General features: G+C 37.0%; 9 protein-coding genes and 2 non-coding genes across 13 annotated transcripts; 5 read left to right on the forward strand and 6 right to left on the reverse strand.

Annotated features, from left to right (window-relative positions):
- Window positions 1-1,948: 1,948 nt before the first annotated feature.
- On the forward strand, window positions 1,949-6,124 carry LOC140874415 (uncharacterized). The gene is made up of 3 exons (XM_073277701.1): window positions 1,949-2,443; window positions 2,546-5,327; window positions 5,415-6,124. The coding sequence occupies exons 1-3, from the start codon at window positions 1,949-1,951 to the stop codon at window positions 6,122-6,124; spliced, it is 3,987 nt and encodes a 1,328-aa protein (XP_073133802.1).
- A 7,239-nt stretch (window positions 6,125-13,363) lies between these two features.
- Window positions 13,364-19,789, reverse strand: LOC140882991 (pumilio homolog 24). Its single transcript, XM_073289276.1, has 17 exons — window positions 19,488-19,789; window positions 19,350-19,403; window positions 19,137-19,198; window positions 18,925-19,006; window positions 18,684-18,807; window positions 18,441-18,524; window positions 17,700-17,814; window positions 17,100-17,250; window positions 16,875-16,988; window positions 16,693-16,764; window positions 16,360-16,410; window positions 16,227-16,277; window positions 15,440-15,547; window positions 15,160-15,294; window positions 14,431-14,505; window positions 13,991-14,238; window positions 13,364-13,786 (listed from the first exon to the last, which is right to left on the reverse strand). Exons 1-17 carry the CDS (start codon window positions 19,716-19,718, stop codon window positions 13,663-13,665), a joined length of 1,881 nt encoding a protein of 626 aa, XP_073145377.1. The 5' UTR covers window positions 19,719-19,789; the 3' UTR covers window positions 13,364-13,662.
- A 2,653-nt stretch (window positions 19,790-22,442) lies between these two features.
- On the forward strand, window positions 22,443-25,439 carry LOC140874417 (uncharacterized). Its single transcript, XM_073277702.1, has one exon. The coding sequence runs from the start codon at window positions 22,443-22,445 to the stop codon at window positions 25,437-25,439; it is 2,997 nt and encodes a 998-aa protein (XP_073133803.1).
- Window positions 25,440-28,398: 2,959 nt separating this feature from the next.
- LOC140874418 (uncharacterized) lies at window positions 28,399-29,563 on the reverse strand. Its single transcript, XM_073277704.1, has 2 exons — window positions 29,045-29,563; window positions 28,399-28,968 (listed from the first exon to the last, which is right to left on the reverse strand). The coding sequence occupies exons 1-2, from the start codon at window positions 29,465-29,467 to the stop codon at window positions 28,399-28,401; spliced, it is 993 nt and encodes a 330-aa protein (XP_073133805.1). The 5' UTR covers window positions 29,468-29,563.
- Window positions 29,564-32,325: 2,762 nt separating this feature from the next.
- On the forward strand, window positions 32,326-39,165 carry LOC140874615 (uncharacterized). 3 transcript variants are annotated; one of them, XM_073277937.1, is made up of 4 exons: window positions 32,326-32,739; window positions 36,978-37,094; window positions 37,987-38,436; window positions 38,533-39,165. In XM_073277937.1, exons 3-4 carry the CDS (start codon window positions 38,380-38,382, stop codon window positions 38,998-39,000), a joined length of 525 nt encoding a protein of 174 aa, XP_073134038.1. In that variant the 5' UTR covers window positions 32,326-32,739; window positions 36,978-37,094; window positions 37,987-38,379; the 3' UTR covers window positions 39,001-39,165. The 3 variants fall into 3 exon arrangements, 2 of the variants coding, with proteins under 2 accessions (XP_073134038.1, XP_073134039.1); XR_012148175.1 differs by lacking the exons at window positions 36,978-37,094; window positions 37,987-38,436; window positions 38,533-39,165 and adding exons at window positions 32,842-32,862; window positions 34,189-34,305; XM_073277938.1 differs by having other exon boundaries at window positions 36,978-38,436.
- Window positions 32,869-36,098, reverse strand: LOC140874614 (uncharacterized). Its single transcript, XM_073277935.1, has 3 exons — window positions 35,523-36,098; window positions 35,309-35,393; window positions 32,869-35,231 (listed from the first exon to the last, which is right to left on the reverse strand). The coding sequence occupies exons 1-3, from the start codon at window positions 35,538-35,540 to the stop codon at window positions 34,219-34,221; spliced, it is 1,116 nt and encodes a 371-aa protein (XP_073134036.1). The 5' UTR covers window positions 35,541-36,098; the 3' UTR covers window positions 32,869-34,218.
- Window positions 39,166-39,722: 557 nt separating the features above from the next.
- Window positions 39,723-41,128, forward strand: LOC140874419 (uncharacterized). Its single transcript, XM_073277705.1, has 3 exons — window positions 39,723-40,319; window positions 40,410-40,491; window positions 40,608-41,128. The coding sequence occupies exons 1-3, from the start codon at window positions 39,723-39,725 to the stop codon at window positions 41,126-41,128; spliced, it is 1,200 nt and encodes a 399-aa protein (XP_073133806.1).
- Window positions 41,129-46,625: 5,497 nt separating this feature from the next.
- Window positions 46,626-47,553, forward strand: LOC140874420 (secreted RxLR effector protein 161-like). The gene is made up of 2 exons (XM_073277706.1): window positions 46,626-47,025; window positions 47,537-47,553. Exons 1-2 carry the CDS (start codon window positions 46,626-46,628, stop codon window positions 47,551-47,553), a joined length of 417 nt encoding a protein of 138 aa, XP_073133807.1.
- Window positions 47,554-52,105: 4,552 nt separating this feature from the next.
- Window positions 52,106-52,301, reverse strand: LOC140876710 (U2 spliceosomal RNA). The gene has a single exon (XR_012148948.1). It is a non-coding gene; the product is annotated as a U2 spliceosomal RNA (small nuclear RNA).
- Window positions 52,302-56,934: 4,633 nt separating this feature from the next.
- On the reverse strand, window positions 56,935-57,130 carry LOC140876711 (U2 spliceosomal RNA). Its single transcript, XR_012148949.1, has one exon. It is a non-coding gene; the product is annotated as a U2 spliceosomal RNA (small nuclear RNA).
- A 1,279-nt stretch (window positions 57,131-58,409) lies between these two features.
- LOC140875914 (major allergen Mal d 1-like) lies at window positions 58,410-59,313 on the reverse strand. The gene is made up of 2 exons (XM_073279747.1): window positions 58,988-59,313; window positions 58,410-58,856 (listed from the first exon to the last, which is right to left on the reverse strand). The coding sequence occupies exons 1-2, from the start codon at window positions 59,169-59,171 to the stop codon at window positions 58,558-58,560; spliced, it is 483 nt and encodes a 160-aa protein (XP_073135848.1). The 5' UTR covers window positions 59,172-59,313; the 3' UTR covers window positions 58,410-58,557.
- Window positions 59,314-70,158: the final 10,845 nt, after the last annotated feature.

Genomic DNA, 70,158 nt, shown 5'->3' on the forward strand with positions numbered 1-70,158 from the left:
AACACCAAAACTAAATTTTCCAACATTTTATATTGATTTTTATTCTATACCAATTTATATCAATATTTTTGTTGTCATGCCAATTTACGTCACTACAAATTTTTTTTTTCATTTTTAAAATTATAATTTATTTTTAAATTTAAATAATTTAACATATATAATTTTAATAGTATTTAATTTCAACGTCATACATTAATTATTATGTCATCACATTCAAATGCATCGATTTATTTCTTATTTCCATATCACTTACATGTAGTATATGTAAATATATTAAGAATAAATATCAAAAAATTATTGTCTTCAACAAAAGTTTCTCTGTTGTTTCATTTATTATATTTTAAAAGATAATATTTATATTAATTAATAGTTATATCTGATCATCTTAAATAAACGGTTTCTTAATCATTATTATATATACATTATAATTTCATTATGTATTATTAATTAATAGTTTTAATTATTATTTTAAAATTTGTTCTAAATTTATCATATTTAATTAAAATTTTATTTTTTTACCAATTAAAAATTACAATTATAATAAAGATACTTTTTAATAACTTTTTAATTATAAACATTTCATTAATAGGTTGTATGATTTATTCTTTTCTTTTTATTCACTTTATAAATAATTTGATTATTAACATATTACTCAACTATATCACTATGTTAAAAAAATAACATGTAAACATATGAGGAAATATTTTAACAAAAATTTTTATGCATCGATTTGAATTTTTTATACCGAGTAGATAAATTATGTTTATCTAATCATTTTATTTAATTCTATTAAAAGTAATGTTTGTTTATAATTTGCTACAGTTTTATCTATTGATTTTTATATCAATTCATGTGTGTGTATATATAAATATGTGCACAACATTTCATTTATTAAAGTGATCATTTAAATGCATGATATTTTATTTTTATATTAGAATGTATCTTTCGTAAAAAAAATATAAACAATTATTGGATTATAAGCTACACCAATGTTATTAAAATCGGACCGGACCGGCCGGTTCGACCGGTTCGACCGGAAACCGGTCGTCGGTCCGATCCAAAACTTCACGGGGAACCGGAAAACCGGTTCAACCGGTCAGAACCGGTCAAGAACCGGTTGGACCGGTCAATAACCGGAAAACCGGTTCAACCGGTTGAACCGGTTTTTCAATTTATTTTTTTTTTTTTGAAAATTTGAATTTTTTTATTTTTAAAACTTTAAATTTAATATATTTTTATATATATACATGATTATTTGGAATTTGTACTTCATTAAAAAATTATTTTAATAATTATACTTCTAAATTATTTAAATAATTAATTATTTAATTTTTAAATTGATGTCCCGGTAAACCAGGGGGCCCGGGACACGAATGACCCAGACTGGTAGGGCTGTATTAAGGTAGCCCAGTAGCCTCAGGAGCCCGGAAAACCAGGTTTGCAGGACTTATTTAAGGCCCGTGTTTTAGGGGCATGATCCCCACGATTATCACCAACCCTAGCTTTCCGGGTTCATCGTACGTGACAGGCAAACATGGGCAACTACCACACCCACGATCCAGATCGTGGCCACTACCCTGGAATTGCGGGGTGACACTCTCACTCCAAGGCCTTTAAATATCTGGTCACAGATATTGGTAGAGGTATGTTCACTTAAAGTTCAAAAGCACTATATTCATTTTTCCTAAAAAGCCCACTCTATTTCTAAGTCTAACTTAAGCATCGGAGTGGCCCCGCCGGAACTTCCTCCGGCGTCCCACTAACGTGCTTTTTATCCCCTTCTTTGGTGTGCAGTTCATCTCGATTAAGGAAGGGCAGTCCATATATCACTTTCATTAGCCCGGTTTTCACATCAGGCCCACAACACTACCCTGATAGCCCGGGCCCTGGTTTTACCGACCATCATCATTGGCGCCGTCTGTGGGAAACTTGTTCTATAGACGTAGATATGGCTTCTCATGATCAAACATTACCTGGAGACCATCAGCCAGGACGGAATATTACCATTCCCTTGGAGCAGTTAGAATCATTTGTCCAAGATGTGGTACGGAAGTCGTTGATAGCTGCAAAACAACCACAATCAAAGGACATAACGGTGGAGGAAGAAGGAAATCAGGGTAATCCAAACCCTATTGCCCAGGTTCAAGAAGGAGAAGAAGAAGAAAGCTCTTGGATGCATTCAATACAGCCGTCCATGGCAGATGAGTTGCATGAGCTCAGGAGAAAGGTACAGAAGTTGGAGGAGGGGGGTTCCCAAATGGTTTGCCCCATCAAAATTCCGGGTTGCCCTTTTTCACAGGAGGTGATAGAGGAACCCTTGCCACTAAATTACAAGTCGGCTAAAATCCGGGAATACGATGGGAGCACAGACCCAGAGGAGCACCTGGCTCGGTTTGAAAATGTAGCCATGCTACATTGCTATGGAGATAAGATCAAATGCAAAGTCTTCCTAACCACTTTGGTGGATTCTGCCCAAAGATGATTTGAGAAGTTGGAGCCCCAGAGTGTTCAATCATTTGCCAAGTTCAAGCAAGTGTTTTTGCAGCACTTTGGCAGTAGCAAGAGGTATAGGAAAACTGCCTATAGCCTTTTTGAAGCAAAGCAGTCAGGAGAGGAGTCTTTACGAACCTACATCAAAAGGTTTAACAAAATTGCTTTGGAGGTCCCGACTTGTGCCCAGGAGACCAAGATCACGGCTTTCACTCAAGGTCTTCGGGAGGGGGAATTTTTCAAATCGCTGGTGAAAAAAGCACCCCGGACCTTCGAAGATTTGCTGACTCGGGCTGAAAAATACATTAACATGGAGGAAGCTCAGAGGCAGAAAAAGGAAGTGGCCCGGCGGGAGGGAGGCCGGGAACAAGGGAGAAGTAGGGACAACCATGATCCCATGGGGCGATTGTCCCGGTATGCTCCGTACCGAGGAACCCGAGATAAGGCTGTTCATATGTGTGAAGAAAGGGTCGACACACAGACCCCTGTTTCTAAGGAGAAGCTCTGGAAGTACTGTGCACTTCATCAAGAGTGCACTCATGACACCAGTGAGTGTCGAACTCTGCAGCAAAGACACCAACTGCCTTATGCTAGAGATGGTAGGCCGGTCCCAAAAAAGCCTCGAAGTGTGCCTTGGTTTCGGGGGTCACAGGCGTCGATTCCTCCCCGGGATGCCACCAGCTCTCGGGAAAAAAGAAAACAAGAAATGGATCATGCAAAAAAAGACAAAATATCGGGAGATGGGCCGGCCAAAGGTATCATTAACATGATATCAGGAGGATCTACGGATGGAGATTCCAACCGGGCTAGGAAGGCCTGGAGTCGGAGGGAAAGCTTAGGGGTGGAGGAAGGAAGGCAGGGTGCGGGGCCAATCATTACATTTGGACCCCAAGACCTGGAGGGAGTAAACTTACCCCATAATGACGCCTTGCTTATACAAGCTCGGATCGCCAATTATGATGTTCGAAGGGTGTTCGTTGACTCGGGAAGCTCAGTGAATGTCCTTTTTCAAGAAGCATTCGAGCAGATGGATTTGCAGGGGTATGAATTGAGCCCGGTAAAAACCGCCTTATATGGTTTTGCCAGGCACACTGTCCAACCCCAAGGGGAAATGTTGCTGCCTATCACCTTGGGATCAGGAGATGAGAAGAGGACGGTCATGACAAGATTCACATTAGTGGAAGCACCTTCTTCCTATAATGTCATCTTGGGTAGGCCGGCTATGAACTCTTTCAAAGCCGTAGCCTCAGCTTACCATCAAAAGATCAAGTTCCCAGTAGGAGATAAAGTCGGAGAAGTTCGAGGAGATCAGCCTTCCTCCCGAAAATGCTATGCTGAGACAGTGAAGATAGACTACAAGAGGGCAAAACAGAATGGAAAGGTAGGAGCCTTGGGGGGAAGAGAAGTCTGTTTGGTGGAGGAATCTAAAAGCGAGTATGAAGAGGTAGAGATGGAACCCGGGCAAACAGGGAAGTCTGTTAAGATAGCTCGGGATGTAGATGCATGGTTGATGGAAGCATTGAGAGGCTGCCTCATCCAGAATAAAGATGTGTTCGCCTGGGCTCAGGGTGATTTGGTGGGAGTTTCATCCCGGGTGGCGGAACACAAATTAAACATCAGCCCAGGTTCCCGACCTGTTATACAAAAGAAGAGGCATTTTGGGGCCGAGAAGGATAAGTTGATAGCGGAGCAGGTTCAAGAGCTACTGCGGGCCGGACACATTAAGGAAATACAATTTTCTACTTGGTTGTCCAACGTAGTGCTAGTACCAAAGGCCACGGGGAAGTGGAGAATGTGTGTGGATTTCCGGGATTTAAATAAAGCTTGTCCCAAAGATTGTTACCCTCTGCCCCGAATTGACCAGTTGGTGGACTCTACATCCGGGTGTGAGTTGCTGAGCTTCATGGATGCATACCAGGGCTATCATCAAATTCCTTTAGCCCTGGAAGATCAAGACAAAGTCAGCTTTGTTACCTCGGGAGGTACTTTCTGCTACATAGTGATGTCATTTGGTTTGAAGAATGCAGGAGCTACGTATCAGCGGATGATGGACAGAGTGTTCCGGGAACAGGTGGGCCGAAATGTGGAGGTATATGTGGATGATATATTGGTGAAGTCCAGGACCCGGGATAGTTTCTTACCCGACTTGGAGGAAACTTTTGCGACAGTTCGGCGATATGGGATCAAATTGAACCCGGCTAAGTGTATGTTTGGGGTGAAAAGTGGCAAGTTTCTGGGGTTCATGGTCACTGAACGGGGGATAGAAGTCAACCCTGAAAAAGTGAAGCTGTTGCGGAAAATGCCTTCACCAACATCTATTAAAGAGGTACAGCGATTAACCGACCGGATTACAGCCCTGGCCCGGTTTATAGCTCGATCAGCTCATCGCAGCTATCATTTTTTCCAAGTGTTGCGAAAAGCCCAGAGGTTCGGCTGGACTGAGCAATGCGAGCAGGCCTTTCAGGAGTTGAAGGAGCATCTGGCTAGCTTGCCTATCTTGGTTAAGCCGGAACCAGGGGAACGATTGTGGATATATCTATCCACTACAGAAAAGGCGGTCAGCACTGTCTTGATAAAAGAGGAAAAGGGAGATCAGAGGCATGTGTACTACGTCAGCCATGCTTTGAAGGGGGCGGAAGTTAGATATACGGAAATTGAGAAGATGGCCTTGGCTCTAGTAATAACGGCCCGGAAATTGAGACCTTATTTCTTGTCTCACCCGGTAACTGTTCTTACTAATAGCCTCCTGGGGCGTATTATGACTCATCCAGATGCCTCGGGAAGACTCGTGAAATGGTCGGTGGAATTAGGAGAATATGATATTGAGTACCAGCCACGTAAGGCCATCAAAGCCCAGGCTTTGTCAGATTTTTTGACAGAGGTGGCCGTTTTTGGCTGAGAAGAAGTGTGGAGGGTTTTTGTAGATGGAGCAAGTGGTGCTGGAGGCAGTGGTGTGGGGATCATCTTGATCTCACCGGCCCAAGAGAAGATTGAGATAGCCGTGAAGCTAGACTTCCAGGCCTCCAACAACGAAGCTGAATACGAGGCTGTGATAGCGGGGATGCAACGAGCCCGGGATGTCGGGGTAAGTCATATCATAATTTATTCTGACTCTCAGTTGGTTGTTCAACAAGTAAACAAAGACTTCTGTACTCGAGAGGAGAAATTGATAAAATATTGTAAGATGATTGAAGAGCTCGGGGCCAGTTTCGATACTTGGAGTATAGAGCAGATACCCCGGGAAAGAAATATGGAAGCAGACGCCTTGGCTAAGAAAGCGGCCGCAGGGGAAGGTGATTGTAGCGAATCCCTTCTGCAAAGGGAAACGGTGGCTACCATAGAAGCCGGGGAACCGGTCCTCCAAGTAAACACATGGAAAGCTCCGATTGTCAAGTACCTAACTCAGGGGAGCCTCCCGGAGGACAAAGGACGAGCCCGGATCATACGAAGACAGGCAGCCAGGTTTGCTATCTTGGGAGGAAGCTTGTATAGGCGTTCCTACCAGGGCCCTTTGCTCAAATGTTTGGAGGAAGGAGAAACCGAATATGTCTTGCGGGAAGTGCACGAGGGATGTTGTGGAAACCATGGAGGGTCTATGAGTCTGGTCCGAAGGGTGTTGCTGTCAGGATATTGATGGCCAACTATGCAGGCAGACGCATATAAGATTTCACGGTCTTGTGAAGGATGTCAGAGGTTCGGAATTATACAACATAGCCCGGCAAGCAACTTGACTCCGATATGGGCATCCTGCCCCTTTGATCAATGGGGTCTGGACATAGTGGGCCCTTTTCCACTAGCCCGGGCACAGAAGAAGTTCTTGTTGGTAGCTGTGGATTATTTTTCCAAGTGGGTGGAGGCAGAGCCTTTGGCGAAAATTACAGAGGCCGAGGTGATGAAGTTTTTATGGAAAAGTATAGTATGTCGATTTGGGCTACCAAGAAAGCTGGTCTCGGATAATGGCAGGCAATTTCAGGGCCAAAAATTGGCAGACTGGTGTGCTGAGATGGGCATCAAGCAGGTTTTCACCTCGGTCGCTTATCCTCAAGCTAATGGCCAAACAGAGGTAACCAATCGTACTATTGTTCGGTCTTTACAGGCGCGATTGCATGGAATGGGGAAAGATTGGGTTGAAGAGATCCCGAGTGTGTTATGGGCCTATCGCACCACTCCACACACTGCAACACAAGAATCACCTTTTAGCCTGGTATATGGGTCGGAGGCTATTTTGCCTGTAGAGATTGGACAGCCTTCAGCTCGGATTAAAGCATATGAGGACACAGACGAAGGAGCCCGGGCACAAGAATTGGATCTCATTGAAGAGCGAAGAGAAAAGGCGGCTCGTAGAATGGAGGTCTACAGAGCTCGGGTGATGAGAGCCTATAATCAGAAGGTCCGGCCTCGGGAATTCCAAGAGGGAGAATTTGTGTTGAAAAGAGTTAATCCAACAGGGGAAGTAGGGAAGCTAGATGCCCGATGGGAGGGACCATATAAGCTGATCAGAAAAGTCGGTGCCAATACTTGGTACCTACAAGATGGCCAGGGACGCCCCCTCAAGCGACCGTGGAATGCTTTACATTTGAAGAAGTATTTTGTGTAATGCTTTGTATTTAATGTTTTATTAATGAAGAAGTTTTATCATGAAAGAAGGCTTGCATTATATAAGCCCGGGAGGTTCCAGGCCCCGGAACCCATCATAAGCCCAAGGCATATATAAGCCCTTGGCATTATATAAGCCCGGGAGGTTCCAGGCCCCGGCACCCATCATAAGCCCAAGGCATATATAAGCCCTTGGCATTATATAAGCCCGAGAGGTTCCAGGCCCCGGCACCCATCATAAGCCCAAGGCATATATAAGCCCTTGGCATTATATAAGCCCGGGAGGTTCCAGCCCCGACACCCATCATAAGTCCAAGGCATATATAAGCCCTTGGCATTATATAAGCCCGGGAGGTTCCAGGCCCTGGCATCCATCATAAGCCCAAGGCATATATAAGCCCTTGGCATTATATAAGCCCGGGAGGTTCCAGGCCCCAGCACCCATCATAAGCCCTTGGCATTATATAAGTCCGGGAGGTTCCAGGCCCCGGCACCCATCATAAGCCCAAGGCATATATAAGCCCTTGGCATTATATAAGCCCGGGAGGTTCCAGCCCCGGCACCCATCATAAGCCCAAGGCATATATAAGCCCTTGGCATTATATAAGCCCGGGAGGTTCCAGGCCCCAGCATCCATCATAAGCCCAAGGCATATATAAGCCCTTGGCATTATATAAGCCCGGGAGGTTCCAGCCCCCGGCACCCATCATAAGCCCAAGGCATATATAAGCCCTTGGCATTATATAAGCCCGGGAGGTTCCAAGCCCCGGCACCCATCATAAGCCCAAGGCATATATAGGCCCTTGGCAATATATAAGCCCGGGAGGTTCCAGGCCCCGGCACCCATCGTAAGCCCAAGGCATATATAAGCCCTTGGCATTACCTACTCTTTTATTTATATATATCAGTCATTACATAATGAATGACAAGAATAGAGGAGTTCCATTGACAACAGAATATAAGAGGAGGGGCTCTTGCGGCCCAATTACAAATAATAATTCAAAGGGCGGGGCTATTAGAGGGACCGGCATCGGCAGTTGTCTGACTCGGGGCAGCCCTCGCATTTTCAGCTCCTTGGGTGGCGGGGAGGGAGTCGATGGCCTTATCCAAGTCGGAAAAATCTCTCTTGTCAGCAGACCATAGGCCAGCTTCCTCGAATTGATCTCGGCATTTGTAAAATCCGACCTGGAAAAAGGTGTACGATCTGTCCACCACTGCCTCTTGAAACTCAGCAGAAGATAGGAAGGTTGCTTTGAGCTCTTCCTCTGACTTCAGGCGAGTTTCCAGAGCTGACACTGCTTTCTCCGCTTTATCCCTGGCGCTAGCCGCCTCCACTTGAGCCTCTGCAGCCCGGTTTTCTGCCGCCCTCAACTCACCCGTAGTGGTGGCTAGAGCATCTCGAGCCTGCCCTAGATCAGCTTCAGAGCGGGCACGATCCAGCTGAGCAGAGTGAAGATTTTGCTCGGCCGCTTCCAGGGCTGAACGGAGACTAGACGCCACTTGATCATGACTTTGTTGTGCCATCATCAAGTCTTGTTCCAGCTTTTTGATCAACTCCGCGGCAGCCCGAGATTTCTCAGCCTCTACGTGTGCCCGATCAGTCTCAACCCGACCAAATTTGGTCGCATCTTCATAGCTGTCCACCAGCATATGCAATCCCTGAAAGCAAAGGTGTTAGAAATAGAAAACATGACACGTTCAAGACTAGGAGAAGTCAACTTACGGATATAACCCGGTTGGTGCCCTCGAAATACTTCACGGTTGGGTTTTGGTTGTAAAGGTGGAGCTGTTCCGTCGAAGTCAAGAGGTCCTTCAGCATCCGCACTCCCCGGCCAGAGGCCCCGGCTTGGAATATATTTTCCCTTGCACCAAAGGGACTAGATCCCTGGGCAGCCTGGTAAAAGGGGGCCAATGGGGGGAAGGAGGAAGAGGAAGGAGCCACCTCTTCTGGGTCACTGAGAATGACCATTTCTGGCTCCTCCAGGGTTTTCCTCTTCCGCGTCAAAGGTGAGGAAGGACCGGCAGCAGCAGGAGCCGGCTCATTCGTCCACCCTGCCTCCACAGATGGAAGTGGCAGGGGTATGGCAGAAGGTGAAGGATCGACGACCTCGGAGATGACAACTGCAGGGGCAGCTTCCTCACCTAGGCCTTGTTGAGCCCTGCGTTCCTCCGCTAGCTGAAGAACTCGGGCTTTTCTCGCTGCCTCTGCAGCCCTGGCTTCTTCCTTTTCCCGGGCAGCTGCCTTCTCGGCTGCCCGTTTCTGAGCAAAGGCCTGCTTCATCAGTCGAGATTTTTTCTTCTTAGGCGGGGCGGGGGATGCTGCGCAAAAATGATAAAAATCGGTACATTACAAACAGCATATAAGAGAAGCAAATATATGATAACAGTAAAGCATACCAGCGACTGGGGCCGACTCATCATATGCATCAATAATCCGGTCAACCGGATCAGTTACCCGGGCACCCAGCCCGTAATCATTCAAACTTTTTTCCTCCAGGAGAGGGGCTGAAGGAAACTTCTGGTTTTCCACTAGCTCTTGGGTTCGGAGGTAGGGTTCCTCCAACTTATAATTTTTAGGGAGCTCGGGTTGAGGAGGAAGGGCCGTCAAGAATTGGGTAGGTCTGGTTCGGGCACCAGGGAGTTGAATATAAAAGAATCTCTCTTTCCATCCCTTCCACAAGGACGGGGTATCCTCTAGAAACCGGGCATTCTGCCGGGCATTCAAAGAGAAAGCCATCTCCGTGAAACGGCAGGCATAATAGTAGTGAAAGATGAGAGGGGTGATGGCTAAGTTGTTCGCTTTAAAAAGAACATAAGTGGCAGCCATCATGCGGAAGGCATTGGGATGAAATTGGTTCAAGGGAACCTTGTAAAAAGAAGCAATTTTATAATAAAAGGGATGAATAGGGAAACAAAGCCCGTTCCTAAGCTGTTCCCTGAAGAAGGTATAGAACCCCTCGGGCGGCTGGTCAGCCCGACCTAGGGGCCCCGGAATGATAATCGAGTACGCCGGGGGAATGTTACCCATAAGCTTAAGCTCCTCTATGGATTCTGGGCGGAGGGTACTGGTAACGTGGGAGAACCAGGGACCTTCGGGGTTTGGTTTGGGCAAAGGAAGGAGAGGCCCAGACTCGGATACTTTAGCCTTACCCTTGTCCTTAGAAGGCCCGATTTTAGCCTTCTTCGGACGAGAGGAGGAGGGAGCTACTGTGGATCGAACATGGGAGGTGACAGGAGGGGGAGAATCGTGGCGTAAGGCCTCGGATTCTATATCAGAGGAGCCACGAACGTGGCCACCGGAAGTTGAAGATGTGGAATTCGACATGTTCACGGGACAAGGAAACTTTAAGGTAAGATAGATAGAAAACTTACAGAAGAAAGCAAGCTTGTTACGCGGAGTTGCCGGAGCCGGAGAAGTTTGGTAGCAGGGAGGGAATACGCGAATAGGGAAGGTAAAGAAGCAGTGGAGAAAGGGGGTTTTATAGGCGAAGAGCTTTAATGCTGGCCGTCGATGAAACGATGATCGAAGGGTACGGATGATCTTGGGAAGTTGAACCGGGCAGCGTAATGATGACGCGGGCAGTCGAAAGGACAGGTAACGGCTTCTGACACCTGCCCGTCTTTTCAAAATTCTAGGGTTAACGTCAGCCCTACAATTTTTGGACATTACTGGACGATACACCTACAAGGCCGGGGTATCAAACCTTTGAACAGCCAGGGGCAGGACTGTAAGTCGGGACAGCGAGTAAGACTCTAGCCCCGCTATTTTTGGGCTGAGTAGTGATGTCCCGGCAAGACAGGGGAGCAGGGCCGCATATGCCCTGGGAAACAGGGGCATAAACAGTCAGGGATTACAGGGTTGTATTAAAGCAAGGGTGGCGGAACCGTAAGTCGGGACAGCGAGTAAGACTCTAGCCCCACTATTTTTGGGCTGAGTAGTGATGTCCCGGCAAGACAGGGGAGCAGGGCCGCATATGCCCTGGGAAACAGGGGCATAAACAGTCAGGAATTACAGGTTTGTATTAAAGCAAGGGTGGCGGAACCGTAAGTCGGGACAACGATTAAGACTCTAGCCCGACTATTTTTGGGATGAGTAGTGATGTCCCGGTAAGCCAGGGGGCCCGGGACACGAATGACCCAGACTGGTAGGGTTGTATTAAGGTAGCCCAGTAGCCTCAGGAGCCCGGAAAACCAGGTTTGCAGGACTTATTGAAGGCCCGTGTTTTAGGGGCATGATCCCCACAATTATCACCAACCCTAGCTTTCCGGGTTCATCGTACGTGACAGGCAAACATGGGCAACTACCACACCCACGATCCAGATCGTGGCCACTACCCTGGAATTGCGGGGTGACACTCTCACTCCAAGGCCTTTAAATATCTGGTCACAGATATTGGTAGAGGTATGTTCACTTAAAGTTCAAAAGCACTATATTCATTTTTCCTAAAAAGCCCACTCTATTTCTAAGTCTAACTTAAGCATCGGAGTGGCCCCGCCGAAACTTCCTCCGGCGTCCCACTAACGTGCTTTTTATCCCCTTATTTGGTGTGCAGTTCATCTCGATTAAGGAAGGGCAGTCCATATATCACTTTCATTAGCCCGATTTCTACATCAGGCCCACAACACTACCCTGATAGACCGGGCCCTGGTTTTACCGACCATCATCATATACATGATTATTTGGAATTTGTACTTCATTAAAAAATTATTGTAATAATTATCGATTTTTTAAAAATTAAATAATTAATTATTTAAATAATTTAGAAGTATAATTGACATTTTGAATATATTTACATATTTATTTAGCTTTCAAACTATGACAAATATATATATTTTTTGTCTATTTATATATATTTTTGAGTTTTTAAAATTCAAAATATATTATTTATTAGATTATATTATTTAAACGATTTTCCGGTTCGACCGTCCGATTAAAACGGTCCGACCGGTTGGACCATTTTTTTTAGATAGACCGGTTCATCACAGGTCCAGTTATGAAAACACTGAGCTACACAATAATAAATTTAGATCATGACTAATATTTTTCTTTGAAATAATTTAACCATTTGTTTATACAACCAAACTAATACAATAATCATGAAAAAATAATATAATATAGAATATATTATCAAACGCATAGAAATTTGAAATAAATAATCATAATAAATAATTGAAATGAATATTGAAATTTTGATTATTTTTCTAGTTACTTAAAATATTTTGAAATTTTTTTAAAATACTATATAATTTTTACTATAATCATTTATTTATGTTGTAAACTTTTTATTAATATACTATTTGAATTGTCCTCATGATAATTTATTTTGGAAACTATTTATTAATATACTATTTGAATTGTCCTCATTATAATTTCTTTTTCTATTAGAGTGTATATATCTTTCTTAAAGAAATATTAACAATTATTGGTTTATTAATAAATTGACATGACCAATATTTTTCTTTGAAACAATGTAACTATTTTTTAAACAACAAATCTAATGCCATAATCATAAACAAAATAATATAAGTATAAAATTATTAAACACAATCATAATATTGAATATTTGTGTAGTTACTTAAAATATTTTGAAAATTTTGCAACATAAATAAATAATTATAGTGAAAATACAATATAATTTTTATTATAATTTTGAATTATTTATCCAATCTTCGATTGAATAATAATAAAATAGTATTAAAAAATTTATATTAGAATCTTGCAAATACATGAATGAAATAAAAAATCATATAATAACATATAAATTTTATGTATGATAATTTTTTTAGACAATTTGATACAATCAATAGTAAAAAAATGAAAGTTATAGAATTAAATAACTTCTATTAAAATGTAAGTTAAAGATTAGATATTATTACACTCAATCAATAATTACATCCAATCAATTGTCTTTTGTATTTTTTCATTTTTGTCCCTATTGTTTTTGTAATTTTACTTATGTAACCTTCATTAAAATTTAATTCATATGAAACAAAAGGTAACATGTATATACACAATGCAAAAACTTTGCCCCTAGTAGGTAAAAAAAAATGAAAAATATTTTCTAGAAATTTCCCCCATTTCACGCTGCAACATACACAAGTAAAACTACATGCATAATTTCTGAAACTTCCAGAAACGCAACTTCTATTCACCATCTCATGTTAATAAAAATCTCAAGTCCATGTATCATAATGCGGGTAATTTTGCTTCTGTTACAGGTATAGATTAATCAACATTCAAAATCAAAATAACTGAATACTGAAACAGGGAAAACAATAGAGGATGAATTGAGCATAAAAATTGGCAATTTCATTGTATTTGCAACAAAATGATACAACTCGCCAAGTGTCATCTATAACTAAAGGTTAAGCTACAAAACCTTCATATATCCAAGGAAGAACCCAGAGAACTCATGAGCAGAAGAGACAATCTCCTAGATGCTAGAAATTTCTCCATATAATCTTGGCTAATTTGTGTATCCATGCTCTCTAAAGGGATTCATATTCCCGGTCTTGTTTTAATCGACTCAGTGAGAATTGTAGAGAGCGCAGTTCCAGCAGATACCGTTCTTCAGTTCAGTTTTTTTCAGTTAAAGATACGCTCAGAACACCATTTTCTACGAAGGGTTGCAGCTCTTCTTTTGCAATCTCCTTCACCATAGAGTCTGAAGTGTCCAAGTATGCTTTAATTACCTTTGAACTGAAGACAAAACGATGATGATCTCAGGAAACCATGTCAATAGTAAACTCATGAAATTACATTTTTTTCGTAGGGAAAATTGTTTATCATGGGAACGGATGGGGGAAAAAAGGAGTTTTTCGAGATAGCATCTGTTAATATTATCGAAAACATTGTTATTTTATTTTTTTCTGCAAGGTTTTATATTTTATATAAAAATCTAACCTGTGACCTTCGACCCATATTCCACATTTCCCTTTAAGAGCTTTTTCCCATAAAACGGTGGCGAACGCACGGCAGTTTAGAACTAGTTTTCTGATGGTCCTGCTTGAACGAAAGTTTTCAAGAAGATGTTCTTCTTCTGGCTCATCCTGCTTAGGCTGGGCAGCAACAGATGCTATAGATTCGTGCAGTGAGCCCAACTTTTCATTCAAATTGGGATGGAGTATTCCATCAGCACCTCCAGTAATAACCTAATGAAAAAATGACCGATTACCTTCGATTCAATATCAGTAACACATTTAAGATGGAAATAAGGAGAGCGGGATCATGAAATAAAGCAAGGACCAAGATAGATTGGAAATAAATATTATGTAGAAAACACAGACTTGCTAACATGCTGACTGATATAGAAACCTTAGAATGTAAAGAACTATAATGGATACCTCATAAATGACATCATTTCTAGATTTAGATCTTAGCAATTCCCCTGCCATTTCGTGGCAAGCATCAATGAGTTTCTGCAAACATGAGCAACGTATTTACAACTTTATAAAAGGGGAAAGGCAACTGATATCATAAAATTCCAGAGACAACAATCATAAATAGAGCGGGAAGACTGATGGAAAATTTAAAAAAGAAATAGATATTACACAATAACATAAGTATAGTTTGGTTTGAGTGATAGAGATAAATAATACATAGATAAGTAATATAATGCAATAAAAAATAAGAAATGATAGTTAATATAATATTTGATTTGATTGATAGATTATTGTTTATTTGATTTGATTGATTAATTTTTTTATAAAAATGATAAATTATCATTTTGTCTTTTTAAAAATAAATAAATAAAATATGAATAATATTATTTATAAGGGGTAATATAGTAATTTAAATTCAATGATTTGATTGATGTAAGATAAATAATTAATGATTTGATTGATCTAAAATAAATCATTAATAGATGGATAAATAATATGACAAGAAGAACTCGAGATTGGATAAGATAAGTAGATTAATAATATAGGCTACCAAACGGTACCTAAAGGTACAGAAAGGACAATGTCATATTATAATGAGATAGCATAAAGCACACACCGCGGCAAGTCTGCTGTTGACTAACTACTCCAAGGACAATGTAATATTATAATGAAAGAGCATAAAGCGCACACCTCGGCAAGTCCGCTATCGACTAACAACTCCTGCCTCCGCTTAAACGAATCTTTCTTGCCACCCTCATTTAGAGGTATGTTTGCATCTTCGTTGTTCCCATCATCTGCAACAGCTTCACTGCCATGCAACTCACCCTAAATAAAGAATAATTAGAACTGTGTTGAGCTAATGCTTTCTAACGGCATTCGAAATGTTTTCTGACTTCTGAGCATGTTTCACAATGTTGAATACAAACGAGAAAAATTAAGTACAATGAGAATGAGAAAAAGGGGGATTTGCCTTGTTACTGAGTGAAGGAATGGATAGACCCAAGGATGTGAGATAATCTGGACTGAAATATTGAGTCGAATTAGGATGAAGTAGTTGGAGTAAAGGACGCCTTCCATCCTGTGAAAAATAAATAAATAGAAACAAACGGTTGCATCACTATGCGTGACAAAATCAAGGAACCACGTCAACCAAGAAACTTATGTATTGTTATAAAATCCAAACAAATAAATATGACTTCTGCAAATACGAACCAATTCTCGGTAAATGAGGCAAACTACCCCTCCAAAAAAAAGTCAAAATATAGTCCATACAAAGTCTATTCCTCGCACCAAAAGCAGTGGGATATTAGTAAAAAAAATACAAGGAAAACATCCATAAGTGTCGACGGCCAAAGATTATGTTCCTAATCTAAAGTAAAGGGCAAAATACAATAATAGTTTTCAAACATAAAACTTTAATTATCCTAATTAATTTCCTAGATTCACTAATTCGGATTCACACACCCGTAAACTACGACGGTCCAAACAAGAGGCCTTCACATCTACCACAGCTCCCAGTAGCTCTGCTAAGCATCTCATGCTCATTGTTCTCATATATCTTTCATGCACCTTTTGTCTTACTTATATATAACATTATCTTTAACATAGCACTTCAAAAACTTTATTTGAAAACGCACACCCAATTCTCCTCAAGTCAACTTCAAATGTGAGGTAGAGTTAGAAAAACAAACACAAAGTTTTACTCAACTTAACTAAGCAAGATGTCGTAGATGCAACAAGAAAAGAGAACATCAAACCTGATGCAAAAGAAGCTCCTTCAAATTTCCCTCAAGCTCACGAATGATAGTCTATGAAAGAGAAATTGAGATGCATGCACTTAGAATGAGGCTATAATCACAGTACGAAGAAGTCTGACAAGAGCAACCAAACCTTTGATACAAGCTTTGTGTCGTCGACAATCGAAAATATGGAGACGAGTACCTGAGAAAGTCATTGACAAAAGCCTTGAAAGGTCACAAAAAGAAGTAGAAGTTCAAAAAATGAGAGAACCTAGCAATTATTAAACATAATTAAGATGCCTAATATAAATTTTCCAAAAAGTGAAACTATAAACACTTTTACACCATTCCTACGTGGGCCTCAGTTACAAAGCCCGTCATTGGATGGAAAGAAAATAAGTAATGATATGCTTTCAGCTTGTTAATTGAAATGGATCTTAAGAGGATACTAAGATACACAGTCAATCACCATAGACATACTAACCATACTCCCAAATTTGTCACGAGCAATCTTGTCAATATGGCCCTTAAAGCCTTTAATTATTTTCTTCCGTTCCTAAACAAATATAAATTTAATGAGTGTGCTGCACCAAAGCATAAACATATGTGGTACGATAAAATCGAACATTTCTATAATGGCACTTTTGGCGATGTTGGGATATATACCTTGGCGCTCCCATGCTTAATACAGAGAATACCAAGCCTGGCTCCATCCTTTGTGTGGATCATCCTAACAAGATCTAGAGCTGACAACTGCTGGATAATGTCTGCTGCAGAAGACTACACAGAGACACATGATTTAGGAGGATTACCAAAAATTCGGCAATCTTTCTAAAAATATTTTACGGCAACCATAGCAGGAATTGGGAATATTGGATCATATAACAGAACCTTATCAGCAATGCTTAGATACTCCATCAATGCTTTGTGCACAATTGAATGGTCTATAATCCCTTTCTCCAAGATTGGCTGAAGCACAGATGTCATGTGCCGTAAAACGGATGGCTTCTGTAATTGTAGATTCGATATTACATCTACTAACCTGTGAAAATTTCAGTTAATATGATAAAATGAACTGAAATCCCAAAGTCATTGCATTCATGGAATTTGTTTCTAAACTTGCCACATTTTGACTCATATTGGTGACCACATTCAACTATTGGGCAAAAGAAAAGAACAACGTTGACCAACTTTTGTAACCTGGAGCCTTAAAAATCACATATATTTTATTCACTCGCAAGGTCCTAGATCCCAAGCCAAATATGCATCTCTATCAGCCGATATACCACAATTCCATTTTACTTCAACTAAAAATTACAAATAAAATTGAGCTGCCTGATTGTTTTGTACTGAAGTCCAACTTTTTAAGTTTGCATACCCATCAAAAAAATATTAGCTCAACGAAATTGCACAAAGTATCCAAAAGATAGTAAAATCATGCTATTGTAGTATCAACACCACCCTACGGAAGTCAATGGGTTAATGGATTACCTTGTTTCTTTCCCTGTGACCAAATCTTTAAATAACTGCAGTTCTGCTGAATATAATTCTGAGAGAAGAACCTGCTTCTGAGTTGTATTCCCCAGTTTATATGCATGTTCAATAACTACAAACCAAGTTATTGTATCAGTAAGGCAAGTGTCGAGTCATTTAAATAATCCCTGCACAATATAGAGAGCACTAGTGCATAATACTGAGCTATGTAAACGTAACCCATACACAGGAACTCAAATTTTTAAGAAAACACAACATTAGAAAAAAACAGTACTGATTCATAAAAAATTCGGCCCAAATTTTCTTATGTCTAAGTATCTAATTCGTTCAAATTCTTGTAGTTATTGAACATGCATATAAACTGGGGAAAACGACTCAGAAGCAACTAACTATATTAGCAAGATAAGTGTCAAGTCAATCAAATAATCCCTGCACAATATAGAAGGCACTAATGCATAATACTGAAAGACTAGTAAATGTATCCCATATATGAACTCAAAAGTGTCTGAGAAAACACGTGAGAAAAGTGAAAAAACATTACTGATTCATCAAAGACTCGGCCCAAATTTCTTATATCCAAGTATGTGATGCATGATGCATTCAAATTCAATTTTCTTAAAAAAAATTCGAAGATGATACACCTTAATATATATGCAAGAAACTTGAAAAAAAAAACCCTTAAATGCCAAGATGAGCAAGCCACAATTATGATCTAAATTCAGATAATGTTAATCATACCGAGTGAGCCAACCATGTGTCGGAGAAAAGCAGCAACATGATTATGGAGGGCAGAGATAATATCGGCCAGTTGTTCTTTAGTAGCTGTAACAAGTTAAAAAAACGTAAGTTTGTTCCAAAACCAGGGCGCCCCTTTTCTTTAGTAACAAAAGCAAAGCTTATTAATCCATGCACAAAGGGGTAACGGAATAGAGTAGGTTAGCTCAGAAATCACAATCCGGAATTCTTTACGTAAGAATATACCATTATCCAACATTTTTATCACGAGATGAACTGCATAAGTATTGGTTGCTAGACTAATAATGCAGGGGCGAAGCTCCACAAACACAGCAGTTCTTTCGTCTTGTGTGCAATGTTTGACACACGACTGAAGCACAAAGAAACAAATCAATACAAAATTATAATTATAAATAGCAATAAATATATCAACACGAGAAGGTGTCAGAGTAATGTATTGGAGGCACCGAGGCAGCAGGCATTAAACCTGAAGAACACGAGATGAAACATGAGAGCTTGCAATTTCAGAAATCTTCCCCTTCATCTTCTTTAATGCTTCACTCACCAACCTTAAACAGAATCAAACAGAAAGGATTAAGCTACAGTTTGTAAAACTGAAACCTAAGCCAAGGTGATGGGAAATTCAACAAAGGACAAGACGGTGTAAGTGGAGAATAAGATTGCAAGAGAAGTGCAAACATTGATCTATCCTCTTCGGCAATATTTCGACGCCTCATCTTCTCCCAAAGCACGGCAAGCTCCTAATGAAAAATGGGTAAAAATGTGACTTAGACAACAAAAGATAACTTGGCAAAAGGTACCCTGAAGAGCAATCACGCCAATGCAAGCACGTACACGTTGATTACAGCTGAAATTAGACTCGAAAAGTGAAAAAAGAAAACGGGGACATACTTGTTGGAGCGTGTAATGCTTCTTCCTTTTCTTTTTTCTAGCTTCAGCTAATTCCTGAAAATTTCACATAAATAGACAATCAAGAATCCCACAGCAATTAACGGTTACAGATTGACATAACAAAGATAAAGATCGTACCTTTGTTTCCAAACGACGATTCTTCTTGCTACCAGTCCCATCATCGTTCTTCACACCAGTTCTACCCTCCTTTTGCTGATGATTATGTTTCGTCAACACGGAGGGCTTTTTCGCGACCTTAGTTTGAATACTATTCGAATCAAACTTTGGTTTTTTGGTAACGGATTTTAAGCTCAAAGTTGTCTTTCTTTTCTTCGAATCGATGACCATCTTCTGGGGCTTCGGCGCCATTGATGAATGTGGAGCAGAGCTTAGCTCTGTAAACCTCGAGAGGCAGTGGTGGTTTTTGAAAGGGTTTTTGTGGTCGGAAGAAGAAATTATTGGGCCATGACGTCGTACATGTTTTTCGTATATATTACAATTATGGGCCGACCCTCTTGAATGCGGTCATTGTACGAGGCCCATTAAATTTAATTTTCTATTTATTGAGGAAAACATTTTTTTTTAGATATTATATATTTAGATTATAGATTTAGAGCTCGTTTGGTTTCAGTAGATAATTAAAAAAAATATTTTTTTTTAAAACAAAAAGTGATTTTATTAACTCAAATGTGTTTGGATAAATTTTAAGTGCTTATTTAAGCCAAAATACTTAAAAGCCCATATTTATAGCTTTTCAAATGCTTTTTTAAAAATTCAATTTTAAAAAAATATTGTCAATATATTTATCCAAACACAAATTTATTTCAGCTTTTGCTTTAAAAATTGTTTTTAAAAGCCAACTTAAAAAGCACTTATTATTTAAAAAATCTATCGAAAGCAAACGAGTATATAAATAATGTTAAATGAATAAAATGATAAACATGGAAAGTACATTTGACATTTTTATTTGGTTAATTTTCACTCGTTCTGAATTATATGGGGGTTATATAAAATGATAAATATGGAAAATAAATTTGACATTTTTATTTGATTAAAATTTTCACTTGTTCTGAATTATTCGGGGTTCATAATAAAATGTTAAATATGAAAAATAAATTTGATATTTTTATTTGGCTAAAATTTTGTTTGTTTTGACTTATCCGAGGTTAGAATACAAAATAAATAAAATGATCCTAATTTTTCTATGATTTGAATATTATTAATAAAAGGGACTCTTGACTTTTTAATTCAGTCAAAGGGCCTCATAAGGCTAGTTTGGTCTCTTTTTTTTTGAAAAAAAAAATAAATTATATGAAACTCACATCCACCCTCATTCTTTCTTTTCTCCAGGATTCGAAGAATGCTCTCCTTTCTCCTCTTGGATTCTGACCATTAAGCCACCAATATTTTTAATAATAATACTAAACAATAAAATATATATACAATGATTTGGGGGTGAACCCAAGCCCCCGGCTTGGTCGACCGAAGCGGTCGAACCAAGTTGGGTCGACCAAGCAAGAAGCATGGTCGACCCAACTAAGCAAAGAAGCATGGTTGACCTGTTGCTGGTTGGGTCGACCCAGCATGGTCGACCGCCTGCTGAGTCTAAAAAAAAAGAAATAAGAAAAAGGAAAAAAAAAAAAAGAGGAAAGAAGAATGGAAAAAGCAGGAGAGATAAAATAATATATTTTTATTCAAAGTCTTTCTATTGAATTAAAAACAAGACCAGGTCCATATTCCCATTTTTCCGCACTTGAACCTCTTTGATATAAACATCTAAGTTCGATTTTCAAAATATTTTGAAAAAATTATTATTTTTCTTATTAACCTGTTATAAAACAAAAATCTAAAAAAATCAGTATCTTTTGTGATATGAGTCATGAGATAGCATTGACATTTTAGCCTATTTTTAGTTTATCAAAAATTGACGATAAAATCCATCAAATGGACTGTTATTGAAACATTTGGCACACTTTGAGCCCATTAGGGCATCCACAATGCATGTTAAATGGGTGTTATTAACACCCATTTAACATGCTCTCTCCATTATTCCCCATTGTGGAGGGGAATTAATAATGGAGAGAGAGGGTGGACGTTCAATGTTATGAACGTCCCCCTTTCGATTTTTTTTAAATTTTTTATGTTAGTGGGTGGGTCCCACGTGTTGTTCCAATTATTTTTCCTTTTTTTTAATTGTCTTATTTTTTGAAATATATTGATGGTTTTTTTATGTATTCATTTTGCATTTTTATTATATATTTAATTGCAATTTAATTTATTACTAAAAACATTGAAATTTAATTTTTATATTTGAATTAAATAATATATTAAAATAATAATATTATTATTTAAATAAAATATTAAAAACGGTAAATAAATAATTAATAAAATTTTAATAATTTTTAATTATTATTTATTTAAATTCATAAAATAAAACTAAAAAAAATAAGATTATTATTTCGAAAATAATTATTATTTTAAACATATTTAAAATGTAGTTATTTAATATAAAATATTTTTATATTATTGAATGGAATGCGGGACTCATAAATAATGAGTGTTAATGTTAATAGGATCGTGGGTGGAAAGAATGATGTTGATAGGTTACACCTAAAAATTCAACTGGGTCTGAGCCCGATCATGAAGGTCCACTCCGAATATTTTTAAGGCCCAAGCTTATTTAAATATTATATATATTTAATTCAAGCAGGCCCTGAATTCTACAAAAGCCCATAAGAGGCTTAAGCCCGTGAAACTCTCCGAATATCTATAAATAGCTCAAGTCACCTCATTATTAAGGTACACACTTTCTTAAGCAATAGATCGCTCTACTCTCGATTATTATTCCTTGAGTAATAACTGACTTGAGCGTCGGAGTGCCTTCGCCGGGAACCCTCCCGGCTCCTCTGACTTTGTTTTGTGACGTAGGAACAACCCACTGAAGATCTCCATCGGGAACATACAAGGACTTACTGATACTCCGGACTTTGCGGAAGCAACGTGTCACATACAAGTGATTTTTGGCTACATCAGCTTGGCGCCGTCTGTGGGAAACTGTTCATTACGTCATTGAGAACACATATTACTTCAAAAATGTCTCAAGGAAATATTAACAATGGAAACGCACCGCAGAGTATTACTCTCACCCGTGAAGACTTGATCGCGCTAATGGAAAACACAGCCGCACTCGCAGCAAAAGATGCAGTTGCTCAGTACCTAGAAACTCGCAAGCGCAAAAGCAGCAAGAAAAAGGCTCAGACTGAAGGCTCGTCATCTCTTGATCCTAATAACGGAGACCCAAATAAAGATAAATCTAAAGTGAATGATAAAGATCAAGGGGGGACCAAGAAAAATACTACTCAGAAAGACGGCGAAGCAAGTGTTCACACAGTTCATGACATTTCTGGCGAAAACAAGATCACTAATCCAGCTCGGAAGGATGGATCTCGCACACATGTAACTGGAGAGAATATTTCCGCAATTTTGCCGTCACGCCGAAGCCCCTTCACTGATGACATATTATCTGAAGCATTACCAAAGGGAGTCAAAATCCCCAGCTTACCTGAGTTCGATGGAACGAGTGACCCCCAAGACCATATTGACAAATTCTACGCGAAAGCGGATTTGTATGATATCACAGATGCTGCATACTGCAAAATTTTCCGAACAACATTATCAGGAAGAGCGCTCACATGGTTCAACAAGTTACCCTCCGGATCTATTGCCAATTTGGAGCAACTTACTGACTGCTTCATCCAGCAATTCTCAATTAACAAAAAATACCCAAAAACAGCAGCATATTTGTTCACAGTCATTCAAAAAGAAGGAGAATGTCTGAGGGACTATGTTCGGCGATTTACTCATGCGGTGCACGAAGTCTTACATGTGAACCATGATTTGTTAGCCGGAATAATGCAGCAAAACTTGCGTCATCGGAAGTTCAAGGAATCAATAGCGGGAAGGCCGCCCAAAAACCTAGAGGAATTACTGGAAAGAGCTGAGAAATACATTCGGGTTGAAGAATCTATTGAACCACACTACCTGAATAAAAGAAAGAGAGAAGAAGATAAACCAAATATTAGAAAGCGAGACGAGAAGCGAACAGCACAGAGCCCCCGTCTCCAGAATACACCCCTCAATGCACGTCTGACCGATATACTGGTAGTGGCTGAAAAACAAGGATTGTTGCGTCCCCCTCGCCCAATGCAGAATAACCCAAAGCGCCTACGTTCGGAAAAGTATTGTCATTTTCATAAAGATAAAGGCCATACTACAGAAGATTGCTTCAGTTTGCGAGCAGAAATTGAAAAACTCATAAAGCGCGGACATTTGGGAAATTTCGTGGACAAGTCCCGCGGTGAAAAACGAGATGACAGGCGTCGGGACGAACAACAAAAACATGACTACCAAAAGCGCCATGACGGAATTGGGAAACAGCATGAACGAGCGGATGAAAATTTGCCCTTGGGAGGGGTAATCGCCGTAATCACTGGGGGGCCTGCTTGTGGCGACTCGAACAATGCAAGAAAAGCTCTTCTGCGAGCAGCAAAAGGAACCAACAATTTATCCAGCCCCACATCCTTGTCAATATGTGAAGTTGAAACCATCCAAGATGGATTATCATTCAGTGACAAAGATCTGGAGAACCCTCGGGGTACCCATAATGATGCTTTAATCATCTCAGCCACAATCTCCAATTTTTGGGTAAAGAAAATTCTAGTGGATTCTGGAAGTTCGGCTGACATAATTTTTCATAATGCATTCGTAAAGTTGGGTATTAGTAATGCACAGTTAACTCCAGTCAACACTCCACTAGTCGGATTTTCCGGAGAAATAGTTGAAGCTTTGGGAGAGGTAACGCTTCCTCTATCCTTGGGTTCTTACCCCAAGCGGTCTACTAAAATGGTGAAATTCCTTGTGGTAAAAGCTTCATCTGCGTACAATGTGATATTGGGACGACCAAGTCTCAATATATTCCAAGCCATCGGATCGACATATCATATGAAGCTGAAGTTTCCGACTCCGGGAGGAGTAGGAGAAGCCCTTGGTGATCATCGTCTAGCTAGAGAGTGTCATGTAGTGACTCTGCGGGGTTCGTCAGAAAATCGGAAAAGACAAGTCTCTAGTGAGGAAAAACCATCAAAACCCGGAAAACTTTTGCGTGAAAATGGAATACATTTGGTGGATGAAGAAGCTGAGAGCAAAGAGAGAATAACAGCAACCGAAACTCTGAAACATGTGGCAATCATTCCAACTGATCCCAAGAAAACCCTAAAGATCGGGACCGAATTACCTCCTGAACTGGAAGAGAAGTTGAAAAATTTTCTTGGGCGCAATTTGGACGTGTTTGCTTGGGGTGATGAGCATCTGCCAGGAATACCTCATGAATATGCGCTTCATCACCTCCATGTTGATCCGAAAATGAGACCGGTGAAGCAAAAGAAAAGAGCATTTGGTCCAGAGAAAAATCGGCATATAGCCGCGGAAGTGGAGAAACTCTTAGTGGCAAAGTACATCAGGCCAGTTTCATACCCAGATTGGCTTGCAAATGTGGTTTTAGTACCAAAACCTGGAGGAAAGTGGCGTTTGTGTATAGATTTCACTGATCTCAACAAAGCATGCCCCAAAGATCCGTTTCCACTCCCTCGAATTGACTTGTTAGTCGATTCGACAGCAGGATGCGAGCTGCTCACTTTTCTTGATGCATATCAAGGATACAATCAGATCGGCCTAGCGCCAGAGGACCAGGAAAAAGCAAGTTTCATCACCGATAGGGGAATTTATTGTTATGATGTAATGCCGTTTGGTTTGAAAAATGCTGGAGCTACCTATCAGCGTCTGGTAAATACCATGTTCGAACACTTGATCGGGCGAAACATGGAAGTTTATATAGATGACATGCTCGTCAAGAGTATTCAAGCATCTAATCATTTGGAAGATCTTGAGGAATGTTTCAGTATACTCAGAAAATACAGGATGAAACTTAATCCGGATAAATGCACTTTTGGTGTACGAGGAGGCAAATTTCTCGGTTATATGGTGTCAGAACGAGGAATAGAGGCCAACCCGGAAAAATCAAAGCAATTTTAAACATGAATCCTCCGAAGAGTGTAAAAGGCATCCAAGAGTTGACAGGACGTTTGGCCGCCCTCAACCGATTTATCTCAAGATCTGCAGACAAGGGTTTACCATTTTTCAAAATGTTAAGGAGTGGGAAAGGTTTTCAATGGACAGAAGAGTGTCAGCAAGCATTTGACGAGTTGAAAGTACATCTGACCTCTCCGCCGTTGTTGGTAAAACCAAACGAAGGTGACACCCTGTTAATTTATCTGGCAATATCTGCGGAGGCGGTAAGTGCAGTATTGGTTTCTGAAGTAGGACGTGAGCACAAACCAGTTTATTATATCAGTCGAACTTTACACGGAGCAGAATTAAGATATACAAAGATCGAGAAACTGGCACTGGCTTTGGTAATTGCAGCGAGAAAATTACGTCCTTACTTTCACTCTCATCCAATAATTGTACTCACCAATCATCCTCTCAAACAAATTATCTCGAGTCCTGAAGCATCAGGAAGAATGGTTAAGTGGGCTGTTGAACTGAGCCAATATGGAATTGAATATCGCCCGCGTCCAGCGATTAAAGCACAAATTCTGGCTGATTTTCTAGTAGAAATGACAGTAACTCAAGAAGAGAGTTCCACCCAAACATGGATGGTTTATGTCGACGGGTCATCAACCTCTACAGGAAGCGGTGCAGGTATAGTTGTGGAGAGCCCACAGGGAGATAAATTTCAATATGCCGTCAAATTTCGATTCCCTGCAACGAATAATGAGGCAGAATATGAAGCTTTCATCATGGGAATTAAATTGGCCCTGTCAGTCGGAGCAAAGAGACTGACGATACACAGTGACTCCCAACTTATCGTCAGTCAGGTTAAGGGAAATTATGAAGCGAAGGAAGATAAAATGTTTGAATACCTCACTCAAGTAAACGAGCTTCTTTCGCGTTTAGACAGCTATGATATAAAGCAGATACCTAGAGGGGAAAATGAGTCAGCAGACCGCCTTGCCAAGTTAGCAAGCTCCTTGGCCAACATTGATAATAGGAAAATTACATTCCTAACTTATGGCAAGGAAGAAACTGATGGAAGTGATGTTACAATCTTCTGTGCTGATAGCAAAGATCCTAGTTGGAAAGATGAAATAATCGACTATTTAAAGCAAGAGAAATTACCTGCTAACCAAGTCGAAGCCCGAAAACTTAGAGTGAGAGCTGCTCGGTTCACGATCATTGACGGAGAACTGTACAAAAGAGGTTTCTCTTCACCTTACCTAAAGTGTCTAACGCCAGCTAAGGGAAACTATGTGCTCCGTGAAATTCATGAAGGAATATGTGGAAATCATTTAGCTGGCAGAGCTCTCGCGGGGAAAGCATTGCGCCAAGGGTACTTTTGGCCAACGATGAAGCAAGACGCTATTGAGTTAGCAAAACATTGTCACGCATGTCAAGAGCATGCTAACTTCCATCACCAGCCGGCTACAATCTTACAGCCCCTGGAAAGTCCTCTACCTTTTGCTCAATGGGGAATGGATTTGGTAGGTCCTTTTCCTCCTGCTACCGGACAAAGAAAATTTCTGATAGTAGCTGTGGATTATTTCACCAAATGGGTCGAAGCTGAACCATTGGCCAAAATATCCGAGAAAGATGTAATCAATTTCTTATGGAAGAATATAATATGCAGATTTGGCATTCCTCAAACCTTGGTTTCAGATAATGGAACTCAATTTTCTGGAGCAAAGATAAAAGACTGGTGCAGAGGACTCTCTATCAGGCAGTTCTTCACTTCTGTAGGGAATCCTCAAGCAAATGGGCAAACCGAGGTCACCAACCGAACCATTCTGCAGCACCTCAAAACACGTCTAGGCAATGCCAAAGGAAAATGGGTGGATGAGTTGCCAAGTGTTCTATGGGCATATCGAACCACTTCACGCTCTTCAACTGGAGAATCTCCTTTCAACCTGGCCTACGGAACGGAGGCTGTGGCTCCTGCCGAAATCGGAGAGCAATCATGGCGAGTGAAACAGTACACTTCATCTGGAAATGACCAAGCCCTCCGAATTTCATTGGACTTAGTGGATGAACTGAGAGATGAAGCTTCAACACGAGCCGAGAGATATCGAGCTTGTATGACTAAAGCATATAATGACAGAGTCAAACCAAGATCTTTCCAAGTAGGAGATCTGGTATTGAGAAAATCTGACATCTTGAAGTCTGTGGGCAAGCTGGATCCGAAATGGGAAGGCCCCTATAAAGTAATTGAGATCGTGAAGATGGGAACATATCGCCTCCAACATTCAGATGGAAGAATACTTCCCAGGCCTTGGAACGTGGCCAATCTGAAGAAGTTTTATGCATAAACTGCAGCTCTCGTCAATAATAGGCTAAATTTATTAGCATATTTTCCTTATGTTTTCATATTACAATTTTGTGATACATTGTTCAACTAATTTGATTATTGTTTTTATATAAACAGATTACTTTGTCGAAAGCATATCATATCTCCTCTCCTATACTAACGCTTACTTATGACATAAACGTCATAGACTCTAGCAATCATAAAAAATTCCCAACAATAAGAGGCTTGGCCGGCCCCTTGGGACATTTGAACTTATGATGCTGTAAGAGGTCAGGACGACATAATAACATTATAAGTCCCGGGATACCTCACCACGCACCAAGTGGGTTTAGGAATTCCCCATGAGACAAAATCTTGGGAGATTGATCCCCTCCCAAGTACTCCATTGTTAAAGCGATAGTATTTTATTCATCAAACAAGTATGCAATAGCAAATTCAAAATGCAAAAGAGATATGATAATAGACAAATACTTACTTACTCAAACAAAACAAAAAAAAAAGTCTATGACTTTGACTCTGTCACAAAAAAAAAAATTTGCCCGAAAGGGGCAAGAAATAATAAAGCTAAATTGTTCCACGGTTTAGTCTCCATATAGCTTCGACACACACCGTCATTATTGGCTGTATAAGCTAAAAATTCGAACGCAAAGCTTCGATCATCTCCTCATCACCCAGACCTCCCAGTAAATCTCCTAAGGGAGGATCCGAGTCATCTTCAACTCTGGCAAGACTAGGCTCCGGAATGTTTGGGTGAATCATCATAATAATTTCCTCTGGAACTAGTTGAGTTTTCCGTAGTTCCTTGCGGCAATCCACTACAACTTCATCATGAATAACGATCGCCCGCTGAATCACTTCATCTCTAAAATCTGTGGACTCTCGGTAGCATTCAATTGCTTTTTCTCCGGTACTTCGCAAGAGATTCTTGCCTATTGACGAATTGAGAAAAGTCTCACCGGTCTCCGATTCATGGGAATATTTTCCCTTAAGTAGCTCCATATCCTTGCACATTGCATCATACTTTTTGGATTTCTCTTCAAGCTCCTTTTGCGATTTGAGAAAATCATCTCGGGCCTTAGCACCTTCCTCGCCGAGTCTTTTGCACTCTCCCCTTAATGACGCCAGCTCGTCATCAAATTTTCTCCCGGAATTTCGAGACCTCTCTTCTCGAAATTGAAAAGTTTGGGCAAGCGATAAAATCTGCAAAGACCCATAGATAAGGAGTATTGTTTACTACATAAAAATCATAACAAATATCAAACGTATAATAATATACCTGGAAGGCAGACGAGGCAAGAGACCGAGTTAATACTTCGGTAGGCTGAGGCAGTAGATGCAACCTGTCATGATCTCCAATGAGATTAGCTCCGGTTCTCCAACCAATCTCTGGATCCTTCAAATCCCAAAAAGAACCAGCATTATTCTTGTGATTCACACCCTCCAAGAACAAGTGACGACCCTCACGAGTATCGGGAGGAACTGTTCGTTCATCCTCACGTCTTCTTTTTGGATTTATTCTACCATTAGCATTCTCCCTAGTACGGGTATCACGGTCAGCATCATTTCTTCTACCACCATTCCTTCGGTCACGAGTGTCAGTATTTTTAGATGGAGGACCAGAACAATTGACACGGTCGGATGGCCCGGGAGAATTCCTCCTCCTTGGAATCCCTTGGGAATTGTGATTACCTCGATCCATTGGTGACTCTTTTCTCGATGTTTTTGACGGAGTTTTCTCGTTTTTCTCTATGCAAGCGCGAACCTCCGCCAAACTTAATTTGTCACCTACAAACAAACACAAAGAGAAGAGTGACAATGATCAGTAAATTTAATAAATTTTAAATTACCACGAGTAGAAGAATCCAAAGAAGACGCAAAATACAGTCATCAAAATTCAATTTGAACAAAGCGTTACCGGCAGGAATCAAACTTTTTGGGTCAACCAACTCCTGGAAGAGGCCTAAGGAACGACATTTAAGTTGAAATTCACGGTGGATTTTGCTAAATATAATTTTCCTATGGCCCGGACTCCAAACTATGGGAACCTCCCAACCATAATCCCATACATAAACAAAATTTTTTCTCCAATCATTTTTTGGAGATGGACAACGAGATAAAAACTTACAATCTCCCCGAGGTAGAAAATAAGTATAGGAACCCGGCATGGAGCGACGCACCGAGAAAAGCGTATAGAATAAGTCTATAGTCGGGGATATTTTAATTTCACTCACTCTACGTAGGAAACACGTAAAGAGAAGAATCGCACTTGGTGTTAATTGACTTAAACTCACCCCGAGACTATCTACAATTTCTATCAAAAGGGCATGAGGAGGGAGCGAGAAACCAAAATTAAAGTACTCCAGATATACAGTAAAATATCCCGGAGGCGGTTCATGGCAAAGATCTCCATTTTTGGGAATTTTAAGGATATTTCTAGAGGATAAGTCGAAATTTTTACTGGGACTTAAAATCTCCGACTCGTCCAAAAGACGCTTGCTCACTCCTCCCGAAGACTCTTCAGAACCACTATTATCGCAAGAATTCGGGTTACTATCAATTTTTAAATAAGGTGATCTCGTCATATCACGAGATACCACTGTTTTCAAATCACTCAAAGGATATAAGCACTCATCAATTTCACTGTCACCGCTAGACCCCACTGGCGAGAGGGAAAGAGTATCTCGGTTAGCAACTAACACCGAAAATACCTTACCCCGTGAAGGGAAATCTGCAACGTTTTTTAAAAAAATAAATCATATAGTCATGTTATATATATATATATATATATATATATATATATATGAAATACATAAGCATAAAAATTACTTATTTGTTTTCTTAGAAATATTATATATATATATTTATGTATATGTATATATATGTATGTATATACGTGTATGGGCATCATAAATCATGTCACCATCATCAACGATATCACCCACGGCCATCATCGCCATCGCACTCGCCCCGCATCGATGACCATCTTCTTCGGCGAGCGATCGCCGGTGAGCTGGCCGTCATTGTAGCGCAACAACCACCATCAACATCCTCGGAGGGCAAGCGGCTGCAGAGTTTTCTTTCCTCGAGCTGGCGTCGCCATCTCCGTCAAGTTGCCGCCTTCCGACCTCGAGTGCAAAATCTGGTTCCGTTCCCACCCGAAAACACAACCATGGCTGTGATCTCGAGTTTCTGGACTCCGGGTATCCTCTGGTTGACGCCGCCTAGCACCATCCTCGGACATCATCCTCGCGCGCAATTCCCTCAGCCCCTCGTACAGCTGCATCGATCGTGCCAGATTTGGAAGCATCCATTGACAATGGATGTTCCATGGCTGGAAGACGATCTTTGATAGCTGGCAATCATCGCCGCCTCTCGCCAACCATCCTCGCCCGTCTCTTCCCTGAATCGTGGTTCCCTTCGCAGTGGGCAGTGGAGGGGACGATGATGAACCATGGATTGAGATCAAATATTATATGATTACATATAGATACGTGCACACAAAATTTTAAGCAGATTTTTTCCCATACCAATGTTGGTCTCAATGAGGAAGAAGGACACGTAGGCAAACAAGGGAGCAACAAGTTAAAAAATAAAGCATACTGGATAGAAAAATAATTATGGGCACATAGTGCACAATTAATTATTACCTGTCATATCGCTTTGTCTCTCCTTAGTTTATTTTTGATATGTGATCGTGAATCCTACAATAATGAAAATCAAATTTCGTTAGTAAGTTGTGATGAAAAATATACTGCGGTGCTGAATTTATAATCACAATATCTGATAGAGTTCTACTGGGTTTCTACAATTAAGATTCTGGCAGGACTTTGATTCCTATCCAATTACACTGTAATTATTATTTCGCCAGAATTTAAATTTCATGGCCTCACAGTCCTACTACAGGTCGATTCCCCTTAATTTTCGCAGTGGCAAAAAATATTCGTTTTTGGCAGATAAATTTCTGGCAATACTCCAATAAAAATATTACTCTCGGTCCTCTCAGCACACGCGACACGCCCGAGAGTGGGGGGCCTATGATAGGTTACACCTAAAAATTCAACTGGGCCTGAGCCCGATCATGAAGGTCCACTCCGAATATTTTTAAGGCCCAAGCTTATTTAAATATTATATATATTTAATTCAAGCAGGCCCTGAATTCTACAAAAGCCCATAAGAGGCTTAAGCCCGTGAAACTCTCCGAATATCTATAAATAGCTCAAGTCACCTAATTATTAAGGTACACACTTTCTTAAGCAATAGATCGCTCTACTCTCGATTATTATTCCTTGAGTAATAACTGACTTGAGCGTCGGAGTGCCTTCGCCGGGAACCCTCCCGGCTCCTCTGACTTTGTTTTGTGACGTAGGAACAACCCACTGAAGATCTCCATCGGGAACATACAAGGACTTACTGATACTCCGGACTTTGCGGAAGCAACGTGTCACATACAAGTGATTTTTGGCTACATGATGTGTTATTAACAATGGGGCCCATAACTTTTTGATGATGTGGATGTTATTTGTGTGATTAATGAGATGGGTTGTGGATGTAAGATCACAATCAGAACCTTCAAGAACCATGGCTGCTCTCAAGTTTCGAGCTGTCTTGTGTAATTGTGTTTTGCCACTGTAAGTATATGTACACCGACCTTTTCTTTTCAGTGATCCTTGAAGCATTGATGGGTTGATATTAGAATTTCACAATGTTGAAAACGTATTGTGTATTTGTGTGTGAGGGGATAGAGATAGCAAGAGACAGGAAGCTTTCATGCTCTTGTAATGAGTCTTGTTTAGGGAAATTAAAGATTATTGTCTTCTAGTGAAAGGCTCGTATGGTTGATTCTTTGGGTCGATGTTGGGTTTGAGCGCGGCTTTATGTTTCTGTGCTGAATATGTTCGGAAAAAAATGGTTTCTTGGAAGCTTTCTTGATTTACTGGATTGGATGTGTGGTGTTAGTAACTTGCATCCAGGGTGAGTTTTGTTGTGCTTAAAATATTTGTATAACTTGGCCTTTCGATTGGCTTTCCTTGAGATGTATTTTGTTCTGATGGGATATTAATTTTCAATTGTTAGGTATCCTATGAGAATGACAAGGTTAGACTTCTTTGTATATGGATAGATTTTTGTTCATCCTCGGCCCTCGCACATAGTTTAGTTAATAGTTCTTAAAGCGTGGATTACATAGCGACCCTCGTGTTGCTAGTTGCTTTCTTTGCTGTTACAGAGAATGCTTGGAAGAGCTAGGGACGGTTCATACTAATTATGTTCAGTTAGCATCCCTTGCTTTACTACTTGACAAGTGCAGGCGTGTTATCGCTGTTTTGTGTCCTGCACATGCTTTACAAATTTAGCTGCTGATGCAGATGGTATAGTGTATGAGATAGAGTCAATTTCAAGACATTTGCTGTTTGGGTTTAGTGTGCTTCAGTGCTTTAAGGAGGGCAATATCTTCTCCATCTATTTCTGCAGTTATAACTCTCAAGACTATGTTTCTGATGGAGATTCTGTTTTCAGTTTATGCACTGTAGACATGCCAGTCATATTTGTCATGCATATCCAAGATTTTTTGTTCAATGACAAGAAATGAAGCCAAAATGTATACACTAGTATGGTTCTTTGTTGTGGATAGATATACTTTATCATTTTTCGAGGTTGACTCTCCATTCTTCAATTAATACAGCAGAAATATCTGCATCGATATCTTATGTTAGGCATATAATAAATAGCTAGCTATATGAGTTGAGAAATGTTTATCTCCTGCCAAAACCATTCTGTCTATAACCGTGTGCTGGCAAAATTGGTGTTTCCCATTTAAATATTTAGAATCAAACTTTCTGTGGGATTTGTAAACAACTTGGGCACGAAACATGGAAATCTGGCCATCCATCCACTAACGAACAAGAAAGTTACTTTTGACTTTGGAGAAAAGTGTGCTGAATTTGAAATGCTCTTCAAATAGTCTATCAATATTTTCTCACGTCAACAAATTGACTATTTTTCTTTGAGATAATATCTTTTTAGGGGCTAAAATTTGAACGTTGTCCTTCGTGCTTCTGTTTCTACCGAACTTTGAAGGTTTTCCCACATGCTTCAAATTAGTATAGATTGTTTATTGTCCTCTTTGTTTTGCACCTATGTTCAATTACATGTTTTTGAGGATTCTTATTCCATCTTAGATTAAATATTAATAAATATGAAGTTGGAAGCTTTATTGGTATTCTTCACATGGAATAAATGCTAAGTGCAATTAATCAAGCCATTACTGGAATGAATGCAGGATAAATGCTTTATGCTCTTACAAGTTAGGAATATAATTGTTCAAAAATTGCACCAAACTTCTTTTGAAGAAATATTGTCCAAGAAAATTGAGGGGCTTCTTTATTGTTTTCACATGGCTTTTGAGTGTGGTTTCTTTTGCAGGCAATACTTGCTGATTTTTGTGCAGTCTTTTTATGCTATTCTGCATGCATTTGGATTTTCCTCGCTGAACATTGATGTGATGTTACCATTGCCATTTCCATTGCTATTGTTCACACCGTAGTAATCCTGGCTGTGGTCGGGTATACTGTAGCGTGCATATCTTGGAGGCGAGCGTGGCGGATATGCATATTCGGTTACATAGGGTGATGGCTTGTATGTGTTGTAGCTGTGGGTCACGTAAGTGGGTTGAGAGGGCTCATTTCCGTATCCGGGACGAGTTGTGTGAGCTTGTGAGGGCTCGTCTCTGTATCCTGGTCCTCTGGTAGTGTGTTGAGATGTCTCACCTACGAAGCCTGGGCCTCTAGTGTGGGGCTGAGATGGCTCGTATCTGTATCCCGTGCTTCTCGTGTAAGGTTGAAATGGCTCTCCTCCGAATGCTTGATGACTGTATCCCGGTCCTCTGGCGTAAGGTTGAAATGGCTCACCTCCGAATCCTGGATGACCGTATCCAGGGCCTCCGACGTAAGGCTGAAATGACTCACTTCCAAATCCTGGTTGACTGTATCCCGGGCCTCTAGCATAGGGCTGAAATGGTTCATCTCTGAATCCCGGACCATTGCTTTGTTGGAAGTTCTGACCATATGCATATCTGTATCCATATTCTGGTGGATAACGGTATACTACATGAATTTCTTCAGGATCCTTAGGCTTAGAAGGTTGAGCTGGCTGGCTTGTGGCATTTGCAAATTCGGTTGACGGCTTCGGCTCAGGTGATGGCGAATCATGTGGCTCCTCTGCTGGCGTTCCTGCTTCTGTTTGTGCCTGTTCAGCTGGTCCGTCCTTGTGCTCCGGTGGCCCTGTTTCTCCCTTTGGTGTACCACTTTCATTGGCTGGTTCAGTTGGTTGCTCCGGTTGATCCATATGTGAACAAATCACTGCACTCTTTCTTGTCTTCTTGATGGCTTTTACCATCGCTACTGGATCTGCCCACCCGATTATTGTTATTTTTTGTTGAGGAAAATCGATATAGAGATCGCATATACCTGTGTGACAATACCGTTTCTTGCATTAGATGAAGCTCATCAAGAGTTTTGCTATCATTTAGTCTGAATTTTCTTACCAGTGATTCCTTGAAGAGCTTTCTTGATCTTCTGAACACAACCATTACAGTCCATCCGAACCTTTATCTCTGTGATTCTAGGTTTCTGCACATATATTTGTGAAATGATTATAGGATCAAAGAATGCTTTATACACAGAATATAAATTAAACTACTACTTTTTGTTATTATCATTCATGTCCTATCTAAATGTAACAGGAGTTTAAGAACATACCTCCATTTCTGGTTCCATCGATCAATGGAGATTAAGGAATGATGATGGAGAAACTATAAAAAGCCCGAGGCGGTTCGCGATGGAGAGGGAATAAGAGAATCAATATATGGCATGCATTAGTGCATGGAAAGGGAATATTTTAAAGTTAAATGAATTGTGGGACATGCAAAGAATCTCTTTTTTTTATCAAGTCTATCTTTGGAGGCCTATCTTCTCCCTCTCCCCTTTTGAGTATTTTGGTATTGTGGGAGTTTTGGTTTACTAAAGTTAGTGTCAAAATGGTGGGGTCTAGCTCCCATAGCAATGGTGGTCTTTTGCTCGAGTTTGATGTGTTGGGGCAAGGGAATTTGCTTTTTGTCTTTGATAATATGGCCATTGGTCGTTTATTTTAGTTTTTATGGTATAAATAAATATGTAGTAGTCGGCTTGACCTTGATTGGCAGAAACTAGCCAACTCACTTGGCTAATTGATAGATCATGCATGCCTAGTGGTAACTATAGGTAGATGGCTTGATTGTTTGTTATGTTTGTGTACATGTTTTTATCACATCATGAAATGTATGAAAGGGTTTAAGGAATTAGCTATCGAACATTTTGGAACAGTTACGATTAATCATTCTCATAGGGTGATCATTGGTACAAAAAAAATTGATTTGAGGACATCGATCGATATTGTGTTTGACGACGTGTTACTTACACGATGATCAACTCGAGTTTTTTGGTGTTCATATTTAATGCAAAGTTTTATGATTAGATAAAAACACGTCGTTTTTTAAATTGATTATTGTAATATTTTTGTTACGTGTTCACATAGAGAAAACATTTAGATGTATATATAATTTTAATAGTAAGATTCTTTGGAATAAAACTTGATAACATTAGCTGTGGAAAACCAACGGTGGGAAATAAATAAATGAAAGATTGATATGGTAATGGCTCAATGGTCAACAAAATGAAAGTGGCTTTTCACAAGTGAGAAGGATATGCATACACATTTGAGGAATCCTTTTTGTACAAGAAAGAGATCACTTTGTTACGTATATGATGAAAATGTGTTATTTGTATGCATGGAATTATTGTTTGTTTAATGTTTAAAAGCAAAGCCATTGTGGCCCGTGAAGATTGCTTGAGTGGTGGGAAAAAAGAAGGATTTCCCTAAATATATGAAGTATTAAGGGAGTGTTTGGTAGAGCTTTTGCAAAGTGATTTTCAGCTTTTAGTTACATAAAAGTGATTTTGAGTGTTTGGGAATATTAGATTATGCTGTAGCTTCTACAATTTTTAGCCAAAAGCAATAAGCTCAAATTTGATGCTTTTTTTAGTTTTTGATTTTTTGTTTAGGATCTAAAATTATATGTTGTCATTTATACCCTTAACAAACTTATAATATTACGTAATTACCTCGACTTCGTATGACCTAATTTTTCTCCTCATTCACGCCTCTTCCCAAATCAGCCGCGACAGAGGCGATTTTTGCTTTTATCGAATTCATGCCAACTTCAGAAATCGCCGGCGGATTCCTGCGACTACCGGAGACGACTTGAGCTGGAGATTATCTAACATCAATCGAAGGTTAATTCTAGATTCTTCCTCGATTTTCTTCTTTTTTATATATATGAACGGAATTTTGATTGTATAAACAATATTAAACATATTTTGCTCTCGTTGATGATTTTTCTTTGTTCAAATTTGTTGTAGCTAAAACAACAACTGTAAATTTAACTTGGAAGGGAAGCCAGATAAGATAAGGGGTAGTGACTTTGTGTGTTTCGGTGACTCCCATGCTCTTTAATTTGGGTCTGTCCCCCACTTATGATTGGCTATCTCCCAGCTTTTGCTATTTGTTTCCAGTTATTTAAGCACAATTGGTTGGTAATCGTTTTGTAGAGTGGTATTTTTACTTCGTAGGTTTGAATCTTGGGGATACCTTTTTTAAGACCTGTAGAATGTGGGTGTAGTCTTGACATTTTTGGCTGAAAGATGGAAGGAGATATAGCTCATGGAATTGGGCGTATTTATTCTCTTATGTCTGTTTGTTTTGGATGCTTGAACTGTTGTTGGGGTTGGCTGCAGATATGATTTTCTTGTTTGCGTTATGCTTTAAAATACAGAATCCATAGAAAAAAATAGTTTTGGATGATCGGTCTATGATTTTTCAGAACACAATTACATTGTTTCAGTTAAAAAAAATAATGTTTGATTTAATAATTAATAGCTAGATTTGATTATGGATTAATTTGTGATTAATATATGGATTTGGTGGAAGGAATAATGAGTAGGCTGAATAAAATATTGTGAGCATTAAGACTCAAGAGCTAAATTTTGGATATGATTTAATTTAAGAATCTCGTTTAAGTGATATAATGTTTCTCTTGATTTATTAGTATTCCATGGATGTTGGCATATTTTTTTTACCACATATTTTAACGCATTCAGCCACCATTGTTTAATTTATGATGTGTAGTAATGGATTCCCAAATGCCTTGGGCTAGAAGTTCTGAATCTAAATTTGAGATGCATTCACAATCATTATTACAACCACGGTCACAACCATCTCAAAGCATTGATTCTAGTAGACAACAAAATATGAGAATTAATGAGCATATTGGGAAGGCAAGTTGGGATCGTGCAAAAACTGAGGCATTTATTAGAATATGCGTAAAGGAGCTCCAAGCAGGGAATAGGCCTGGTACTCACTTTAATAGGATTGGTTGGAAAAATTTGATTTGTAAATTTGAAGTTTGTACGAACCTTAAGTATTCAAAGATACAATTAAAAAATTGTTGGGATGGCTTGAAGAAAGAATGGGGTCTTTGGAAAACATTACTGAGAGGAGAGACTGGACTAGGTTGGAACCATGAAAAGGGAACTGTACGTGGATGCAACTCCTGAGTGGTGGCAACGAAAGATACGGGTGAGTTTGAAAAATATGACATTTTTATGATATATTTTACTGTTTTAATGCTTGCTTATTTTAACATATGAATATGTAATTTTATATTTTTATTAGGAACATCCTGAAGCTGCCAAGTTCAGAGAGCGAGGACCTATACTAGTTGCTGATCAACATCTACTATTTTCAGATGTTGTAGCTTCAGGGAACAGTATATGGGCACCAAGCTCTGGAATAATTCCACCATACTTACAAGATGAACCTACTGATGACAATATACATTCTAGCGAGATTGACAGATCCGGCATTGACCATACAACTGAAACAAATGACACACAACAAACCAACATGGAGAGTGGTTCTTCTAGAAGAAATAACCTTAGAAACAACCTGTTTTCTGCTCCTGTTCGTCATAAAAAGCAAAAGAAAACATCAACTGCAGAAAAAATTGCAAAGTGCCTAGAGCTGATGGTTAATACAATAGAGAGTGAATCACAATCATCTCAGGTGTCAAATGGAAATGTGGGACAGTACACTATCAAAGGCTACATGGAAATTTTAGATTGTATGTCTGGAATTGAATAAGGTGGTAGTTTGTGAATGTATGCAACACGGTTGTTTTTGAAACCTGCTGTTAGAGAGTTATTTTTAACTATCAAGAGAGATGATTTACGACTAAAGTGGTTGCAAGACCAGATGGAAAGAGACATGCAAAAAGGACTACTTCAATTATTTCAGCTCATGCATCACGTGGAGAATCATACCATAATGACAATGCTTCTTTTGGATGAGCATCATTTAAATAGGATTTAAACAATATTTTAATTTTAAATATCTTATGTAGCCTTGAAGGCATCGGATGATTAAAACAATTGTCAATCTAGCTATTATTTTCAGCTTTCGTGTTTGTAAAGAGTTATGAGTCTTGGTAAGAGTGAGACATGTTGGGAAATTTCTATTGTTTGTTTTGTTTGAATATTGTTAACGTTCAATTCTGGTCGTGTTTTCATAATATTTACAGCCTTAGAGGTTAAAGAATTGGATGCCAAAGGGTACTGAGATGTAAACAATATAAGTATTTTTGCTACAGATTATAATACATGTTGGTTTTTTTTAGATTGAGTTAATGAAATTTCAAGTCATTTTACTCTTGAATTACTTCTTATATGTTTCTTTTTTGTTTTATTTTTCTCTGTATTTTCAGCTAACATTTACTTTGCCCTTCGTATTGGACCAGAACACTTCTTTTGTCTTAGGGAAGGAATGCCACTAATTGGTATACTTTTCATTTTACAGAAAGCTTGAAAATGTCAGATAGTGACTTAGAGAGTGGCTCAGACGGTAGATTGGATTCTCTTTCTCCTTCCTCGGGTTCTGAAGAGTTAGACGACTTCATGAGCACAGAAGACATTGAAGGTACTAGTTCAAACCCACCTACTAAGGGGAGAAAAAAATTGTTATTTGCATTAACAGTTGGATCAACAATATACTGTGATAAATATTTGCTTAAGAGTCCATGTTATGATCGTGAATATAGTGGATGGGCTTCATTGATGTCCATACTGAATGGAAATCCTCGTCGCTGTCACCAATCTTTTAGAATGCATAAAGAGGTATTTTTTGAATTATGCGGAATTTTAGTGGACAATTATGGCTTGAAACCTGCAAGAAGTGTGACTGTTGAAGAGCGATTGGCAACTTTCATGATGATAGTCGGTGTATGTGAAGGGAACAGACAAGTGCAAGAGTTTTTTCAACGATCTGGTTATACTATTAGTATGTCATTTTATAACGTTCTGAAATCTTGTACAAAGATGTCTCTCGATTGGATAAGGCCATTTTCTGATCACAACACAACTCATCCATATATTCAGGAAAATTTCAGATATTTCCCTCATTTTAAGGTAAATGATCATAACTTTTCTTGAATATATCATCTTTATCAAATGTTTTTTTTTCATGGTTCATATCTGCTTGCTTACACAAATTTTCAGGATTGTATTGGTGCAATTGACGGTATTCACATCAAAGCATCAATACCGTGCCACTTGCAAGTTCCATTTATTGGCAGAAAAGGTAGTCCAACTCAAAATGTAATGGTGGCATGTGATTTTGATATGTGTTTTACATTTGTGTTGCCTGGTTGGGAAGGAGTGCTCAGGACACTAGAGTTTTCTATTCCGCTATTAAAGATGCATCAAAGAACTTTCCAATGCCACCTAGGGGTAAATATTATCTAGTTGATGCAGGATATCCTAATATATTGGGATTTCTAGCTCCGTATAAAGGGCAAAAATATCACATTCCAGATTTTCAGCGTGCCTCTTCATACAACAATCATCGTGAGGTCTTCAATCACTTGCATTCATCTCTGCGTGGTACCATTGAACGTACTTTTGGTGTATGGAAGAAAAGGTTTCAAATCATGAGTAACATGCCAGTCAATATTTCTTGGTTAGACCAGGTTGCACTTGTGCCGGCTACAATGGCAATACACAATTTTATCAGAAATATGGATGCAAAGGATGAAGATTTTTTGGAGGCTGATTTAAGAAGAAATAATAGAAATGATGATATTGAACGAAATGGTGCAAACAACACAGTTTCTTATGGTCAATCATCAGATGAGACTATGGAAAAATTGAGGGATGATATATGTGCATCAATTACATTTGGAAGGATCGGTATCCCTTTTTTCAATATAATAAATTGAACAATCAAATTGGGTTTCCTCTAATTTTCATCTTCAGTTTTTTTTATTATTATAGATTGCATATATTTTTGTGAAGGACTTCTCCAGTTTTAGAAAAATTTCAAGAAAAAGTATGGAGATGATTTGTAATTTTTAATGATTGAAATATTTGTTTAATGTAAATCAAATTTGGTTTCTTCTAGTTTTGAAAATTCAGTTTTTTTTTAATTATAAAATGCCGTTTAACTAATTTAGGTTTTTTCAAAATTTTACATTGTTATTAACAATTATTTTTTTTCAAAAAATATTGCATTTCCTTGGATTTTTTTGTAGATATCTTGTATATTTGTATATTTGCATTTCCTTGGTTTTTTTTGTAGATATCTTGTATATTTATACAAATATTATAATTTTTTATATTTTTATTTTTATTAATATTATATATTTTGTAAAGCATTAATGTTATAAAAAATAAAATATTTTTGATACAAAAATAATGTAATAATAATATGTAAACATATTTTTTATGATATGAGAATCAAAAATTAAATTATTAATTAAAAAATGGTATGATTGTCATTTAAGTAAAAAATTAAGTTTAGAAGCAATTATTCATCAAACACCAAATTTAAGCTTGTAGCACCTTTAAACTTTTATTTTCAAACACTAAATGTTTTAGCTTCTCATCAACTTTTAAATAAGCTCTACAAGAAGCACTTTTAAATAAGCAAAAGCTCTCCAAAACACTCCCTAAGTGTGATATCTTAACGATATGAAAGTTGTCACGACTAAAGAACAATTTTTTCATTATACTTTCGTACTATAAATCTCGATGTGTCGACATAATATTATACTAGCAAAAAAGCACACACGTTAGTGTGTGAAAACTACATAAAATATAATAATTGAAAGAAAAATTTGAGTGAAAAAAAATAAAAAAAACATGAAATATTTTATGTTTTTACAATAGTGGTGATGAACGTGAGAAAGTGGTTGAGAAAGTGAAAAAATATTGGGAAGAAATATTTTTTTTTTTATCCTTCTTGTTTTGGTTTTTTTTTTTACATTTCAATTAGTATAATTAGGGGCATTTTAGGATGTTTACATTAAAATACCAAATACTATGAGTCCCTCTTCCTTTATTAAATAGTAAGAGATATGCATTCAACACGTGTTCAAGGAGAATCATTGATTATTGCGAAAAATGCTCTTGATCGAGTATTTAAAATGGTAAAATATTTTTATGAAAAATGATGGTATATTATGATATATATATATATATATATATATATATATATACATAATTTTTTGAAATTAAAATAATAATTATGTCCGAATATGTTAAAATTCACTTTGATAAATAAGAAGAAATTAAAAATGAGGTACGCGGAGAATTGGTTTTTTTTTTTCCTTTTTTTTTTCTTTAGTAATCGGTAGCTTAAAATATAATCCCCGAATGTCACATTTTACACAAGGGCCTATAAACATGGGACAAAAATCGACACAATCTGAACATGTTGTAGTCGATAAACCAACAAAAACTAAAACATGAGTGATTTGATTAGCCGAATGTCTACAACGTTGAACCACGAAAGAAGAAATTTGTCTAGTGAAGTGCTAAATGCGCGCAACAATAGGAGCTTCCATAGCATGCTGAGATGGTTTAGAGATGGACACCAAACCACCGCAGTTGAAGAGTCCGATTCCACCATTATAATCACATCCTTGAATAACAGAAGCATCCACATTTATCTCAACTGTCCCTAGAGGAGGAGTACTGTGTTGTTGTTGTTGTTGTTGTTGTTGTTGTTGTTGTTGTTGTTATTATTATTATTATTATTATTATTATTATTATTAAATACTTCAAAGTATTTGTTTACCACAGGCCAAGCTATTATGTAATTGTTTGTTCTTGTTTATAATTATAACTCGAATTGCTATTAGCTTGGAATTGTTGAGTTTGACTTGTTTCTGCACAGTTCAATAAATCCCTATACTTAAGGGTATTATTTGTTTGTTTTAATCTCACCACGTTTTTAAGAGTTGTAAACTTCTATTGCTTATTTCTTGTTCAGTTGGTTATGTAAAGCTATTTAAATAGCTGACAGTTTTCCCATTTGTTAAATAAGAGATTTTTTTCTCTCCATATTACTTTTTACTTTCTCAATTGTTAACATTTGGTACCAGAGCCTCGAGGGGCCTGATTACCATTGGAAGCAGCAGTCTTCACCAAAAACAATATGATGACAGAAGGTTCATTTGTGCAACCAGCAGTCCCTCGATTCGATGGGCATTACGATCATTGGGCAATGCTCATGGAAAATTTCCTGCGTTCAAAGGAATATTGGAGCTTAATAGAGAATGGTGTTTCTGCAGCAGCAAAAGGGGTTGTCCTTACAGACGCGCAGCGCAAGCACATTGACGATCAAAAGCTCAAGGATTTGAAGGCGAAAAACTATCTATTTCAAGCATTGGATCGTTCAGTCCTGGAAACGATTCTTCACATAGATACATCAAAGAACATATGGGACTCTATGAATAAAAAATATCAAGGAACAACTCGAGTCAAGCGTGCTCTGTTACAAACACTTCGAAAGGAATTTGAAATACTCCATATGAAGGAAGGAGAATCAGTGAACGAGTATTTTTCTCGGACTCTTACCATCGTAAATAATATGAAAGTGAATGGTGAGAATAAAGGAGATGTTGCTGTCATTGAAAAAATTTTGAGATCCATGACTCCCAAATTTGATTATGTTGTGTGTTCAATTGAGGAGTCTAGGGATATTGATGTCTTAACTATTGATGAATTAGAAAGCAGCTTACTAGTGCATGAACAACGTATGAGGCCTCAAGCTGGAGAAGAACAAGCTTTGAAGATCACTCACGGAGATCAATCTAGAGGCAGGGGTCGAGGCCGTGTAACTTTTAGAGGAAGAGGACGGGAACGAAGCAGACAAAGCTTCGAAAAAACCACAGTGGAATGTTACCAATGTCACAAGCTTGGACATTTTCAATGGGAGTGCCCAAACAAAAAGGAAGCACATTATGCAGAAACTCAAGAAGAGATGTTGTTAATGACATACATTGACATGAACCCAGCCAACAGTGAAGATTTGTGGTACTTTGACTTCGGATGCAACAATCATATGTGTGGTACAAGGGAATATTTTTTTGACTTGGATGAAAATTTTAGAGATTCAGTCAAGCTTGGCAACGACTCCAGTATGGCAGTATTAGGAAAGGGAAATATAAGGCTACAGGTACATGGAGTAGCACATATTATCACAGGAGTGTTCTATGTACCGGAGTTGAAAAACAATCTATTAAGCATTGGACAATTCAAGGAAAAGGGACTTACCATTTTGTTTCAACATGGTCGGTGTAAAGTGTTTCACCATGAGAAAGGTCTGCTTATGGATACAAAGATGGCTGAAAATCGCATGTTTGTGCTACATGCTATATCACAATCATCTAATTCTGTGTGTTTCAACACAACATCTGAGGATTTGGGGCAGCTTTGGCATTGCAGATACGGACACTTGAGTTCTATAGGACTGAAAACTCTCATACAAAAGAACATGGTACATGACTTACCTTCACTAAAGTTTCCTACACAAGGAAAGCAAAAACGAGACCCCTTTCCTAAGAAGAGCACGTGGAGAGCTTCACAAATTCTTCAGCTCGTTCATACTGATATTTGCGGACCAATGAAGCCCAATTCCAAAGGAAATAAAAGCTACCTGCTCACTTTTACAGATGACCTTAGTCCAAAAACATGGGTTTTCTTTTTGACATAAAAATCGGAAGCCTGCGATGCTTTCAAAAGATTTAAGGTTCATGTTGAAAAAGAGAAAGAAACATCCATTTGAGGCTTACGCACCGACCGAGGAGGAGAATTTACATCACAAAAATTCAATAAATTTTGTGATGTAAATGGTATATAGAGACACTTGACAGCCACATATACCCCGCAACAAAATGGTGTCGCGGAACGCAAAAACAGAACCATTATGAATATGGTACGAAGTATGCTATCAGAAAATAAAGTTCCTAAAACCTTCTGGCCTGAAGCAGTAAATTGGACGGTGCATGTCTTGAATCGAAGTCCAACACTAGCTGTCTGAAATAAAACTCCAGAAGAAGCTTGGAGTGGCATCAAACTCTCTGTTTCATATTTTAGAGTTTTTGGGTGTATCTCGCACGTTCATATACCGGATAGCAAAAGAACTAAGTTAGTTGATAAAAGCATGAGTTGTGTTCTGCTGGGAGTGAGTGAGGAATCCAAGGCTTACCGACTTTATGATCCTATTTCACAAAAGATCATAACAAGTCGGGACGTTGTGTTTGAGGAAGACAAAATATGGGATTGGGATAAGAATCATGAAGAAGAAATTGGGTGTATTTTGGAATGGGGTGATCAAGAGGAAGAAGCTTTTGGTGAATAAAGAAATGAATTTGTCATTGATACAGAAGCAGATGAGGAGAACCTTTCTTCATCTTCTTTGGTCGAAAGTACACCTAGTTTTAATGAAGGGAGGATTAGGATACCGCCAGTTTGGATGCAAGATTATGAGACAGGAGAAGGTCTTTCTGAAGAAGATGATGAAATTCAAATGGCTATATTTGCAGCTGCTGATCCCATTCACTTTGAAGATGCAGTAAAAAGTAAAAAATGGAGGAAAGCCATGGATGTGGAGATTGAGGCAATAAGAAGAAATGACACGTGGGAATTAGTGGACTTACCCAAAGGAGAGAAAAAGGTTGGAGTAAAGTGGGTCTACAAAACAAAATTAGATGAAAATGGATAGATCGATAAGTACAAAGCAAGGCTTGTAGTGAAGGGATATCTCAGCAGTATGGGGTAGATTATACAGAGGTTTTTGCACCTGTGGCACGTATGGAAACAGTTTGGTTGGTAGTGGCGCTTGCAGCTCAAAAAGGATGGGTTATCTATCAACTAGACGTAAAGTCTGCGTTCCTCTACGGTGAGATAAAAGAAAACGTTTTTGTGGAACAACCGTGTGGATATGTGCAAAAAGGTCAGGAACACAAGGTTTATAAATTGAACAGGGCACTATATGGGCTTAAGCAAGCACCTCGTGCTTGGTACAATTGTATAGAGGCCTATTTCTTGAAAGAAGGCTTTGAAAAGTGTTACTACGAGCATACTTTGTTCCTTAAGACAAGAAAAGAGGGAAGAGTTCTGATAATCAGTTTGTATGTCGATGATCTTCTCTTCACTGGAAATGATGAAATGATGATTTCAGAATTTAAAGATTCCATGAAGCATGAGTTCGATATGACTGATCTTGGCAAAATGAGGTATTTTCTTGGTCTTGAAGTATTGCAAAAATCAAGTGGTGTGTTTCTTAATCAGAAAAAATATGCTTCAGAGGTGCTGAAAAGGTTTGGAATGGACAGAAGCAATTCTGTTCAAAATCCTATTGTTCCAGGTTGTAAATTGATAAATGATGAAGGTGGAGTTAAGGTAGACAAAACTCATTTTAAACAAATAATGGGTAGTCTCATGTATCTAACTGCTACTCGACCAGATATGATGTATATAATTGGTCTTATAAGTAGGTATATGGGCCCCACTGAGCTTCATGAACAAATGGCAAAAAGGGTGCTGCGGTATTTGAAGGGAACACTGGATTTTGGAATCTTCTACAGAAAGGGAGGAAACGGTGAAATTATATCTTACACAAACAACGATTATGCGGGAGATTTGGAAGATAGAAAAAGCATCTCAGGTTATGTGTTTTTATTGAGTTCAGGGGCAGTATCTTGGATGTCAAAGAAGCAAACAGTTGTGAGCTTATCTACCACCGAGGCCGAGTTTATTGCTGCCGCTTCATGTGCTTGTCAAACCATATGGCTGAAAAGGGTACTGGAAAAATTGTGTATGAATCAAGGCAAAACAACAATTATTCATTGTGACAGTAGTTCTGCAATTAAACTCTCGAAAAATCCAATCATGCATGGTCGTAGTAAGCATATCGATGTGCGTTTTCATTTCCTTTGAGAACTCACCAAGACTGGTACCGTGGAGTTAGTTCATTGTAGCACAGAAGATCAATTAGCTGATATCATGACAAAGCCACTAAAGCTAGATGTTTTCTTGAAGCTGCGAGCAACCTTAGGAGTATGTTCTGAAAGTGAAGTAAACTGATGCAATATGCCTCGGTTTAAGGGAGGAAATGTTGAGTTTGACTTGTTTCTGCACAGTTCAATAAATCCCTCTACTTAAGGGTGTTATTTGTTTGTTTTAATCTCACCACGTTTTTAGGAGTTGTAAACTTCTATTGCTTATTTCTTGTTCAGTTGGTTATGTAAAGCTATTTAAATAGCTGACAGTTTTCCCATTTGTTAAATAAGAGATTTATTTCTCTCCATATTACTTTTTACTTTCTCAATTGTTAACAGGAATTGAGGCTCACTAATAATTTATCGACATGATAATATTTTGGATAGTAAGTAGGAGAGAAATAATATAATTATAATAAATAAAAACTCCTTATGTATCACGCAAAGAAGGATCTACTTTAAGTCAGTTCTAAGTTGTAGACCACCTCATATTTTTTATTATCTATTTAAATTTTTACTTAGTCCACTAAAAATCACTCTTTCCACACTTGAAGTCCAGCTCTTGCTCTTAATTATAGCGCACAACTTCATTTTTGGGAGAAACTGCGAATTTTTGGTTATGTAAATTTATCATTTTGCGATTTTGGTCTTTAATGTTATCAAATTTTATATTTAATCTTGCGTTTTATATTTTTGGCAATCATTTTCATTGGAAGTGTTGATGTGACATTATGCATATCGACATCACATCAGCATTACATTGTTTTCATGTTAGCACTGAGTCGACAATAGGACTATAAATAATGCAATATATATTGAGTAGACTAAAATTGAAATTTGACAACATAAAAGACCAAATTGTAAAAAGACAATCATGCATATAATATTAAAAAAATACAATTTTTTCATTTTTTGCGAGTAGTAAAATGCAATGATTTTTTTGTTTTATATATACTCGCAGTCTAGTACACATGTGCACAAAATATATATTTTTATAAATTTGAATTTATTTATATTTTTCTTCCATTATGGTAATGTGATAGTGGTACCTAAAAATTAGGACAATGGTATAGTAGAAAGAGAGGTAAGAACTTTTTGAATGATAAATTACTTTTTTGTGTCTTAATTATTGAATATGTTGAAAGTATAATAAGGGTAAATTTGAAAATCTATTAAAATGATCAAATCTAGTTTCTCTAATGTGATTATATTATTATATAAATATATATAGTAAACATATATATTATTTTTTATAGTTATTGATGTCATGGGATATATCTAGGATGGGATACCGAGCCAAAATACTGACTTTTCGAGATACTGTACCAAATTTTTTTCGAGATATAGACATTATTTTGGTATATCGAATTTTTTTTCGATATCTATACGACATCAATATGAAATTTTTTCATACCAAAATTTCAGAATTTTGATATCGGTATCGGTATGAATTTTTTTCATACCAATATTTTTGATACGGTATATCGAAAACCCACCCCTAGATATATCCTGAGATATCGTCTGATATCTCGAGATATATTTATTTTTTTCACATGAACTTGGACCGGGATTTGTGATAACAAGCAGGTTATTGGTGGTAAGTGATGTCTTGTAATTATTATTGGATATGGGCCTCGCAAATATTCATTATCTACACTCGGGCCGGGACTTATCGGAATTATCAGAGTATGGGCCACACATCTCATCAGATCACGGGCATTGTCCTCTCATGTGTGGGATAACACCAGCACACGTCTTCCACGATCTACATCACAGGGAAGTTTTTACGATATATACTGGTTCTTCCTGATTACACACACAACATGGAAAGGGAGTTTCTGCACTTTCTTCCCCATGATGTCTCTCACAATTTTCTTCTATCTTTTCTCCCATGTTTCTCTGTCTGACTTAGGCATCGGAGGGGTTACGCCGGGAGAAATCCTGGCGCCCCTAACCGGTTTATTCATAATTTTCAGGCAAGGACAGTCGGAGGATTCATAAAGATGACGAAGGAATTTTTGGGATGTCATCAGTTATATATAATTGATTACATTAAGTTCAAGCTCACCCCAACTATAATTTTTCAAATTTGTGAGACGGATCTACGACCTCATCATATTGATGAAAGATATTTTTATGCATAATATTATTTTTCACTGTAAAAATATCATTTTTTACTAGTTATATTATGAAAAATGGTGTAGTATGTGTTTATTTGAATGACCGCATTATTGTTTATGTCAAAAATATTATTTTTCACAACATGCATAAATCGGGTGGAACTGAATCCATGTGACGATTGCGCAATAGCTATTCATTATCATAAACTTATTAGCAAATAGAATTAATCTCTTTATCAAAATTTATCATAAAACTCAAAAACTAGAGAAATCTATATAATCTATATCTATATCTATATATATATATAAAACAAAAAAATCACATAAATAGAAATAAAACAACTTTTTCCGTCCAAAAGATATTTCTGAAAATAGTAAAGATATCATAAAATTAAAAAATAAAAATGATATTTTATTTAATTTGAAATTATAGATAGCGATAATATTGAATATTCAAAAAATAATATGATATTATAAATGATAAAATATTTGATCTAAAAATTTTAAAATATAGATAAAAATACGATTTAGTTTTAAAAAATTAAAATATATTTTATCGTGATAAAAAAAAATTAATCTTTGCTTTTAGTGTTGGTTGTTTTGTCCAATACAATGAAATTTGTACACCAAATTTTACAACACAAAATTTAATACAAGAATTTAATATATCAAAATATCATGATAAATTAAATATAAAATATCGCGATAAATAGCAAAATCTCATGATATTATTATTATAAATATCATTGTACATGATATTTGTTATACCTTTAGAATTTTTATATATAAAAACAGAAAACTCAACTACAAATAGTTAAGCTAAAATTTTGAAAATATAAATAAAAAATATGATTGAATTAAAAACAAAAATCAAAATAGTATTTTTACAAAATTTATTTTTTTGCTTTTTTATAAAAATACGATATAGTTTTTTAAAAATATTTTTCATTATGAAACAAAATTTAATTTTTTTTCTTAATAAGGTGTTTTGTTTCTTTTATATATATATATAAAGTGCAGCAGCTGCCGCAGGACCCACTCAACAAATATTCAAAAAAAATAATATTATTAGTGATATGCTATTTAATCCACAAATTTTCAATATACATAAAAATACGAATGTAAAAAATTTAAAATAATTTTTTTTATCAAATAAAATTTATCATTTAGTTTTAATAGGATGATTGATTTGTATCTATGCATATATAGTTATGCACAACAAATATTCAAGGATGTTATGAGCGATATATTATTTAATATAATAATTTTAGAATATAGATAAAAATATTATTGGAGTTAAACTTAATATATATATATATATATATATATATATATATAAGCAGAAAAGTGTGCTAAAAATAGAAACATGAGACTTTTATGTCCAAATTTTTTTTGGAAAATAGTAAACAATTATCATTAAATTTAAAAATACAATAATATGCGATCGAATTTATATTTTAAATAGATATAATATTGAATATTCAACAAAAGATAATATTATTTTATCTAAATTTTTTTAAATATATATGTAAAAGCTGAAAAGACGGCTAAAATAGAAACTATAGTATTTTTCAACCGAAATTATTTTCAAAAATAGTGAAAACATTATCATCAAATTTAAAAATTCAAATAAGATATGATTGAATTCAAAACTATAGATAAAGATAATATAGGATATTCAAGAAAATATAATATTATGATTTGAGCGATATATTTTTTGATCTAAAAATTTTTAAAATATAGATAAATATACGATTTAATTTTTAAATTGTTTTTCATTATCATACTTATAATTTTTTTATTTAACTTTATATATTAATTTTTGTTAATATAAAGAACATTTTATACTAATTGTACAGAGTTTAATGGAACTCATCTTATCAAAATATTATGTATCTATATTTTATTATTTTTATTTTTATAATTTATTTTTTCTATTTTTCTATTTCAACTTTAAAAATTTTAAAATTTATTTTAAAATTTTAAAAATATATATTTTGTTTTTGTATAGAATACAAATATTGCATGCATCAAATTTATAATTATTGGATAAATAAATACTTGAGAAAATAACAAAATTTTAAATATACAAAAATAATACGAATAAGTAAAATATTAAAATAATATATTTCTAAAAAAAATAGGGGTGAAACAACTTTTTTTTATATAAAAGTATTTTAGAATATGTCAAATAGCTTATTTCAATCGTTTAAAACTGTTTTCTAATAGTTTTCTAAATAAATTTACAAAACTTATAAACACTGTCAAAACATTCCTCCAAACACAATGAATTTAAATTGATTCCAATACTCCAAGGATTTGAAATCCATTGTGATAACCTCAATTGTAGTGTAATAAATATCAAGATAATTTTATTTTATTTTTAAAAATTATCTAAAGAATGAAGATACATTTATATCCGTAGATTTTAAATCATTTAATCCAATTCAATCATAATTTATTTGTATTTTAATTATTTATTCAAACACTCATATTTATTAATTTTGTCAATAATTACATAAAAATAACACTCTCTCTGTGATGCACAAATGGAAGACTAGTTTTAGATTTTAATAAAATCCCTAAATCTTTTTTATAAAAAAGATATGTATTATTTATAGTGATGTAATGTTTAATTGTTAGAACTTAGAATGATTGTTTTTTGATGGAATTGTCCGAATTTCCTATCTATGTATCTTATGTCAATGCTACACACAAAGAAACTTAGACCAACGTAATAAAGGAGTGCTGTCGAAGTTATAGAGCCTTGAAATTTAGACTTGGTTTGGTGGGGTGCGCCGGGCCCATGCAATAGTGCAACGCAAGGACGACGCTCGAAGGCCCAGATAGCAAGCTACCTTAATGAGTCTTCCCCCTAAAAAAATAAATTTAATATCGTGTGGGCCATTGGCCCACGTATCAGATATTAAACTGATAAGAACAGATACTACACTTGATCTTAGCCAAAAGGCCGAGAAAGGTATGAGTCTTCAAAATGTTGAGCCCATTGTTTTATATCGCTTCAGTCCCTCAAACTTTATATAAGCACACAATGTGGGATCCAAATAATACGACAAGAGATTTTTAAAAATGGCCTTGTGTAAAGAATATAATCAAGTTTAGCCTTAAAAAGTTAGTTTAGCTTTGATTAAAAAAAAAAGTTAGTTTAGCAATAGCAAGCCACCGTTTTTGTTATTTCTTCCTTAAGGATGACAATTTTTCCCGCAGGTTCAGGTATCTGCGGGGAAAATTCGAAATGGGGCGGGTTCGGGAAAGAATTTTCGGGTATGAGTTCAAGTTCGGGGATTTTCGAAAAGCCCCGCAACATATTGGGACGGGTATGTGGATGCTCTCCACATTAGGGGTGGTTCGGTACGGTATACCGCATACCGTACCGGAAATTTCGATACCAAAATTTCCGATACCGATATCGATACCGTACCGAAAATTTCGATATACCGACATGTTGGTATACCGAAATTTCGTTATGGCATAAACTCATATCGATATCGTACCGAATACCGAAATTTGGTACGGTATCGGTATGATATCATGTATATCGATTTTTTAGACTGTTTTTTTATAAAAAAATATCGGTATACACGGTATTGGTACCATGTATACCGATTTTTTTCCGGTATACCGAAATACCAAAAATTTGAAAATCTTATACCGATACTGTTACGCCTTAAACGCATAAAAATCTCGTGTTATGAGATTAATGTTTTAATGCATTAACAAGTCTCATAATATTATGTTTTGATGATTACAAAACTCGGTTAATTGTTACTAACCATTTAAAGTGAGATTTTGCAGATTAGATTTATTGACAAATAAATTATTGGAAGTTATTTTGAAGCTATCAATGTATTTATGAAGTCTCATATTTCTCATATAATGGACACAATGTTATGTGAATGCCATGAAACATTGTTATGAGGATATAAAGAAAAGGACAAGAAGAAGCCAAAGTATGGAGCAGCAACTTTCAAAAATTACTGAGAATTTTATATGCACTGAAATCCAATCTTCACCAGTCATCATTTATATGAGGAAGTGTTAAACCTTCTGTCCAAATTTGAGAGAAATCCAACGGCTATATTGAGAGATATGATTTTTTCAAATATGCTGCACAGTACTTACTCCTGCAAGGAACGAAAACATGAAGATTCAATTCAGAAAATAACTGGGAATGATTGAGACATCCAAATCAAATCTCCACCAATCAAAGTCAATTTTAGGATGTTTTACAACTTCTGTCCAAATTTCAGATCAACCCAACAGATGGATTGAGAGATATTAATTTTTAAAAAGTGTCGCGCAGAACAAGAAGCGAAAACATGATGAAGCGAATTCCGAAAATTACTGGAAATTTTTGACTCGTTCAAATATAATCTTCACCGTTCAGAATAAAAATCAAGATGTTTTAAAGTTTCAGGAAAAATTTCAGATCAATCCAACAGTTAGATTGTAAGATATGATTTTTCCACAAAATCCGCTCAGTGTTGGGTGAAAGCAGGCAGCGGCGCCGAACACTTTTTATCTACTCCTTGACTTCCCAACACACGCTTCATGAACTCAAATCAGATTCAAATCCTTGCCAACTATAAATAGAGGATTTTCAAAGTCATTTGGAGACAGCCCAACTCATCTTTTCTCTCATTTGCAAGCGATCTTCTCTCTATCAAAGTGTTTGTGTGATATATTCAAATATTTGAGAGTGTTTGTAAAAATAGTTTGTGAGTTGGTTGTGTTATTGTTATAAACACTTGAGTGTGAAGCCAAGTGTGTTGTGCTATCGTAGTAAACACTTGAGTGTGAAGCCAAGTGTGTTGCGTGATTGTTGAGGCTATCCTTGGAGCCCTTAAGGCCAAGTGTTCGAGTTGTATCATCGCGGTGATCGTGTTGAATTGTACGAATATCCTTGGAACCATCAAGGCCAAGACGTTGAAGTGCTAGTGGATCCTTGGTTAATCGATCTTAACCAAGAAGGGGAGACGTAGACGATTTATCGTCGAACTTCCATAAACATATCCTATCTCATTTATTTCTTTATTTACTTTACGCATTTATTTATTTTACGCATTTATTTACTGCATTTATTTTTGATTGCTTTAAGTCTTCCGCTTGCGTATTTGCATAATCGCTTTAAATTGCTAAAGTTGTCAATAGAACATAAATCTCACCTCATTAGGTTCTAACAGATACCGATACCGAAAATTTCGGTAGGGTAACATACCGTACCGAAATTTAAGGTATACCGAAATTTTCGATATTTTCGGGTTTTTTTCGGTACGGTAAAGGCGGTATGACGGCATTTCGGTATTTTTTGTCAGCCCTACTCCCCATCCTCAAACTCGCCCCGATAATAATAATAATAATAATAATAATAATAATAATAATAATAATAATAATAATAATAATAATAATAATAATAATAATAATAATGTAGTATATAAATATTTTAATTGTCAATTTTATTAAATCTAATATATTATAAAAATAAAAATTAAAAGTATTATTATTCTTTGGTTTATATATATTTTTATGCATTATATATAATATATCCGTTTATGATAACGTACTTTATTGTAACATAAAAATATTATTTGAATCTAATTCATGTTACATACATAGTATTTTATTTAAAATAATTTTGATTGATAGCAATTATTGTTATTTAAAATATTTTGATTAATTTTAAAGGGTTATATTATAATAATAAAAAATTTACCAAAATATTTTATGTATTTTATCATAAAATTTAATAATAATTTTTATATTCTTATATAATAAAATTTACTAATATTATATATATATATATATGGATATTATAATAAAATTTAATATATATATATATATATATATTCGGGTATGGGGACGGGGATGAGGAGTTGGTCCCCGCGGGGATGGGGATGGGGAATCCCCGATAAAAATTATGGGGATCGGTACGGGTATGGAGAGGGGGTTCGAATTTGGAGACGAAGATGGGGAAGGCATCCCGTCCCCGTCTCGCCTCATTGTCATCCATATTCTTCCTTTTTTGTTTGGAAGCATGAAATTTTTCCGTTTTAATTAGTAAATCTTATAATAGACAATTTGAATCATTCTTAGACAGAGTTTCTATGAAGCACTTTTCAATTTTTCATTAACAAAATTTTGAAATTTTGTGAAATTTTGTTAACGAGAAGATGAAAAGTACTTCCTAAAAGTTCTCTCAAATACTACTTTAATAAATTTACAAGTTTTTGTAAAAAAACATTTTCATCTTCTGAAAAAATGGATTCATGTGGATATTCCAATATGTTGCTACTACTTTTTTTTAATAAAAAATACACTAATTTTTTTGACGATGAAAAACTGCAATAATTGATTTTAAATCAATTCGATTTATTTGGTATTCAGGAAAATTCCATTGACTTCGGTTCCGTTAAAACAATTAGTTCAATTGGCTTTTATATGTACCGAAGTCCATTGCCATTTGCCCATCTCAGTCTTGTATAAGGATTACATAATTTTAGTTTTAAATATAAGAACTGATAATCATAATTCAAGAGATCGAGGGGGGGAAAAAGGAGGTAAATTGTGCAAACACGTTTTTTGTGAAATGGAAAATAATAATAATAATAATATCCTGAAAAAGAATAGACGCTTAAATGTTTTTTTTAAAAAAAATAAAAATTTACTCATAAACCCTACAAAAAGACAAAAACTCTCGTGGTATTTTGATTTTATTTAATTGATAATTTTATAGTGTATATAATTTTGCAAAAACTCTTGCAATTTAATTGTAAAAACATTTGTGTATGAATTAACAATTTCAATGCATTCAAACATATAAAATGAAAAATCACATTTTCAAAAGTATTAGTTAGATACATGTACATTTTTTTTTTTAAGTTCAGGTTAATTTAGCTTATTTTTCGAAAAAAAACACAAGGGTTAATAATAAGCACCTATTTGTTTTCTAGTATTAGCTATTTTGAGATTTCGTAAAATATCGGCTATTTTGAGATTTTTTTTATTTTAACCAAAAATATGATAAGTTTCTATTGTATTTAGGGATGTAAATGAGACGAACAGTTCGCGAACTGTTCGGGTCTCGACTCGTTAAAAGCTCGTTCGAGCTCGTTTAATGAAGTTCGTTAAGGCAAACGAACCAAACTCGAGCTTTACAATATTCGGCTCGTTAGCTCGTGAGCATGCTCGTTAACAAGCTCGTAAATATTTAATTTATAAATTTAATAAAAAATATTAAAAAATCTATAAAAATTAATTTATTAAAATAAAATTAAAAATTTTGATAATAATATTATATTTTTTTCAAATATATAATTTAAGTTTTTAATTAATTTAATAAGTATTTAAATTTATAATTTAAATATATTAAACTCGTTTAGGCTGATAAAAACTCAAAAAAACTCTTGATCCATGTATATTCATTAAATAAGTTCAAGTTTGACTCGTTTATAAATAAACCAAGCTTAAACATTCAAAAACTCAACTCATTTATATCCCCATTTGTATTGTTTCCAATAATTTATTTAATAAAGTGGAATACCGCAAATGTTTTATGAGTAACATTATACTCGGGCCATTCAATTTAAACTTGAATTGGTGGGGTGCGCCATGCCCAAGCAATAGTGCAACGCATGGGCGACACTCGAAGGACCAGATAGCAAGCTACCTTGATGGGCCTTCCCCCTAAAAAAATAAATTTAATATCGTGTGGGCCATTGGCCCACGTATCAGATATTAAACTGATAAGAACAGATACTACACTTGATCTTAGCCAAAAGGCCGAGAAAGGTATGAGTTACAAGAAGAGTGAGGCCACCATTTTATATCTTACCGATCCCTCAAAACTTATATAAATATTCAGTGTGGGATAATTATATGATTGAGTTTCCGGACCAACTTGGCGCATTACTTTCCAGTGGAGACATAAGAAAGGTTTCGCTTCATCTCTAAGCTATTAAATTATAAATTTCTTCCAAAATTTGAAATGATACACAACCATGGATTTCAAGTCACTCAACAATGTTATACTATACGGTACTGCTTGGTGTATTGGATTAGGTCCAATATAAATTAATAATCCAGTAATATCTTTTGTTTGGTTCATATACAATAAAATCAGGTCCATACCATAAGTCCGTTATAATTATTTATAATCTATGTACAATACATCATTCGTTCTCAGCGTGATAATTTTAAAACAACCGCAGCCCAATGAAAATTTACATCGTTGCCCTGATATTTTCCGCACAGAAGGGAGAATGAAATCTTCTTCAATTCGGAAGCAATCGAATTGTGAGGTGAAGTGTAATTTTTGCTTTCTCCATCCGAAAGATAGATAAATCTTTTTATTTTTCTTTAAATTTTTTAATTTTTAAAACAAATTTTCTTAGATAGAAGTGAATCGTTATAAGAACTGTGAATTTTCTTTCAAATATGTTAATGTTACATAGATTTATTCAATTTCTTATATCTTTGCAGTTTGTTTGAGGAAGTGGAACGACGTACATACAAATTGTATTTGGACCAAAACTTATAATTTAAATAATAATTCAAAAAGTAATTAATTTTGATTATTTTTTAAGAAATAAAACATATAATTATTGAATGCAAACTTATTTTATTCTCTACTTTATTTTTAAAAAAATTATTTAATCATTTTTTCTTTCATTAAACCAACCTGCATCAATATAATTTACGTGCGTCTAGCTAGATATTTAAAATGACAATTTTAGCTTTTAAAAAATGACAATTTTAGTTACCAACAAATTTGAACATTAACTTTGTTTAGATATTATTAAAAAGCAGTTGTAATTAAGCATATATCGTAAGAGTAATTTGGATATTATATTACAATACACAAATTTAATCCATGTTTTTAAAATCATACCAAACACCATACATATTATCATAGTATCTTATTGATCCCTATATTTCATCTGTTTATCACTCATATTATACATTCTTCTTCATCTCATAACGTATACCAAGCGGTACCTAAACATATAAAATATATATAGCGTATAACTTACAAGTCTTATTTCGGTCAACAAACATATATAGTTTATGCAAGATACAAATAAATATATATATACATATATAATACTAGACCATCCAATACAAATATGAAATACCCCTTTAATTGAAAAACAAGAAACGATCCAAATGAAGCAAAATGGGATACAAATAAATTAAAAACCCAAGATTTTATATATATAGTTGTCAAGTATAGGCATGAGGGTGTGCCATGAGATAAGCTTCAACAACCTCATACATGCCAATGGCTCTATCTTTCCCATGCTCGATGTGCTCTTCCTTGATCTCCACATTCTCTTTCGCAAAGTATTCGCTTGTTATCTTGCACACACATCCGTCGAACCCATACGCCTCGAACTTGACATCGTAAATTATTTGATCTAGCTTGTCCATCAATGCATCTCCTTCTATAAAAGTGTATTTACACCGGAAGTTCTCTTCATCGATTTCGTCGATCCTATGCTTCACATATCTAAATGGGCTAGCTACCAGAATCATGTATAGAAACCGAAAAAAAAAATTAAAATCGAATAAACTTTAAGATTAATTGACTCACGTGACCAGCTAGCTAACGTATATATAGTTGTTCAATTCATATATATATATGATCCCTAACCTTCGGTGAAGTTCAATTGTTTGATCGTCCCGGGCTCGCCGTTTCCTTGAAGAAATTCGATGCTCTTGATGGAGGAGAACATGAGTTTCGGGGCGAGGTTGTGGGAATCCAAGATCAAGGCCTTGAACATCCTACTCGGGGTGACCTTTGTCTTGAAGGATTGGGACACTTTGATGACACCCATAGTTTTTTCTTTTTCTCTAAAATCAAAATGAAACAAGATATTGATTGTTAGCAGAATTGGAGAGCTTTAATTAGTTTGAGAGAGAAGAGAGATGGGTTCTTGAAGTTTGGTGATTTTGAGGGAAAAAAAAAGACTTGGTGGGATAGGAATGAAGTGTATGCAACACAAAAGTCTTCAAGTCCCCACTTGAAAAGTAATATTTCTTCTACTGTTTTTGACTAGTTCAAAATTTGTTTGGGTCCATTACGCTATCTTTCTGTCATACTAACTTCAAAATAGTATAATTTTTGCATGAAATTCAAAATACATCTCTAACTCATTAACTCTAAATTTTACACTAAAAAAAATATTCTCGAAATATTTTTTATTATTTTATTCACAGCAACTAATTTATTTCACAAAATATTTTTAAACACCATAATTAAAATATCAATAATACCTAAAATAATTTCTATATAGATATTAATTAGAAATATTGATGAATTAAAATTTTAAATTAAATCTATTTTAGGAGATATTTTTTTTTTTTGAAATTCTAAAATTTAATTTCGTTATTTAAATACTTAAAATTCTTAATTAATTGAATATAAATAATTAACTATTAAAAACATTAAAATCACACGTAAAAATAATCTGAATAAATCAAAATGTAAATTAATTTAGTTGATTATTGAATAAATTAAAATTTTAAAATAAATAATTAAAAATTTATATAATAATATAATTAAATTATTAATAAAGAATCTTAATATTTATTATAATAAAAAAATAAAAACAAAAAACAAAAAAAAGGGGAAGAAATAGCGTAGCTACAATGTAACACCAAATTTGATGCAACAATGTAGCAATACACCAACCCAGCACCAAAATTAGCGCTGAGTTGAAGGTTCAATTCAAACACCAATTTGGCATGGTGCGTGATTGGAGAAGCCCTTAATAAGCCTACCCACATGATATTCTCTACTTCAACGTTTGATTAAAAATTGCATCATTGGGAAATTGTTGATTTTGCTTGATAATACATTAGTCTTCATTTCCTTGCATGTCCCCAATAAATAGATTGATGTGGAAAATGAAGCACACAAGTATTTGATGTCAATCGTAAACTGTAGAAGACCGCAGTTGCTTATTTGGTTTGAAATTACATCAAAAATTAATTAAATGCTAAAACTGATCGTCAATGATTCTTGCCTTCTAATTGAAAAACATGGTTGGATTCACACTTTTATACAGTTCTCTATAATATTATGACATTATTGATTTGTCTGTCCAATTCATTGTTACAAGTTATCTTTGAAATTACAAAATTATCTCAGTAATTGAAAGATCTTTTCATTCGAATAGTTTTGTAATTTCAAAGTAACGTATGATCGTATGTGTAATTTTCATTGTACATATAACATTTTTCTACGTAAAAACTATAAATCAATTAAGGACGATGGGAGATACCTAGTAACGTAACAATAATTTTCGATCAGAGTGGTCGAATTCAATAGATTTAAAAATTTGTACAATAAATATCATATATTAACTTTATATGTTTTTTTACAATAAAACTCTCCTAAATTTCATGCTTTGAAAATAATGAATAATATTTCATTATCAACTGTATCAAACACATAATGTACCAAAAAATTATTTGATCATATTTCAACTGATTACGAAGTGATGTTTTAATAATTTTCAATACTAAAAAATGCTCTCTACAATTGCAGTTACAATGGATATATTACAATGCCAATTTTCAAGTAAATATATCAAATGAAATAATTTATGTTTTTTCTATTAAACGATCTTTTTAACAATCTCGCTATTAATTTTTGCGAAATCAGAAAATTGATTGATACTTCATATCTCAAATAAATGTATGATGCATGTTGGTGCTCAAGATGCGTTAACTTTATTAAAAAGAAATCAGATGATAAAACTGAGCAAACTGAAATAATTTTTCTTATCATAAGTAAAAAAAAATGAATTTGATGGATCAAAACATACTATACATGACAAAAAATTTGTGTTCATCTAGTTAAAAGGATATATGTTTAAATCTCTGAAAATCTGTCATTTCATAAAATCTTTCAAAACGATATTAGTTAAGATGATATTTTTTCAGTGATAGTCAAGATGAATGTGACTCTTTTGTTATTGAGAAGGAGGTTGTGACCGCTTAATTCGGTATTAAAAATAATTACTGTCAAGCGTACCAGGTCAAGTTATAATAAGTGGACAATGAGTCCAAGTATCGATCCCACAGAGACTGTAGTCAATTATCAAGAATTAATTATATAGCTTAATCTAGACAAAAGTAATAAAGAAGATTTAGATTGAATAAAAATAAGAATTAAAAATAAGATCTGCTTAAGAAATAAGAATTAAAATATCTGAAAATAAATTTAATTAAATTGAGACAACCAAGACACACGCAAGTACCAAAAAAATTATGCAAATAAGTGAAAAATCTAGGATCCAGATTTAATCTTAAATCACGGTTGTTGGGATCGGTTCAGAGGGTAGAGGGGGGGGGGGGGTGAATACACTCTGAAACTTTTCTTCTTCTACTTTTGAAATGATCAAGTGAGGTTTAGTTCACTTAATCTGTTTTCTCAACTTCTAAAACGATTTGAACAACTTAAATAGTGCGGAAATAGTTCAGAGGTTTTAGTGATGCAAAGTTTATAATGCAATGTATGAGCAGAAAGTAAGATAAATAGCAGTAAAGACTAAGGCACGATTTATGGAAGTTCGAAGGCTTAATCCTTCTACGTCTCCCCTTCTTCCACTTAGGAAGGAATTCACTAGAAGACTTTGGTTATTACAACGTCTTGTAATACACCCACTTCAGACTTAGGACTTATCCAATGCCTAATCCGAAACTCCTAGATTTACACAGATAAGATTCTCAGTTCTTATCAGACTGGTGGAAGCTTTCAGAGTAGCTTCAATTCTCTTCAACAATGTGTATAGTTGAGTTGAGCTTCTCAAACTGCAGAGCGGTCGAGAGGCTTGAAAACCCTAGGATGATCCTTGACGATCAGATATGTGAACTGTAGGCGAGGGTTTATTTGAGCAGCAGATGAGTGATCTTGTAAGTGTGCTCAAGTATATCAGATGAGGACTTCTGATATTATTCAAGTGATTGAGTTGATTGAGATTTTTCTGAAATGCTTGTCTCTTTTTTTTTTTTTTTTTGTTGTAGACGTTGTTATCACTTCTTGAGCAATCTTCCCTTTATATAGGTCAATCATCAACGTCTTTATTTTGAACGTTCTGATGCTGCATTGAATGCACATTTAATGCTCATAAATGCATTGATGATTCTGCATGAAGATCGTACACTGCAGACAACTTCCAGGGTCCAAAACTGGAATAAACGGTCGAATGCTTTATCTGTAGTCATTCTGTGTTTTTTGCCATTTTGGTGCAACCTGTTGTCTCGATTGCAGGAGTCAACATATCTTCTGACACGCCGGTTCTGCTTTTAATAAAAGATCTTGCAAAGAACATCTTGTCACAGGTACTTGTCTTGAGATATCCTGATAGGCAGTTGGCATTCTACCTGTAGAGATATTTGTCCTCTGCTGGTTTGAATAACCAGTCGATAAGCTTGTGACTTCAACCGGTCGAGAGACAAAGGCGGTTGACAAGCTTCCGGTAGATAGATTTATCTTCTGCTGGTTTTGATAGTCAGTCGATAGGCTTGTGACTTCAGCCGGTCGAGAGACAAAGGCGGTTGACAAGCTTCCGGTAGATAGATTTATCTTCTGCTGGTTTTGATAGTCAGTCGATAGGCTTGTGACTTCAGCCGGTCGAGAGACAAAGGCGGTTGACAAGCTTCCGGTAGATAGATTTATCTTCTGCTGGTTTTGATAGCCAGTTGATAGGCTTGTGACTTCAGCCGGTCGAGAGCAAAGGCGGTGGACAGGCTTCCGGTAGAAGTTGTAGTAGATTCCTGAAATACAATGGTTGGCAGCACATTCCTATACAATGAGTTGTTGTTTGTTATCACCAAAATATCGGATTCAACAATTTCCCCCTTTTTGGTGATGACAAAACTTAAGTGCTCCAAGAACAATATGAAATCATTAAAATGAACTTCATTGAGAGAATGAATTTCATTAAGTACAATAAGCATTTTTATTACACCTACAAAAAAAATACAGCTGCGATAAGTAAAAAAGAGATAAGTTGTTCATCTTTTGAACCAACTGGCTCCTCCTGACCTATCGCCTTCTCTTCTTCTTCTGTCGGCCTCTTCTTTTCTTCTGGACTCTTCTTCACGTCTTCTTGCCTCTGCTGCTCTACGTTGCTCTTCTTCCCCCTTTTTGGCATCACCTTGGTTGAGTCGAAGGATGACCTCAGTGAGTTGAGTGCCAAGGCAGGCTTGCATAGTGTCCATTTTTGCATCGATTTGAGCAAGTAGAGTGGCTTGCATAGTGTCCATCCGATCATTCAATTGCTTATGAAGGCGGTTTTCGGATCGGATAACTTGTTCAGAGACGGTAGAGAGCGTGTTGATTTGAGTGCGATGATGATTAGTGATCTCTGTGGACAGACGAGCAAGGTCTCGAGACACGGTCTCGAAATGCCGAATCATCGTCTGGCGTGAATTATCGACCGATAAGGATGAGTTTGTTATGTCTTGAGAGAAGGACCTAACCGTTTGCATGAGCTCATGAAGCCGATTTATCAAGGTATGATCTAGAGCTGCGGCCATGGCTTCAATTAAAGAATCATCAGTCTGAAGCATTTGCCCTTCTGGGTCATTTCTTGGTGCAACCGGGCTAGACTCACGATGATGTGGTGCGGGTGAACTGGCTGGAGAGCTACCCGATGGACCTTCCAATAATGGTACAGTTGGAGATATAATAGTTTCGACTGCAGCCAATATGGTTGGTGGAGTACCAGGATCAGCACTTGGTTCATCCATAATGAGATCTTCCATAAACTTTTCAGTAGATGGAGACGGTTGAAGTGCTGGATCAGCATCAGTCACTTGCTGTTCTGAAGATGCAGGTGATACAATAGTGCTTGATATCTCCGATGGGGGCACTGTTGCTTCACTACTGCAAGGAGCCTCTGTCACATAAGTGACAGGTATCTCTTGTGCAACCACTTCTAAAACATCTTGTGAATGACCGGGAGAAGTGTGAGTGGTCGTCACTGGAGAGGAGTGAGCAATCACAACTGCTTCCGGTTGAGTAACTGCTTGGACTGCGGTTGAGGAGGGGTCGATCGATGAAGATGCTGCCACACTCGATCTTAAAGCAGATGATTGAAAGAGGTCAGCAGTGATGAGATCGGTCAGAATCCCATCTGAAGAAGGGAGAGCATAGACGTCTTCTTCACCCTGATCTTGGGTGAGAAAGGTTTTCATCATCACTTGTGCTTCCAGCACATAAGCTTGTAAACAGGCTGCTGAAGCTGGTGTTTTGACATTGTTTAGAGCTTGGAAGTGCTGAAGTAATTGAGTGATTTGACGTAGACTATCCTGTAGTCCAGTCAAAATCACAAAGTCATCGGCAGCGGTAGGACTCTTGGATTTGAAATTCTTGACACGCTCATTAATTAGCAGAGATAGCAGGCTTCCTCGAAGCTTCAAGTCTATGAGATGTCTTCTTCCCAGAGCCTCCACGATGTCTTCAGTATCAGCAAATAGAAGCATCTTCTGCTCAATGACGTTGAGAGATTTCCATTTGGGAAATATTTGAGCGAGTGTCAAGTGAGTGCGGGAGTGATGCCATCTGTCAAAACGTTGTAGATGATGCTTGACAGTACGGAGCACGTGAGAGATGATCATATTGAGTTCTATCGTAGCTGCTGGTTGAGCCTTGGGTATGTAGATCATCACACCTTTCCCTTTGTCTTTGGGATCAGCTAGAGTGACCTCAGGAGCTGATGAGGCACCTTCCCGGATTATCACACCTTTTGTAGGACGAGGAGCAGTAGAAGCAACAACGGTAGTAGTCTCGACCGTTGGCAGGATAGGAGCAAGTCCAGAAAGGGACTTTAGCTTCTTGTGCTGCCTCTTCTTCTCGCCTGCAGGCGTGGATGACACAGCTGCTTTGGAGACCGTCGGGGATGACTTGCTGAAAGCTTGAATCAGTGGAACATTCTCACGTGATTCATCTTCAGAGTCAGATTCGATGATCAGTTGACGCTTGGCAGACTTTTTGGTATGGACTGGTTTGACCACGACCGGAACCGTTGAAAGCGGTTGAGGGATAGCAATAACCTTTGCGGTTGAGGGCAAGGTGTCGACCGCAGTCTCTTTCTTGTTCAGGAATTTGAGAATCGTAGACTTGTTGAGCCATTTGGTGGGATGCAGAGGCTCAGTCTTGGAAAAGTCCACTCCAAGGATGCCCAAGATGTGGCAGATTTGCAAAGCAAATCCCTCGGATTGCCCTTTGCCCCTGATCATTTCACATAGAATATTGAACAGAATGTCTGACCAGTTTACGTTGATCTTGGAGGCAATACAAGCCATGTATTGAAATTTCTCCAGCGTCACCTTGTCGTAAGATCCAGCCTTGGCCAGAAGATTCTTGGCCACGATATTAGTCAGTAGCCTGAATGGAGCTTTGAGAGATGTCTTCTGGGCCGGCAGTTTGATCGGAGCATCAGTAGTTGAGAACTCCTTCAACCAATAAGAGCAGTTACCATCTGGAAGATCCGTGCATTTTGTCAAACCCCTGGAGGGCAGATCAAATGTGCTGGCGAAGAACTTCTGATTGAAGGAGTAGACCTCTGTCTTGATCAAGCATTTGATAGTCCCATGCTCGATTTGAGCGGTTGCGAAGAACTCCTTCAAAACAGGCAAATCGCAGATGGCGCTGCATTCCAGAAATTTCTTCAGTCCAGAGGCTTCAAGCATGGTGAAGACCTCAGATATTCCTGCGTTGTTTGCCTTAACAACGGAATCAAAGTTGATTGCGAGGCAAGTCTTCTGGATCGACATGATAGCTGTAGATAAGAACTCGAGCAGAGAGTAAGCAAAATCTAGAGAATAATTCGATGATGCGTTTAATACAATATGAAAGCTTTTAGCAAAGGTGAAAGATTGATATACGAATGTAAAGAAGTATATATAGGAACCTATGGGCCATAGGGTGACGTCATGAAAAGTATTTTTGAATTTCAAAAAGTTTTGAAGAGCATAATCAAGGCGCCCAATTAATGTCATTTGGTTCAAAGCACCAAGCTGCTAGTACGAAGCCTGTCAGAGACTAGTTAAAGGCGGATGATATGCCAATATTTATGGCAACGTAACAGCTAATCTATTAATGTCATATTGACAATCATTCCCCCTAAGCACATGCATACTAATTTAAATCTACTAAGCCAAGAATATTTCGAAAATATGAAAACTTAGCGTCCGGTAGAGGCTTGGTGAATATGTCTGCTGCTTGCTGATCGGTAGAGATGTATTCCAGCCTGATTTCCTTCTTTAAGACATGATCTCGGATAAAGTGATGCCTGACATCAATGTGCTTTGTCCTAGAGTGCATCACTGGATTGTGAGTGATGGCTATGGCACTTGTATTGTCACAGTAGATTGGAGCTTCACTCGACCGAATCCCATAATCATTAAGCTGCTGTTGAATCCAGAGTATTTGAGCACAACAGCTGCCAGCAGCAAGGTATTCTGCTTCGGCGGTCGAGGTAGCAATTGATGTCTGCTTCTTACTTGACCACGAAATTAGTCTATCTCCAAGGAATTGACATGTGCCACTTGTACTTTTGCGATCAATTCTACAACCTGCATAATCTGCATCTGAATAGCCAATAAGATTAAGATTTGAATCTTTGGGATACCAAAGACCCACATTAGTAGTTCCTTTAATATATTTAATTATTCGTTTGGCGGCAATGAAATGAGATTGCTTAGGTGCTGCTTGAAATCTAGCGCATAAACAAACTGAATACATGATATCCGGTCGACTGGCAGTCAAATAAAGCAGTGAACCAATAAGGCCTCGATACATGGTTACCTCGACCGGAATTCCCCCTTCATCTTTATCAAGCTTAATTGATGTACTCATGGGGGTAGATACAGTTGAGCATTGTTCCATTCCAAACTTCTTTACCAATTCCTTGGCATACTTGGACTGATTGATGAATATTCCAGTTTCAAGTTGCTTCACTTGAAGTCCAAGAAAGAAGTTTAGCTCGCCCATCATGCTCATTTCAAACTTCTCCTTCATCAGTTTAGAGAACTTTGAGCACAACTTGGGGTTAGTTGACCCAAATATAATGTCATCAACATAAATTTGTACTAGTAACACATGATCATCTTTTACAAATTTAAACAGGGTCTTATCGACCGTTCCAATTTGGAAATCATGTTCTAGTAAAAATTTTAGTAATGTGTCATACCAAGCACGCGGTGCTTGTTTTAATCCATAGAGAGCTTTGTCAAGTTTATAGATATATTGAGGATGAGTAGGATTGACAAAACCTGGTGGTTGTTCAACGTACACCTCTTCTTGAAGTAGACCATTGAGGAATGCAGACTTCACATCCATTTGATAGACTTTAAAATTCTTGAAGGCTGCATAAGCAAGAAAGATGCGGATTGCTTCTAGTCTTGCAACTGGCGCGAAGGATTCCTCAAAGTCTATGCCTTCTTCTTGTCTGAATCCTTGAGCAACAAGTCGAGCTTTGTTACGCACAACAGTGCCATGTTCATCGAGCTTGTTACGAAACACCCATCTAGTTCCAATCACATTTTGATTTTTCGGTCGAGGAACTAGATGCCAAACATTGTTGCGGGTGAATTGATTCAACTCTTCTTGCATAGCTTCAATCCAGCTGACATCTGATAGAGCTTCATCTATTTTCTTGGGCTCTACCTGAGATATGAAAGCTGCATGCAAGAATTCATTAATCATTTGACCACGTGTTTTTCGAGGAGCAGAAGGGTCACCTATGACCAACCCAGGTGGATGATCTTTGTTCCACCTAAAATAATTCCCTAAAGGGTTGTCATCAATTGGTTGATGAACGTCCTCGTTTACTGGATCATCATTGGCTGGAGGATTGTTATCAACCGGTGGATCCACTTCTGGCCTTGTTTGATCACACCCGGTAGAGGGAACTGGATCATCCTTCTTTGGAGGATATAGATCACTGTCACTCTCTTCCTGTAGATTTGTGTTTTCCAGTCTATGACTCAGATCATTTATGCTCCCTTGAGTTTGTTCTGTACAAAGAGTAGATTCATCAAAAACAACATGAATGGTTTCCTCGACCGTTAGTGATCTTTGATTGAACACTCGATAAGCTCTGCTAACGGCTGAGTAACCAATAAAAGTTCCTTCGTCTGCTTTGGCATCGAAGGCTGTCAAATGGTTTTTGCCATTGTTGTGGATAAAGCATTTGCACCCAAAAATTTTGAAGTATGAAATATCAGGTTTTGTGCCATTCCAGATCTCATATGGAGTTTTGTTAAATCGTTTATTAATCATAGATCTGTTTTGAGTATAGCAAGCTGTGTTAACTGCTTCTGCTCAAAGCCTTTGAGAAACATTTGAATCGGCAATCATAGTTCTGGCTGCTTCTTTTAAAGTACGGTTCCTTCTTTCAGCCACCCCATTTTGCTGTGGGGATCTAGCAGCTGACAACTCATGCTTGATTCCCTGATCATCTAGATAAGTCGTAAGAGTGGTGTTTAAAAATTCAGTCCCTTTATCACTCCTGATTCTATCTATCACAGTAGATTGTTCATTTTGCAAGCGTTTAAAAAGCTTAATCAGGTGAGGTGCGGTTTGATCTTTTGAAAAGAGAAAGATGACCCAAGTAAATCGAGAAAAGTCATCAATAACAACAAGAGCATATCTCATTCCCCCTATGCTTCTTACTGGTATAGGACCAAATAGGTCCATGTGAAGTAAGTCTAAACATTTGGAAGAAGACATACACCCTTTATTTTTAAAGGTTGCTCTCACCTGCTTTCCTAGTTGACAAGCAGGACAAACTTTGTCTTTTATAAAATCTCCTTCGGGCAGACCAGAAACCAAATCATGCTTCCTCAAGTTAAAAATGGACTTAAAATTTAGATGATTTAACCGCTTATGCCACAACCAATGTTTATCATGATGAGCAGTAAGACAAGTAGGTGAAGAAATATGTGAGCAAGACCAGTTTACCTTGTAGGTGTTTAGGTCTCGTACACCGGTCATAAGAGTCTCACCTTTGTCATTTTTTATGAGGCAAGTGTGTTTGTGAAACTCGACCGAATGATCATTGTCACATAGTTGACTAATACTTATCAAATTATAGCATAGTTTGTCAACAAGTAACACATCTTTAATAATGATGTTACCATGGATAATCTTACCCTTACCCACGGTTTTACCTTTGGAGTTGTCTCCAAAGCTGATCTTTGGTCCTTTGCACAACACCACTTCTGTTAGAAGTTCTGGATTCCCTGTCATGTGTCGTGAGCAACCGCTATCTAAATACCAGGTAGTGTCCTTGATAGAAGCGGTTTTCTCGCCCGTTTGGACTTTTAGTACCTGCAAAGAGTGAAGAACTTTTGGTACCCATATCTAGTAGGGTCCAGGTCGGATTAGCCCTTTCGGGACCCACACCTGGAACACCCTTACAGGTTTGCCCGTGTGTGTGTCCAGAAATCTGTGCGGTCGATAGGCAGTAAATGTGTGTGCTTGTGAGGTTGCGGTGTGCTGCTTGCCTTTTTGATTTTCATCAGTTAGCCTGTACCTCTTTTGAACTGGCCTGCAATTAAAGTACTGGTAAGGCTTCTCCTTTGACCATCTTTTCTTAGAGTAGTTAGACTCATTCTATGGCCTTTTGAAATTAGATTGGTTTCCCTTTCTTCTTTCATTAGGTTTTGGTTTGATCCAAGTTCCTCTTTGATTAGAGGTCTGGGGATCCACATATCCCAGCCCTCTATGCTTAGAGCTTCGTTCGTTAGATACTTTCTGATTTTTGTCAAAGCTGCACTTATCGTGTTCATATATCGTGCTGG

Source organism: Henckelia pumila, chromosome 1, assembly GCF_033568475.1.
Source record: "Henckelia pumila isolate YLH828 chromosome 1, ASM3356847v2, whole genome shotgun sequence".
Taxonomy (NCBI): domain Eukaryota; kingdom Viridiplantae; phylum Streptophyta; class Magnoliopsida; order Lamiales; family Gesneriaceae; genus Henckelia; species Henckelia pumila.

What these genes read in the sequence shown, in the direction of transcription:
- LOC140874417 (XM_073277702.1), top strand. Translation starts at nt 22,443, where the DNA reads ATGTCTCAAGGAAATATTAACAATGGAAACGCACCGCAGAGTATTACT.
- LOC140874420 (XM_073277706.1), top strand. Translation starts at nt 46,626, where the DNA reads ATGGGTAGTCTCATGTATCTAACTGCTACTCGACCAGATATGATGTAT.
- LOC140874614 (XM_073277935.1), bottom strand. An exon ending in AGCTCTTCAAGGAATCACTG is followed by an intron (nt 35,232 to 35,308) that starts GTAAGAAAATTC and finishes ATTGTCACACAG; the next exon opens with GTATATGCGATCTCTATATC.
- LOC140882991 (XM_073289276.1), bottom strand. Translation starts at nt 19,718, where the DNA reads ATGGCGCCGAAGCCCCAGAAGATGGTCATCGATTCGAAGAAAAGAAAG. An exon ending in ATCGTCGTTTGGAAACAAAG is followed by an intron (nt 19,404 to 19,487) that starts GTACGATCTTTA and finishes TGAAATTTTCAG; the next exon opens with GAATTAGCTGAAGCTAGAAA. An exon ending in ACACAAAGCTTGTATCAAAG is followed by an intron (nt 16,278 to 16,359) that starts GTTTGGTTGCTC and finishes TCTCTTTCATAG; the next exon opens with ACTATCATTCGTGAGCTTGA.
- LOC140875914 (XM_073279747.1), bottom strand. Translation starts at nt 59,171, where the DNA reads ATGGGTGTCATCAAAGTGTCCCAATCCTTCAAGACAAAGGTCACCCCG. An exon ending in ACAATTGAACTTCACCGAAG is followed by an intron (nt 58,857 to 58,987) that starts GTTAGGGATCAT and finishes TGATTCTGGTAG; the next exon opens with CTAGCCCATTTAGATATGTG.
- LOC140874415 (XM_073277701.1), top strand. Translation starts at nt 1,949, where the DNA reads ATGGCTTCTCATGATCAAACATTACCTGGAGACCATCAGCCAGGACGG. An exon ending in GAGATAAGATCAAATGCAAA is followed by an intron (nt 2,444 to 2,545) that starts GTCTTCCTAACC and finishes GTGTTTTTGCAG; the next exon opens with CACTTTGGCAGTAGCAAGAG. An exon ending in TGATATTGAGTACCAGCCAC is followed by an intron (nt 5,328 to 5,414) that starts GTAAGGCCATCA and finishes GGGTTTTTGTAG; the next exon opens with ATGGAGCAAGTGGTGCTGGA.
- LOC140874418 (XM_073277704.1), bottom strand. Translation starts at nt 29,467, where the DNA reads ATGGATCGAGGTAATCACAATTCCCAAGGGATTCCAAGGAGGAGGAAT. An exon ending in TTGCCTCGTCTGCCTTCCAG is followed by an intron (nt 28,969 to 29,044) that starts GTATATTATTAT and finishes GGGTCTTTGCAG; the next exon opens with ATTTTATCGCTTGCCCAAAC.
- LOC140874615 (XM_073277938.1), top strand. Translation starts at nt 38,380, where the DNA reads ATGAAAAGGGAACTGTACGTGGATGCAACTCCTGAGTGGTGGCAACGA. An exon ending in GGTGGCAACGAAAGATACGG is followed by an intron (nt 38,437 to 38,532) that starts GTGAGTTTGAAA and finishes TATTTTTATTAG; the next exon opens with GAACATCCTGAAGCTGCCAA.
- LOC140874419 (XM_073277705.1), top strand. Translation starts at nt 39,723, where the DNA reads ATGTCAGATAGTGACTTAGAGAGTGGCTCAGACGGTAGATTGGATTCT. An exon ending in GATATTTCCCTCATTTTAAG is followed by an intron (nt 40,320 to 40,409) that starts GTAAATGATCAT and finishes ACAAATTTTCAG; the next exon opens with GATTGTATTGGTGCAATTGA. An exon ending in TCCATTTATTGGCAGAAAAG is followed by an intron (nt 40,492 to 40,607) that starts GTAGTCCAACTC and finishes CCGCTATTAAAG; the next exon opens with ATGCATCAAAGAACTTTCCA.